We start from the raw sequence: 72,089 nt of genomic DNA, 5'->3' as shown, positions 1-72,089 counted from the left end.
CCAACAAGAGGGAAAAACATACTTGACCTTATCCTCACCAGCATGCCTGCCGCAGGTACATCTGTCCAGTATCGGTAAGAGTGAGTCCTTGTGGAGATGAAGTCCCATCTTCACACTGAGGATATTCTCCGTTCTGTTGTGTGGCACTACCACTGTACTAAATGATATAGACTTTGACAGATCTAGCAACTCAGGACTGGGCATCCATGAGGCGCCATGGGCCATCAGCAGCAGCAGAATTGTACTCAACCACAATATGTACCCCATGGCCTGGCATACCCCACACACTACCATTACCCCAAAGCAGGGGATCATCCCTGGTTCAATGAAGAGAACAGAAAGGCATGCCAGGAGCAACATTAGGCATACCTAAAGTAAGGAGTCAACCTGCGAAGCTACAACACAGGACTACTTATGTGCCAAACACTATAATTAATAGAGCTAAGCAATTCTGCATCAATGGATCAGATCAAAGCTGTGCAGTCCTGCCATTCCAGCTATGAATGATGGTGGACAATTAAACAACTCGCTGGAGGAGGAGGCTCCACAAATATCACCACCCTCAATGATGGAGAAGCCCAGCACATCAGTACAAAATATAAGGCTGAGGCATTCGCAACAATCTTCAGCCGGAAATACCAAGTGGATATTCCATTTTGGCTTCCTCTGGAAGTACCCAGCATCACAGATGTCAGTCTTCAGCCAATTTGATTCACTCCATGTGATATCAAAAAACAGCTGAAGGCACTGGATACTACAAAGGCTCTGGGCTCTGATAATATTCCGGCAATAGTCGTGAAGACTTACACAATAGAACTTGGCATGACCCTAAGCCAAGCTTTTCCAGTATAGCTCCAACACTAGCATCTATTGAGCAATGTGGAAAATTGCCCAGGTTTTTCCTGTACATAAAAAGCAGGACAAATCCAACCCAGCCGGACCAGTGTACTCTTGATCATTAGAAATGTGATGGAAGGTTTCATCAATAGTGCTATCAAGTGGCACTTATTCAGCAATAACCTGCTCACTTACCTTCAGTTTGAGTCCAGCAGGTTCACTCAGCTTCTGATCTCATTGCAGCTTTGGTTCAAACATGGACAAAAGAGCTGAACTCCAGAGGTGAGGTGAGAGGGACTGACCTTGACATCAAGGAGGCATTTGACTGAGTATTGCATCAAGGAGCCCTAGCAGAACTGGAGTCAATAGGAATCAGGGAGAAAAATTTCCACTGGCTGGAGTCACACCTGGCATAAAGGAAGATGGTTATGGTGCTTGGAGATCAATATTATCAGCTCTAGAACGTCATTGCAGGAGTTCCTCAGGCCATTGTACTCGGCCCAACCATCTTCCAATGCTTCATCAATGATCTTCCTTGATTTGATTTGATTTATTATTGTCACATGTATTGGGATACAGTGAAAAGAATTGTTTCTTGCACACTATACAGACAAAACATACCAAGAAGGAAAGGAGAAGGCGCAGAATATAGTGTTACAGTCATAGCTAGGGTTTTGTATCTTTTTCTCTACAGAAGAAGATGTAAGAGAGAATGTCCGGGGTGCATGGGTCCTTGATTATGCTGGCTGCTTTTCCAAGGCAATGGGAAATGTAGACAGAGTCAATGGATGGGAGGCTGGTTTGCGTGATGGACTGGGTTACGTTCACAACACTTTGTAGTGTCTTGTAGTCTTGGTCGGAGCAGGAACCATACCAAATAGTGATACATTCAGAAAGGATGCTTTCTATGGTGCATCTGTAAAAATTGGTGAGAGTTGTATGTCAAATTTTCTTAGCCTCTTGAGAAAGTGGAGGCGTTGGTGGGCTTTCTTAACTATAGCATCGGCGTGGAGGAACCAGGACAGGTTATTGGTGATCTTGATACCTAGAAACTTGAAGCTCTGGACCATTTCCACTTCATCCCAGTTGATATAGACAGGGGCATGTCCACCGCTATGTTTCCTGAAGTTGATGACTTACTCCTTCGTTTTACTGACATTGAGGGAGAAATTATTGTCATTGCACCTTTTCACCAGATTTCATACTCCGCCTCATCATTATTTGAGATCTGACCCACTACAGTGGTGTCATCAGCAGACTTGAAAATGGAGTTCCTCCATCACAAGGCTTGAAGTGGAGATGTTCACTGATGACTGCAGAATGTTAAGCACCATTCGTGACTTCTCAGATACTGAGGCAGTCCATGTCCAAATGCAGCAAGACATGGACGATGTCCAGGCTTGGGCTGACAAGTGGCAAGTAACATTTGCACCACAGAAGTACCAGACAATGACTATCTTCGACAAGAGAGGATCTTGCCCCTTGACATTTAATGGCATTACCATCACTGAATGCCCCACTGTCAACATCCTGGGACTTGGCATTGACCAGAAACTGAAATGGATTATCCATATAAATACCGTGGCTACAAGAACAAAGGGTAGGAATCCTGCAAAATGTAACTCACCTCCTGAATCCTCAATATCTGTCCATCATCTACAAGGCACAAGTCAGATGTATGATGGAATACTCTCCACTTGCTTGGATGAGTGCATCATGGACAACACTCAAGAAGCTCAACAACATCCAGGAGAAAGCAGCCCACTTGATTGTTACCCCTTCCACAAACATTCACTTGTTCCACCACCAGCGAGCCATGGCAACCATGTGTACCATCTACAAGATGCACTGCAGGAACTTACTAAGGTTCCTCAGGCAGCACCTTCAAATCCACAACCACTATCATCTAGAAGAACAAGGACAGCAGATACCTGGGAACACAATCACCTGGAGGTTCACGTCCAAGTCACTCACCATCCTGACTTGGAAATATAACATCGTTCCTTCACTGTCTCTAGGTCAAAATCTTGGAATTCCCTCCCTAACAGCATTATGTGTCCACCCCTGGGACTACAATGGTTCAAGAAGGCAGCTCACTACCACCTTCTTATGGCAATAGGGATAGGCAATAAATGCTGGCCTAGCCTGCGATGCCCACATCCCATAAATGAATTAAAAATTTACGTTTTTCTTCAAAGTAGACTAAGTTTGAGATTCAACACATTTGCTCAGTGAATAAAGCCACAAAATTCTATGAACTTTGAACAAACAAAAAAAAACTTTGCAGTACGTGGTCAGAAAGATAAAACAATTTTCAATATCTATCTTATACTCTAATATTCATGTACATGTGAATGAACTGGCAAATTGTGGTTGAATAGATCACATTGCACAATAAATGACAGATGTGACGAAGACAGAATCCACAGATTTATCAATAACACACCTAGATATCAGTGAACACTGTGAGTCAACCAATCCCACTGAAACTCAGTCCCTCTCACGAGGGATTCTTGTCTTCACCTTTGAAGAACTAACACTGGAATTCACTCCAACTTGGATGGCCTCAATAACAGCTCACATTGTAGCATTTCAATCTTGTGTCCTGAGAATCTGTTCCCTGAATTCCTGAATCTATACTCAAGCATCTACTCACAAAAAGAACTTCAGCTCTTTGGCTATGTTGAGAAAAGGACTATTGCTCCAAAGGGGTCCCTTCACCCAGCGCAGCATTCCATGCAAAGAATTTGCTTCAGATAGTTAGGGGGCTATTATTATTATCAATTAGTCCATGGGAAGAATCCCAAATTACTTTCTGTGATGTGGGGTAATCCCCCAGCCCTGGGGGATTATTTTCTGCACAGTTGATTGTTTTACGTGAAGAAAGAAGTGCACTTATTAAGGCAAAGTTCTGGAGAAAATTCAGATGGGCTATGGCATTGCATAAGACCATCCAAGATAAACTTTAATCTTAAAATTTAGTATACTATAAAAGAGGTCAGAAAGAGTGAAAAGATCTGGGTAAGAAAATAGGGTGTGATGGGAAGACAATGGTTCTCCAACATGGTAGTCAAACTATTATGTCCATGTATCTCAGTTATTTGGGATTGATTTCAGAATCTCAGCAAATAGTAGAAGGTGATGAGACACCCTGCGCCTCATGTAGTCATATGTTTGACATTATTCTGGGATAGAATTTGGTAGATAAGGAGCCGGATGGCAATTGGCAGAATGATGCTGATACACAGAACAGGGCTATTGTGTCAAAGGACAACTGCCTACAGTGGGTAGTCAGGTGATTTGATTTCCAGTAGTCCAGTAAATGGTGGGAAGTGACTATTGTAGGGAAATCAGGGAAAGCTAGAGGCATGTCCAAGATGTTAATGTGGGCTCCCTGATCTTGTGAACAGTGATCCAAAAAATGTTCTGAGCTCTGTTGGCCACAGATTCATGGGAATATCGGTTGATCTATATTTGCATTCTTGCAGGGATAAAATTTTGTAACAGAAGCCTTTTTGAAATTGCCTAAAGAGGCAAGTCATGTAGAAAGGAAGCTGTGGAAATTAAACAAATGCTTTTATGGATTCAATAATGCATCAAGAGAATGGTATTTCTCAGTTCGGTCTTGCTGAAAGTAGGCTGTACTTAACTAAAAGCAGATCCAGCAATGTTCAACTGGTATCTCAAAGGGAAACTCTCAGGCATCTTTATGATGCAGGTTGATGATTTCCTTTGGGGAGTTTCTGTGCAATTTGTTATAAGTAACATTAAAGGAGAATTTACAATTGGAAGTCAGGTTTTGGGGCTCTTTTAATATATAGGCTTGGACATTAAGCATAATAAGACAGGAGTAACCTTGAATCAACAATTATATATAGAAAGTGTTGCTCTTATTCTGAAAAAAATCAAGCTGGGTCATCACAGAAAGATGATCTTACATCTAAAGAAGAAGTTTGATCAGACAGTTGAATTAATTATACACTCAGACAAGACCAAATGCCAGTTTTGATGCATTGGAACTTAATAATATGATGAAACATGCACAATTGGGATGAAGTAAAATAAAATTCTATATTTCTATTACAGACTTCGACTATTTAAAAAAAAGGTCCTTCATGGAAGCTCATGCATTGCATTTAAATCTCCTTAAGTACCCAATCCTCTTTAAAAAAACAAATGTTTGTATTAATAACCCCATATCAAAGACAGCTAATCTTTTAATAACTTTGTGGAATTGTCAATCAAACTATGAACTTAAAACTTTCCCCACTATTAAAATTATGTGGGAAGCAGTCAAGCAATAGTAATGCTATAATGATAGCACTTATGGTTATGTCAACAACAGATATTGAAACAGCAAGCATATTTTTTTCAACAAAGAAAAGCTGTTTTCTTCAATTGTCAAGTGGCAGACAAACATACAGGCATGCAAGTTTAGGAGCAAGAGCAGGTCATTTCACCCCTTGAGCTTTCTCTGCCATTTGATAAAGTGATGGCTGATCTGATTAGATCAAACCCACTTTCTTGCTGTTAAAACTGGTCCCCAAGTGAAGTCCCCTAATTTATTATGACTCTGATGAGATACCTCCAAATTGAGGAAGGATGAATTAGCTCCCCTTCTTTATTCAACCCCAGTTGGTCACAAGAAGATTAATTAAAAAGGATTCTTTCCCTCATGGATATCTTTTCCCAGTCTAAATTTATTTATTTTTTAATAAAGATCCAACTTAACCAGGCTTTCTTGAGTTAAAGAAAGAGTTTATTAGCTACTAAAACATGAAAAAAATGATAAAAGCACATGCATATATACACAGATTAGAAATGCGAAATGAGTTCAAAAATAAAAGTTTAAAAAGATATGAAAATCAGTTTTTGGCTTGTCTGTGAGGAGTAGATTATGAAACATCAGATCATAACACATTGAAGCAGAAGTAGGCCATTCAGTCCATCGAGTGTGTTCCATTGACTTGATATGATTATCCTCAACTCCACTTTTCCCAAAACCCTTGATTCTCTTACTGATTAAAAATCTCTCTATCTCAGCTTTGAACATACTTAACAACCCAGCTTCTACAGCTCTCTGCGGTAAGAAAAATCCACAGATTGACTACCCTCTGAGAGAAGAAATTCCTCCTAATCTCTATCTTAGATTGATGACCCCGTACTCTGAGATTATGATCCTAGGCTCTCCCAGAATTGGAAACAATCTCTCAGCATCTACCCTGTCAAGCTTCCTGAGAATCCCACATGTCTCATAAGATTGCCTCTCATTCTTCTAAACTCCAATGAGTACAGACTCAACCTACTCAACCTCTCCTCATAAGAAAATCCCTCCATACCCAGGATCAACCTAATGAACCTTGTCTAGACTGCCTCCAATGCCAGTATATCCTTCCTAGATAAGAGGACCAAAACTGTCCACAGTATTCGGGGTGTGGTCTAACATTCCCATTTGCCTTCCCTATGACCTGTTGAACTTGCATGCTAGCTTTTTGTGATTTATGCATGAGGAGTCCTAAATCCCTCTGTGCTGCAGCTTTCTGCAGTTTTTCTCCATTTAGATAATATTCAGCTCCTTTATTCTTCCGACCAAAGTACATGACTTCACATCTTCCTACATTATATGCCATCTGTCAAGTTTTTGCCCACTTACTTAACTTGTCTATATCCCTCTGTAGACTTTCTGTGTCATCCTCACCCCTTGGGTCATCTGCAGTAGTACATCTGCTTCCCTTGCCCAAGTCATCAATATTCATTGTAAATAATTGTGGCCCTGTGGCCGTCCTGAATATGCTCTCCTTATCCCAACTCTGTCTTCTATTAGTTAGCCAATCCTTTATCCATGCTAACATACTACCCTCAAACCATGGGCTCTTACTTATTAAGTAGCCTTTTATGTGGTACCTTGTGAAATGCTTTTTGGAAATCCTAATATTTATATCTACTGGTTCCCTTTTATCTATCCTGCTCATTACACCTCAAAGAAGTTTAATATATTTGTCAGGCATGATTTTCCCTTCATGATGCCATGCTGACTCTGCTTGATTATATATATTTCTAAATGCTCTGCTATTACATTCTTTATAATAGACTCTAATATTTTCCCAATGACGGATGTTAAGCTAATTGGCCTATAGTTACCTGTTTTTCTGACTCCCTCCCTTTTTAAATAAGTGCATCACATTGGCAAATTCCTGGGATTTTTCCAGAATTTAAGAATTCTTGGAAGATTATTACCAATGTATCCACTATCTCTGTACTTAACTTCTTTTAATATACTAGGATGCAACTAGGGGCTTGACAGGGTAAATGCTGAGAGGATGTTTCCCTCATGGGAGAGCCTAGGACCAGAGGGCATAGTCTCAGAATAAAGGGGTGCCAATTTAAGTCTGAGACAAGGAGGAATTTCTTCTCTCAGATGCTTGAGAGTCTTTGGAACTCCTTGTCATTGAGAGCTGTGGGGCAGAGTACTTGTGTATATTTAAGGCTGAGATGATAGATTTTTGATTAGTAATGGAATCAAACGTTACAGGGAAAGGACAGGAAAGTGAAAATGAAGAATGTCAGATCAGAGCAGGTTTGAGGGGCCGGATGGCCTACTCCTGTTCCTATTTCTTATAGTCCATCAGGTCCAGGGGACATATCGGCCTTTAACCCTATCAGTTTCCCTAGTATTTTTTCTCTAGTGATAGTTACTGTATTTATTTTCTCCTCACCCCTTTAGTATTTTTGGAAAGTTATTAGTGTCTTCCATTGTGAAGACTGATGCAAAGTATTTATTTAACTCCTCCACCATTTCCTAGTTCCCCATTATTATTTCCCCAGTCTCATTCCCCAAGCGGCCTATGTTCACTTTGGCCTCTCTCTATTTTATGAGGGCAATTCTCCCAGCCCGCTGTGCTGCTCGAGTAGCGCACCGGGCCAGGAGATATCAGCCTGTAGCAGGACTTGCGACTGGCATCCAGCCGATTACGAGTCTCCCAGGCAATGTTTTTCAACATAGTCAGCCTCATGCTGGAAATCAGCACGAGGCTTATTCTAATATTGAACTTGCCATTTCAATATCATTAGCGAGTCCGGGACGGTATTCTTCAGGCTCGCTAATGTCTCCCCCCCCTGCTAGGAGAGGTTCCCACCAGTGGGAATTATAGCTGGTCCCCATCAACAGGGACCAGGCATGATCACCCCACTGGTGGGGATAGAGGCCGTTGACACACCTCCAGGAGGTCGGGGACAGGGGGGTGCCCCTTGGCAGTGCCAGCTTGGCACCCTGGCAGTGCTCACCAAGCACCCTTTCTATGCCCACTGGGCATCCTGACACTGCCCTCCGTGCACCGTGCAGTGCCAAGGGGGTGGGGCCAGGAGGGCGGGGCTACTGGGCCAGTTCCAACTGGGTTGGGTCCGATCAGTGGTCATGGGAGAGACCCACTGTGCCCTCTGCAATGGGATCAGTGGGAGAGGGGGGGGTGATCAGGGCTGACAATGGAGGGGGGGAGATTTGGGCTACATGTGGTGGGGGGGGTCGGGGCTGCCATGGGGGGATAGTGATTGGGCTGGCCCCCCCAGTCATTGAATTGAATGCTAAATTCTATGATTTATGGTCACTGTTTCCTTGGAGATCTTTTACTCTCAGATTGTTTAGTAATCCTGCCTCATTGCACACTACCATATCCAAAATAGCCTGATACCTAGTCAGCAATTAGGGAGGGTGTGGGTCGGGTAGGCTGGTGCTTGGCAGGGGGTGGGGGCTTGGGAAGCCAGCGATCGGGAGAAGGAGGCTGGCGATGGGGTGGCCAGTGCGCAAGCATCAATCTCCCCACTGACAGATTGGTGCATGTGCAGTTTGCCCGCTCGGCGCGTTGATTCTGGCCTCTCCAGTGGGACGAGGCCCCGCCACTTACCAGCATAAATTGACGCACATTGTGGAGTGCCGGAGAATTGTGAAATTAAGTACGCTCAAAAAAACAGGCGGGATAATCTCCCATTTCCCCATCTGTTGGGCACTTAGTTTTTTTGGGAGAATCACCTTAAAGAAGCTCTTACTATCTGTTTTCATATTACTGCCAGTTTACCCTAATAGTTTATCTTCTCCCTCTTTATTATTATATTTGGTCATCTTTTGTTCATTTTGAAAACTTTCTAAATCCTCTGGTTTACCACCAATCTTTGCCTCATGTTTTTTTTTCAGTTTAATATTAACCTTACCTCCCTTGATTAACGACAGTTTATTTATTCCCTTCCTTGAATCCTTCTTCCTCACTGGGATATATCTTTGTTGTGAGTCATGAACTATTTTCATATCATCTTTCATTGCTGATCAACTGTCTTTTCTGCTAATCTCCTTTCCCCGTCCACTCCAGCCAACTCTGCCCTCATTCCTTTGTAATTATGCTTATTTAATGTTTCTGACCCAGGTTTCTCACTCTCAAATTGAATGCTAAATTCTACCATGTTATGGTCACTGTTTCCTTGGAGATCTTTTACGGTAAGATTGTTTATTAATCCTGCCTCATTGCACACACCAAAATAGCCTGATCCCTGGTTGGATACACAACATACTGTTATAGGAAACAGTCCCGAATATATTCTATGAATTCTTCCTCGTGCCTACCTCGGCCAAATTGATTTTCCCAATCCACATAAAGATTAAAGTCACCCATGATTAACATTATGGCTGTTAAGTTGGGTGATTCCAGTAGTGACTTCAGCACTCAAGCAGTTAGTTTTGAGTTTCTGCAGATTAGCTGGTAGGAGTTGTCCTGCTTCCTTTTTGATTGTGACTTTGGAGCTATAATTACTTCCAGCAATCAGAGATAGACTTTATACCTGCAAGCAGCAGGGATGCCCAATCAATGTTCTTCAGCTGTGACCTATACAGCACACACAGCACAATAGAGCTAGAACACTATATGAGCACACAGACCAGGTGTGCAGTTGGTTCTTAATGCCTGGTAGGGTAAAAACAGAGACATGTCTGGGATATAACACAACCCTGCCACAGCAACCTCTGCAAGACGTGCCAGATCATCGACACGGATGCCATCATCTCACGTGAGAACATCATCTACCAGGTACACGGTACCTACTCTTGCAACTCGGCCAACGTTGTCTACCTGATACGCTGCAAGAAAGGATGTCCCGAGGCATGGTACATTGGGGAAACCATGCAGACGCTACGACAACGGATGAATGAACACCGCTCAACAATCACCAGGCAAGACTGTTCTCTTCCTGTGGGGGAGCACTTCAGCAGTCACGGGCATTCAGCCTTGGAACTTCAAGTAAGCGTTCTCCAAGGCGGCCTTCACGACACACGACAGCGCAGAGTCGCTGAGCAGAAACTGATAGCCAAGTTCCGCACACATGAGGACGGCCTAAACCGGGATGTTGGATTTATGTCACATTATCAGTAACCCCCACAGCTTGCCTCCTGGACTTGCAGAATTTCACTAGCTGTTCTGTCTGGAGACAATACACATCTCTTTAACCTGTGTTGAATGCTCCCTCCACCCACATTGTCTGTACATTTAAGACCTGGCTGGCTGTAGAGATTTGCATTCTAATCAGTATTCTGTAATTTGATTTCTGTGTCTGTGCCCTGTTTGAGAACAGAGACCACTCCATCTGACGAAGGAGCATTGCTCCGAAAGCTTATGGTATTTGCTACCAAATAAACCTGTTGGACTTTAACCTGGTGTTGTGAGACTTCTTACTGGGATATAACTTACAGGGGTTGGTTTCTGCTAAGATGGTAAACACCTTCTATTATCAACAAGAGATTACAGTTCAATTTTGGCAGGTACAGCATTCCATAGTATTTCTCAGGACTGAGTATAATCCACATAGAAATTTCAGCAATTGTTTACTTTGCCATCTAAGATAGATTTTGCTGGTATGTTCTTTTTAAGAAAACGTATCTTTCTTTAAAATTCAATACGTTTGTACATGATTCCATTGACACATTATCATGACTGTCTACCCATTATAACCTTGTCAATCATGAATTTATCTGAATCAGTGGTCGCCCTCCACTGCTCTTTGGTGAAGATAATTCCACAGACTAATGACCCTCTGAAAGTAAAAACTTCTCCTAATCTGTGTTTTAAACTGGAGAACTTTAATTTTAAATTGTCTCCCCGAAGTGACCCTATTCTGAACTGCTTCTAATGCATTTAAATCAGTTTTTTCAAATAGAGAGACCAAAACTGTACACTGTACTCCAGATGTGGTCTCACCAAAACCCTTGTACAGTTGTAGTAAAACTTCTCTACTTTTCAATTCCATTTTTCTTGCCATAAACACCAACATTCCATTTGCACGGTGAGTGCAGCCTGACTGTGAGGAGTGCATTTCGAGTTGGGTTAAAACAGGGAGTTCGGTGAAACAGGCAGCAGAGGCTATAAGGGAGAGTGCTGATTGGTGAGTGAGGGAGAGTGCTGATTGGTGAGTAAAGGAGAGTGCTGATTGGTGAGTAAAGGAGAGTGCTGATTGGTCAGTAAGGGAGAGTGCTGATAGGTCAGTAAGGGAGAGTGCTGATTGGTCAGTAAGGGAGAGTGCTGATTGGTCAGTACGGGAGAGTGTGATTGGTCAGTAAGGGAGAGTGCTGATTGGTCAGTAAGGGAGAGTGCTGATTGGTCAGTAAGGGAGAGTGCTGATTGGTCAGTAAGGGAGAATGCTGATTGGTCAGTAAGTGTCACTCTTGATTCTCTGAAACTGACAGTTCAGATTTAAAAAAAACTTAAATGTGACATCACAGGAGGGCTGTGATTTGATTGGCTGTAAGAAGTTTAACAACACCAGGTTAAAGTCCAACAGGTTTATTTGGTAGCAAAAGCCACACAAGCTTTCGAGGCTCTGAGCCCCTTCTTCACCCTCACCTGAAGAAGGGGCTCAGAGCCTCGAAAGCTTGTGTGGCTTTTGCTACCAAATAAACCTGTTGGACTTTAACCTGGTGTTGTTAAACTTCTTACTGTGTTTACCCCAGTCCAACGCCGGCATCTCCACATTTGATTGGCTAACAGGGAGCTGTACTAAATTTGAAAACCCATTTAAATTACTGGTTAGACATTGCGTTGAGACTGGTGAAATAAGGAGATATATAATTTTTTTTTAAATTTAAAAAGAAAATTTAAAACCCACATTAAAAGCTAATTAAATAAAATAGGGCCAGATGGTGTGTTGTTCATGCTTGATGTGGGAGCTGGTGGTCCCCATTGTGGTTCCCAGTGAGCATGTCTGTAGTAAGTGTTGGTTGCTTGAGGAACTCCAACTCAGAGTGGATGAGTTGGATTCTGAGCTTCGGATGCTGTGACACATCAGGGAGGGGGAGATACCTGGACACTGTGCTCCAGGAGGCAGTCACACCCCTTAGATTAAATACCTTGAATTCGGCCAGTGGACAGGGACAGGAGGGTGTGGCTGCGAGTGAGGCAGGTTGAGGGATCCAGGAGGTAGGGTTGCAGGAGTCTCACTCCCTGAACTTGTCCAACAGGTTCGAGATTCTTGCTCCCTGTGTGGATGGGAACGGGGACTGCAGGGAGGATGAGCAAACTGACCACAGCACCGTGGTACAGAGAGCCATTCAAGTGAGGAGAGAGAAAAGAAATGTAGTGGTAATTGGGGATAGTATAGTTAGGGGCATTGACACTGTCTCTGTGACCAGGATCGAAAATCCCGAAGGTTGTGTTGCCTGCCTGGTGCTCGGGTTCGGGATATCTCATCTGGGCTGCAGAGGAACTTAGAGTGGGGGGGTAAAGACCCAGTTGTCGTGGTCCACGTAGGTACCAATGACATTGGTAGAACAGGAACAAAGGTTCTGCTAAGAGAGTATGAACAGCTAGGAGCGAAGTTAAAAAGCAGAACCAAGAAGGTAATAATCTCTGGGTTACTACCTGAGCCACGGGTTAATTGGCACAGGATCAATAAAATATAGGGGGTAAATGCGTGGCTCAAAGATTGGTGTGGGAGGAATGGGTTTGAATTCATGGGACATTGGCACCAGTATTGGGGAAGAGGGGACCTGTTCCGATGGGACGGTCTTCATCTGAATCGTGTTGGGACCAGAGTCCTGGCGAATCATATAACCAGGGCTGTAGATAGGGCTTTAAACTAAATAGTGAGGGGGAGGGTTCAGTTATATGGAAAATTAGAAAATCAAAGTTAAAGGAGAGGGTAGAAGTGCAGGTTAATGGAGCTGAGGGCTCAGGAGAGGTTAGTAAAGTTTCCAGACCACGTAATAGTACAGAGAAGTATAGAAGGTGGCAGGAATCTAACCTCAGGCAGAGCAAAAAAGGTGACAAGTATGAGAAGGGAGGTGGTCAATGCAGGGCTGAGAGTGTTGTACCTAAATCCGTGCAGTATACGGAACAATGAGCTTGTTGCACACATTGAAATTGGCCAGTACGATGTTGTGGGCATGACAAAGACATGGCTGCAACGGGATCAGGGCTGGAATCTAAATATCCAAGGATATGTGTCCTATCGGAAGGACAGGCAGATGGACAAAGGGGGCAGGATTGCATTGTTAATAAGGAATGAAGTTAAATCGATAGCAAGAAGTGATATAGGATCAGAAGGCATAGAATCTCTGTGGGTAGAGTTGAGGAATCGCAAAGGTAAAAAGACCCTGATGGGAGTTATCTACAGGCCCCCTAGCAGTAGTCAGGATGTGGGCAGAAAATAAATCAGGAGATAGAAAAGGCATATAAAAAAGACAATATTACAATAATCATGTGGGACTTCAATATGCAGGTGGACTGGGAAAATCAGGTAGGTAGTGGATCCCAAGAAAAGGAATGTCTAAGAGATGGTTTTTTGGAGCAGCTTGTGACAGAGCCTACTAGGGAACAGGCAATTCCGGATTTGGTGATGTGCAATGAGGCGACTTGATTAGGGAACTTAAGGTGAAGGAACCCTTAGGGAGCAGTAACCACAAGGCGGCACGGTAGCACAGTGGTTAGCACTGCTGCTTCACAGCTCCAGGGTCCCGGGTTCGATTCCCGGCTCGGGTCACTGTCTGTGTGGAGTTTGCACATTCTCCTCGTGTCTGCGTGGGTTTCCTCCGGGTGCTCCGGTTTCCTCCCACAGTCCAAAGATGTGCGAGTTAGGTTGATTGGCCAGGTTAAAAAAATTGCCCCTTAGAGTCCTGGGATGTGTAGGTTAGTGGGATTACCGGATAAAATATGTGGGGGTAGGGCCTGGGTGGGATTGTGGTCGGTGCGGACTCGATGGGCCGAATGGCCTCCTTCTGCACTGTAGGGTTTCTATGATTCTATGATAGAATTTACCCTGCAGTTTGAGAGGGAGAAGCTGGAATCAGATGTAACGGTATTACAATTAAATAAAGACATGAGAGAGGAGCTGGCCAGGGTTGATTGGAAAGGGAGCCTAGCAGGGAAGACAGTGGAACAACAATGGCTGGAGTTTGTGAGAGTTATTCAGGAGGCACAACAGAAATTCATCCCAAGGAGAAGGAAACATGCTAAGGGGAGGACGAGGCATCAATGACTGACGAGGGAAGTCAAGGACAGCATAAAAGCAAAAGAGAAAGCATGTAAAGTGGCGAGGATTAGTTGGAAGCCAAACGATTGGGAAGCCTTTAAAAGCAAGCACAGGACAACTAAAAAGCAATAAGGGGGGAGAAGATGAAATATGAGTGTAAGCTAGCTAGTAATATAAAAGAAGATAGGAAGAGTTTTTTTCAATAGACACCAGTGGGATGCCAGAGCTCCAGGAGAGTCAGGGGACACAGGTGCATGTAGTGGCCATCACTAAGGAGAAGGTTCTGGGGAAACTGAAAGGTCTGAAGGTGGATAATCACCTGGACCGGATGGACTACACCCCAGGATTCTAAAAGAGATAGCTGAGGAAATTGTGGAGGCATTGGTGGTGATTTTTCAGGAATCACTGGAGGTAGGGAGGGTCCAGAGGATTGGAAAGTAGCTAATGTAAGAAGGGAGGGAGGCAGCAGACGGGAAATTATAGGCTGGTTAGCCTGACTTCGGTCATTGGCAAGGTTTTAGAGTCCATTATTAAAGATGAGATCGCAGGGTACTTGGAAGTGCATGATAAAGTAGAACTGAGTCAGCACGGCTTTGTCAAAGGGAGGTCATGTCTGACAAATCTGTTAGAGTTCTTTGAGGAGGTAACAAGGAAGTTAGATAAAGGAGAGGCGGAAACACGGTAGCACAGTGGTTAGCACTGTTGCTTCACAGCTCCAGGGACCTGTGTTCGATTCCCGGCTTGGGTCACTGTCTGTGTGGAGTTTGCACATTCTCCTCGGGTCTGCGTGGGTTTCCTCCTACAGTCCAAAGATGTGTGGGTTAGGTTGATTGGTCAGGTTAAAAATTGCCCCTTAGAGTCCTGAGATGCGTAGGTTAGAGGGATTAGCGGGTAAATATGTGGGGGTAGGGCCTGGGTGGGATTGTGGTCGATGCAGACTCGATGGGCCTAATGGCCTCCTTCTGCACTGTAGGGTTTCTATGATTTCTATGAGAACTAGTGGACGTGATTTATTTAAATTTCCAGAAGGCCTTTGATAAGGTGCCGCATAGGAGACTGTTAAATAAGTTAAGTGCCCATGGTGTTAAGGGTAAGATCCTGGCATGGATAGAGGATTGGCTGGCTGGCAGAAGACAGAGAGTGGGGATAAAGGGGTCTTTTTCAGGATGGCAGCTGGCTACTAGTGGTGTGCCTCAGGGGTCAGTGCTGGGATGACAACTTCTCACAATATACATTAACGATTTGGAGGAAGCAACTGAAGGCACTGTTGCTAAGTTTGCAGATGATAAAGATATGTGGAGGGACAGGTAGTATTGAGGAAGCAGGGAGGCTACAGAAGGACTTGGACAGGTTAGGAGAGTGGGCAAAGAAGTGGCAGATGGAATACAATGTGGAAAAGTGTGAGGTTATGCACTTTGGAAGGAGGAATGGAGGCATAGACTATTTTCTAAATGGGAAAATGCTTAGGAAATCAGAAACACAAAGGGATTTGGGAGTCATTGTTCAAGATTCTCTTAAGGTTAACATGCAGGTTCAGTCGACAGTTAGGAAGGTAAATGTTAGCATTCATCTCGAGAGGGCTAGAATACAAGAGCAGGGATGCACTTCTGAGGTGTATAAGGCTCTGGTCAGACCTCATTTGGAGTACTGTGAGCAGTTTTCGGCCCCATATCTAAGGAAGGATGTGCTGGCCTTGGAAAGGGTCCAGAGGAGGTTCACAAGAATGATCCCCGGAATGAAGAGCTTCTCGTATGAGGAACGGTTGAGGACTCTGGGTCTGTACTCTTTGGAGTTTAGAAGAGTGAGGGGGGATCTTATTGAAACTTACAGGATACTGCGAGGCCTGGATAGAGTAGACGTGGAGAGGATGTTTCCACTAGTAGGAAAAACTAAAACCAGAGGGCACAATCTCAGGCTAAAGGGACGATCCTTTAAAACAGAGATGAGGAGGAATTCCTTCAGCCAGAGAGTGGTGAATCTGTGGAACTCTTTGCTGCAGAAGGCTGTGGAGGCCAGGTCATTGAGTGTCTTTAAGACAGAGATAGATAGGTTCTTGATTAATAAGGGGATCAGGGGTTATGGGAAAAAGGCAAGAGAATGGGGATGACAAAAATATCAGCCATGATTGAATGGCGGAGCAGACTCGATGGGCTGAGTGGCCTAATTCTGCTCCTATGTCTTATGGTCTTATGCCATCAGTATTTGCTGTGTCAGCACACTGCACTTTTTTTTTGATTAATGTACCACAGCATACAGATTTCTTCACACAGGAGAGTTCGTACAACATGTTCCAACGGTGGTATTGTGGGTTTCTACCTAGTGAAAAGGATGGGACTTGCTGTGAGTATATTGATAGGTTCCCCAATTCAGTTAATGATGAGCAGTTTAGGAGTCAGAGTTTAATTCAGAGAGAACTGTCCCAGGAGGAACAAGGGAACAGCTAAAGATGGCCCCAAAAGGATGTCTCAGGTAAGGGACAAAGACAGGGAACAGAAACAGATCCCAGTTAATTTAAGAAAAAAGGAGTCAGCGAAAAGATTCCAAGTAGCAAGGGTGCTGTGGTCTGGCTGTGCCACCAGGATAAAAGAGAAAACCCAAGAGCTGTTTGTTGACTCCATGTTGTGAAAAATATTAGGAATAGAAGAAACCCTGGGATCCATTAACATTTGATGTGTGTATACCAGAAAGTGGAGGTAGAAGGTCTGATCTCTCCAATAAAAAATAATGCAAAAATCTTCATGAAAAACTGAGTTTAAGGAACTCATATATTTGCTCTGAAGTTAAAGTAGTAGCGAGCTTCGATTTCAGTTTGCCGTGTCTCAGAGAGATCCCAACTGAAGACAACACTTAGTGAATGCTTAGACGTCTGCCAGAAAAAAACTGTAACTGGAGCACCCGGAGGACACCCACGCAGACACAGGGAGAACATGCAAACTCCACACAGACAGCCACCCGAGGCTGGAATTGAACCCGGGTCCCTGGCACTGTGAGGCAGCGGTGCTAATTATTGTGCCACCATGCTGCCCTTTTATGGTATCTGGATTGAAATATTTCCAATCTCTTTGTTTAGTGTAAGATAGTTCCTTTTTCTTGTTTAATAAATGTTTTACCCTTTTGTTAAAAGTTCATCAACAGACACGTGTTTAATCTGTGCAGGAACTGACCTCCGCAGTGAAAAGAAGTTATGATCTATCAAGCCAGGGTCCACTCTAGAATCTGACTTGTCAAGTACTAACATCAGCTGGGGTAAGAACATTTACAATTTAATAATATACTGCTTTTCTATTCTTCCTGCCAAAGTGGACAAGGTCACATTTTTCCACGTTTTCCTCCATCAGCTATTTTTTGCCCACTCACTCAACTTATCTATAACCCTTTGCAGATTCCTTTTGTCCTCTTCACAACTTATTCTCCTGCCTTTCATTGTGATATCAGCAGATTTAGCAACTATATCTGAAGAGTAAAAGGTTAACAATGGAAGCATATATGATGCTGATGTAATAGTGTTGTCAGATCACATGACTGTGAAGTAAGGTGTGGAAAGGGAAGCTTCAATCTCACATAGAGGTCAAAGTATCTAAATAATTGCTTTAAATAAAGACTAATAGTTTTAACAAACCACAGACTCAATCACTATACTTTTAGGAGAGTAGACAATCCCCAAAATCCTGTCTAGGCCCTAACCTCACACAACAAAACACAGTGGCAGTGAGTGAGAGTCCCAACAGACAAGAGAACACCAGTAATACAATGCAAGTGCGTGGCAAACAGAAAGGAGGAAACAGAATGGGGCATTTTTTTCCACAGGAAGAAGCGGTCCCATGGAAAAGAAGATCAAGTGAGACCATTCAATATGTATTATTTTCTTGGGATAGTTGCACACTGGCTGATTATGAAGTCCGTTCGCAACATGGTGGGATCAATTGAATCAAATGAGGAAGTTGACCTGTCTTAAGTTTATTAAGTCATATTGTACTTAATTTGAGCATAAGTGGGGATGTTCATAGATGATTGCACAATGTTCACCATCATTCATGACCCCTCTGGTATTGAATCAGTCCTTGTCCATAAGCATCAAGATCTGGTCAACATTCAGGCTTGGGCTGATATATGACAAGTAACATCTGAGTCACACAAGTGCCAGATAATGACCATCTCCAACAAGACAGAATCTAGCCATCGCCCTGTGACATTCAATGGCATTACCATATCTGAATGCCCCACTCCTGGAGGTTGCCATTGACCAGAAACTGAAATGGACTAGCCATATAAATACTATAGCTAGAAGAGCAGGCCAGAAGCTTTTTAAAAAATTATTCATTTGTGGGACATGGGTGTCGCTGGCTGGCCAGCATTATTGCCCATCCCTAGTTGCCCGAGAGCAGTTCAGAGTCAACCACATTACTGTGGCTCTGGAGTCACATATAGGTCAGACCAGGTAAGGAAGGCAGATTTACCTCCCTAAAGGACATTAGTGAACTAGATGGGTTTTTCTGACAATCGCCAGTGGTTTCATGGTCATCAGTAGATTCTTAATTCCAGATATTTTTTATTGAATTCAATTTCACCATCTGCCGTGAACATTAGCTGAGTTTCTGGATTAATAGTCTAGCGATAATTCCACTAAATTCTTGGAATTCTGTGAAGAGTAACTCACCTCTAATTTCCCCAAAACCTGTCTACCATCGACAAGGCATAAGTTAGGAGTGTGATGGAATACTTTCTATTTCCACTTGCCAGTTTCAACAATACTCAGAAGCTCGACAGCATCCAAGACAAAGAAGACAAGACGACAACGGGCCCGATTTTACCATTGCGTCGCGTCCGTTTTCGGGGGCAACAATGTGGTAAAGTCAGACTTGAGGCAATTAACGTGATCCACGCCCGTGTCCGTGCAGATGTCCACTTTACCAAGGCCCGAAAATGGCTGCAATCCGAATCGCACCCGAAATGGGCGTAAAGGCAATTTAAATGCATTTCATAGAATCATAGAAACCCTACAGTGCAAAAAGAGGCCGTTCGGCCCATCGAGTCTGCACCGACCACAATCCCACCCAGGCCCTACCCCATATGCCAACATATTTACCCGCTAATCCCTCTAACCTATGCATCTCAGGACACTAAGGGGCAATTTTTAGCATGGCCAATCAACCTAACCCGCACATCTTTGGACTGTGGGAGGAACCCAGAGCACCCGGAGGAAACCCACGCAGACACGAGGAGAATGTGCAAACTCCACACAGACAGTGACCCAAGCCAGGAATCGAACCCAGGTTCCTGGAGTGCTAACCACTGTGCTACCTTGCCGCCCTGCATTTGCATGCATTTAAATTGAATTAATGGGCTGCCCACCCAACTTTACCAGCATTTCCATCTTTACCATTGCGTTCGCGCGTCCAGATTCGGCACAAAACAGACATGCTTGGCAAAGGTCTGTTTCGGGCGCTCCAGCTTCTGAAGAGATGAGTTCAGAGCTTCTAACGGCTCTCTGACTTAGATCGGTGGTGGGGCGGGGGCAGGCTGGCTAGATCATTCTCTGGTGAGAGGGGGGAGGGAGGAGGAAGTGGGTCAGATGTATCTCTGGTAGTGGGCGAGGGAGGAGGGAGGCCAAATCATTCTCTGGCTGGGGGTGGGGTGAGGGGGGGGGGGCGGGGGGGGGGGAATCATTCTCTGGTGGGGGCGAGGCCTGATCATTCTCTGGTGGAGGGGGGAGGGAGGTGGGTAAGATGTATCTCTGGTAGGGGGAGAGGCCCAATCGTTCACTGGTGGGGGGGGAAGGGAGGCCAGATGGATCTCTGGTGCTGGGGGCGGGGGGGGGGGGGTGGCTCTGCTGCCACTCTGCAAGCGATCGGTGGGGGGAAGAGGGGGACAGAGTGTTGCGATTGTTCTGGGTAGCGGGGATGGGTGGATAAGGAGGACAGCTATGTTGTGGGGGTGGGGCGATGTCTGTGGGGGCCATCGCTTCCGCTTTTTGCTCCCAGGCCACTTTATCTGCTTTTTGCGGCCCGGGAGCGATGTGACGGGCACGTTTTTCAATTTTTTTCTCACTGCGCATGCGCAGTTCAAAGCTCCGATTGGAGCTGCAGCATTTTGGATGCGATAAGTCCCGCCCACAGCGTGATTCAGACCCGCAATTTTTTTTCAGCCTGAGTGCGTATGGGGGCACCTGAGAACAATTTTCTAAGTTGGATCTGAATTGCACCCAGATTCAGCACTTAGAATCAAAATGGTAAAATTGGGCCCAACAACTCAACAATGCTCCTTCAACTACACCTTAAAAACCCATGGTCTCTACCACCTAGAAGCACAAGGCCAGATGATGCATGTGAACCCCACCTGCATGTTACCCTCCAAGCCACACTCCATCCTGACTTTGAACTATATTCACTGTTGCTGGGTCAGAATCTTGGAACTCTCTTCCCAATAGTTCTGTGGGTGAACCTACATCACCATGAACTACAGCAGTTCAAGAAGGCAGTTCACCACCACCCTCTCAAGGGCAATTAGGAATGGGCAATAAATGTTGGCCTAGCCAGCAACAGCCACTTCCCATAAAAAAACAGGCCATGTGTGCATTGGCTTAGGAATTAGCAGTGGATCTGATATATGTGCAGGATATCAGGGCTACAGGAAGATCCGATGAAATGTAGCTGCTTAAAAGTAAGTGGCAACATAAAGGAGCAAAGATCCTTCAGTTTTTAAATATTTGTCAGCTTTTTCAAAACCTGCATGGTGAGCAAATTAGCAGGCTAAATGAAAGGACCAAAACATGGAGGCACAAAACAAAGTCTTTGGACAAGGAACAGCGCGGTGCAAACCCCAACCACTGTGGCATAATGAACATAGTCGGTTGACAGTGCAGCATGTCTAACAGTAGGTGGCAGGCAAGGTGAATGCTGTGTTTTAAATCTGCAACGCTTGGGAACAGATGTGCAGAAAATTGCATACAATAAGGAACTAAGCGAGATTGTCCATCATTACTATATATTGGTGGCCTAAGATTGCATGCTACTAGCTAATGTGTATTTATGGCTTACCATGCACAACAACCTTACATCATTGTAAAAGTGTGATGTTTGACTCACTGTGAGATCTGCTAGTGATTCATAAAAATCAGGTCTATAGCTTTTAGATGCCAGTGAGATTGTGGAACACTTGTGCTGATGAGATTTGGTAGCTCTGCTGCAAATCAAATTCATAATTTTAAGTTACACATATTGTAATAACTTACTAAACCACCTGGAAGAATGGAAAATTAATAATTTTAGTGCAGCTTTCAAAATGTAGTTTGCAAACCTGACATCTGGGGCCCAATTTTACCATGGCATTGTGCCCGTTTTCAGGGGTGAAAACTTGGTAAAGTCGGGCGTGCGGCGAGTAGCGCAATCTGCGCCGGTTCCCCCTTTACCAAAACCCGAAAATTGTTGCGATCGGGACCACGCCCGAAATGGGCATGACGGCCATTTAAATGCATTTGTATGCATCCATTCTCAAATGAGCTGGCAGGAGGGTAGTGCAAACTTTCAAAACTGTGACACGTATAGAGACCAAATTGGCATATTTCTTATTTGATTATAGAACTACCCCACAAGCGACGACAGGAATCGCTCCAGCAGAAGTACAAATGGGGCACTGAGGTCATACAAGACTAAGCCTACTATTTCCAAACCTGGCGGGGAGGGTGGAGTTTAGACAAGAGACCCAGAAAATAAGTTACAACTCTGCAAAACAGAGAGGATGTTTGAAATAAGTGATCACCTCTATGTGAGGAACTTTGGGGTTGGTCCCAGCTGGATCCCAGGGATCATAATAGAAAAAATAAAACCAGTGTCCTGCAAGGTGAAGGTCCAGGACAAGATCATGAAAATACTCCTGGACCATCTTAGGAGCAAGAAGTCCACCCAAGAGCTTACAGAATAGAGATGATCACTGCAATGTACAGGACAGCAGCTCAAGGCTAACCCGGAGCTCATTCTTCAAGACGATGAAGGAACAGACTCCGAGATGGAAGCTGAGGAGAAGCAGGTGCCCTGAGCAAAACAAATCCTGAAGAGCAACCTATGTCAGTAACACTTTGATGTTCTTAACAGAAGGATGTGATATTTTCCATGAGCCCATACCACGTATGTTTAAACTTATTTATTTATTTGATTAGTTAATTAGTTACTAATTTAGTAAAATAAGGCACTAACATAGAAACAAAAGAAACATACTCACCAGCTACTGGAGCTAATCAGCACCTCCTTTTCCCTCTACACTGAAGTCCCACTTGCGATAGATTCCTGACTTTAGCACTCTGTTGACGAAGCATTTTTTCACAATCCCATGAAGAGATGGGACGTCATTAATAGATCTCCCATGGGCTTCATGGAATATGAGTTTCCCTATTGAGCAGGAGTTTGTCCAATGAGAGCGGCACGGTGGCACAGGGAGCAGCATGGTGGCACAGTGGTTAGCACTGCTGCCTCAGGGACCCGGTATCAATTCCGGCCTTGGGTCACTGTCTGTGTGGAGTTTGCACATTCTCCCAGTGTCTGCATGGGTTTCCTCCGGGTGCTCTGGTTTCTTCCCACAGTCCAAAGATGTGCAGGTTAGGATGATTGGTCATGCTAAATTGATCCTAGTTACGGGGGATTAGCAGGATAAATATGTGGCGTTAAGGGGATAGGGCTTGGGTGGGATTGTGGTTGGTGCAGACTCGATGGGCTGAATGGCCTCCTTTTGCACTGTAGGGATTCTATGATTCTATGAGAGACGAGCGGCGGGAATTTGAAACCCCCACTCACATCCTGGACCAGGGTTATGTAGACCCAGAGCACAGGCCTTGATTTGTGTAAATTGTAGACGCGACCTTTCCTTTGTTTTAATAAAGCAGTGTGTACCGGAGAACAGGCCTTAGCGAGGTTATTACGGACAGCAACCTCCAACATGCAGTTAAACATGGAAATCCATACGTTACTGTTAGTGATACTCCACTCCTCCACAGGATGTACTGCAACAGTCTAAACTAATGATGCTATGGTCAGTTTGCCCATTTACCTTGCAGTCTCTGTTCCCATCCTTTATTCCCATCCACATAGGTAGCAAGCTCTTCATACCATCGGTCAAAGTCAGGGACCGAGACTCCTTAATGACTGCATCTTCAATCCCCTGTCTGACTCACACCCTTCTGGTCCTGACTGTTGACCAATCTAAAGTTCCGCTTAAGTTAAAGGATATATATGTTCCCTGGAATGAAGTGCCCAGGTAATTCTAGCCCTCCATGTTGCCCTATAATGTCTGCAATGCCAATTCCAGCTCAGTAACTGAACAGGAGTTGCAGAATCTGCAGCCTCCTCCTGCAGATATGACTCTTTAGGATTGGAATTCTCCCCACAAACTTTCCCGTATTGCAGCTATGGCACACCACTTGCTGCGTATGTCTAAACTTATTTATTTATTTGATTAGTTAATTAGTTACTAATTTAGTAAAATAAGGCACTAACAGAAACAAAAGAAAAATACTCACCAGCTACTGGAGCTAATCAGCACCTCCTTTTCCCTCTGCACTGAATTCCCACTTGTGATAGATTCCTGACTTCAGCACTCTGTTGACGAAGCATTGTTTCACAATCTCTCTGCGCTTCACACACTCAGCAGGTGCGACAGAGACAGAGAAACTGGGAGAATGGAAAAGAAGTGGAATGGGAGGAAGTGTAGTCAATGAAACTGTGTGAAAGGGATTGTATTGGATATTGGTTCCCCAAAAATGGAGATAGAGAAATTGAGGAAGGGAAAGGAAGCTTGAGAGATGGGCCAAGTAGGCCATGTGGGCCATGGTAGGTCTAGGAAATCACGATGCTGCTTTTCTTGTTAATGAATGAAAACTAGCTTAAATACTATGAGTGGGATTTTCCGGCCGCACTCGCCCCAAGACAGGAAAATCCCACCCAAATTCAACAGACCTTTCATTGGTCCGTGTCCCATTCCCATGGCGGGCAGGATGGGAAAATTCTGCCCTATGACTGACTGTTCTTTGATTTCTTTGTATATGACTTCACAGTCTATTGTCTTTTAAAATGACTTTTAGAACATTGTAAATTAGAACCTGCACTAGCTGTGATATGATAATACCAATACTTAACTTTTTATTCCTGCTTCTAATGCACCCTAATTAGAATAGTTGAGGGTTACTGGAGTTTGTGCTTTCATTGACCAAATAAATGTCTTATTGGCTCTGAAAGTTTTAAAATGAGTCATACTGACAAAAAGAAAACTTCAGCAGAAATTTAGCAGATTGCAAAAACAGGTGATTGCTGCATGAGAAGATAAACACATTAGCAAAATACCAGAGGACCAAACAGATGTAGGTAGAGAAAAATTTATTGCTCTGAGCAGAAGTTTCCATTTATGAGACTAAGTGTGGTTTTGGCAGCGCTCACCCTGCTGCTTGGAATGGCGGAAACTTGTGCCTGATACCACACTTGGAAGTTCAATAATTATGCACAGGCGAGTATTGGACCAAATCATCTAGTGGGTCAGGAGTTGATTCGTCCGCCCACCATCATCTGGTGGAGTTGAAGATCTTGTGATAGATTCCTGACTTTAGCACTCTGTGGACAAAGCATTGTTTCACAATCACTCTGCACTTCACACACTTAGCAGATGCGAGAGTCATATTTAAATGCCAGTCGAACACATACCTCTCACTCCCTCCAGCCCACCTGCCTCCAAGAGACTGTTACAGATGTCTTCCATCCACAAGATGAAGGTTGCAAGCCTCAAGAAAAGGGCAGCACCCGCTTCACCCAACAGACCCTTATGTCCTTGATCAGAGGAGCTTCAACCTCTCTTTACACCAATCTGAGATCCCTATCTGCTTCAAGAAGACGACCATCATCCCGGTACCAAAGAAAAGCCAGGCAGCGTGCCTTAATGACTATCATCCAGTAGCTCCGACATCCATCATTATGAGTGCTTTGAAAGGTTAATCATGGCACAAATCAATTCCTACCTCCCAGATTGCCTGGATCCACTACAGTTCACCTATCACTGCAAAAGGTCCACAGCAGATGCCATCTCCCTGGCCCTACACTCAACCCTGGAACACCTAGATAACAAAGACACCTATGTCTCCTATTCATAGACTACAGCTCAGCCTTTAACATCATTATTCCTTCTGAGACTCATTTCCAAACTTCGTGGCCTGGGGCTCGGCTCCTCCCTCTGCCAGTAGATTCGAGTCTTCCCAACCCACAGACCACAATCAGTAAGGATAGGCAACAACACCTCCTGCAAGATCAACCTCAACACTGGTGCTCCGCAAGGCTGTGTCCTCAGCCCCTTATTATATTCTTTGTACACCTATGATTTTGTGGCCAAGTTCCCCTCCAACTCGATTTTAAAGTTTGCTGATGATACCACCATTGTGGGTTGGATTTCAAACAATAACGAGACACAGTATAGAAAAGAGGTAGAGAATCTGGTGAACTGGTGCAACGACAATAATCTCTCCCTCAATGTCAACAAAATGAAGGAGATAGTCATCGACTTCAGGAAGCGTAGTAGAGGGCATATCCCTGTCTACAGAAATGGTTGAGAACTTCAAGTCTTTAGGTGTCCAGATCACCAACAACGTGTTCTTGTCCCTCCATACGGATGCTATAGTTAAGAAAATGCACCAATGCCTCTACTTTCTGAGGAGACTAAGGAAATTTGGCATGTCAGCTACAACTCTTACCAACCTCTACAGATGCACCATAGAAAGCATTATTTCCAGTTATATCACACCTTGTGATGCCTCCTGCTCTGTCCAAGACTAAAATAAGCTACAAAAGGTTGTGAACAAAGCCCAGTCCATCACTCAAACTAGCCTTCCATCCATTGACATTGTCTGCACTTCCTGCTGCCTCGGAAAAGCAGCCAGCATAATCAAAGATCCCACACACCTTCCACCTTCTTCCACTGGGAAAAAGATACAAAAATCTGAGGACACATACCAACTGACTCAGGAACAGTTTCTTCCCTGCTGCCATCAGACTTTTGAATGGACCTACCTCACATTAAGTTGATCTTTCTCTACACCCTAACTATAACTATAACACTTCATTCTGCACTCTCTCCTTTCCTTCCCTATGTACGGTGTGCCTTGTCTATATCGCGTGCAAGAAACAATATTTCTCACTGTATACTAATACATGTGACAATAATAAATGAAATCGAATCAAAGAGGAATGCGGACACACAGGCATGTCATGTATCTCAGGGATGGGTCCAGGAAGCACAGCCTCACCTCTCTAACCTGAGAGGCTGTCACACAAGAGGTCTGCATGGCTGGCAAATGTGTCAGAAATGCCATCCAGTGCAGGAAGAGGATGAATGATCTCATCCACTCTGCCAGGGTAAGTCATCCTTCAACTCCCTCCAGTGTCATGGCATCATGCACACAAACAACTACTCCCTTCAGGGATCTCACACAACCATTAACAGGGGACAGACATCACCACTTATTGCCCCACAGGAACTTTCAATTCATCACCATGCCATCCATCATGTTGCTCACACTCCATCCTCTGGCCCCTCTGGGGAGGGCTCATCACACTCAGGGGATATGCATCTTACCCATCCTCTGCTCTATCCCTTCTTATCACTTGTCTTTCTTTCATCTTCATTCAGGGTAGGTTGGCACTAGAAGGGAAAGAGCACAGACTGGGAAGGGACAGCTGACATCATAGCCCTCTCTGAGTTTGATGAGGCTGGCACCGAACTGGCTGGGATGGAGAAGGATTGCTCCCGTGTTGAAGGGAAGATTAGTTTGTCCTACTAAACTTGTACAGATCGCAGCTCCACCAGCTCATCGCATCCTGACAATCATAGTGAATCACATGCAATCCTACATTGCTCATGCTTATCAACTGAAACTGTACTCTCTATCTTACAGGCAGCAGCAGATCAAGGCCCACAAAGCAGCCAAGCACCAGCCCCAGACCATGTCTGAAGAGGAAGCTCATGAAGAAGCATCACAGAGCTTACCAACACCCTCCAACAGTGCCGAGACATACACCTCAAGGAGCATAGCACTAGATTGGGCTTGGGGTCACTTTCTGGAGAACATCTCACTGACAGGTCCCTGCAGCAGTCAGAGACAGGGACAGCCTAGGTCTCTGGCATTGGGGGTGTTGAAGAATAGCCAACCGCTTAGGCCCCAAGCCAAATGATGACCCTTTGGAAGCAGCTGCCAACTCCATGCTGGAGATGCAATAACAGGTGCTGGAAAATCAGTCAGTGACATGCAGCAATCACTCAGGAGTCTGGAGCAAAAGCTGGAGGAGTCCATCTGTGTTCTGTCTGATGTCATGACCCCAACATGCAAGCACCTTGAGGTCACCATGGGAAGATTGCTGAGCATCATGGAGATCTTGGTCCAGCAGGTCTTGTGCTCAGGCCCGCATTCCATGGCCGCACACCCTTTTGAGCACCATCAGGATGTAGCTGACAGGGGGATGAGGCATCTTGATCTCCTCCAGGTTCAACATCTCTTCAAGGAGTCAGCAGAGACCTTGGGAGGATAAGTGTCTGCAGGCCACCCCAGGTAACTCCTCTCAGGACATTCCAAGTGTGTGTAGCTGCTCAGAGTTCCCTCTGTCTGTGACCCTATCCACTCTAACTGCTCAGGTAAAGGAGGGTGCATCTCCCCCTGAACATATACACATATGTGCATATATGTACATATACACATACCCTCTTGGCCTCGGGCCACCAGAGGACATCTGCCAAGGTCTTTGCAAACATCAAGACATGTCAGCCTTCACCTCTGCTGTGGATGTCAGGGCTGCACGCAAGTATAGTGGTAAGATTAGAAAAATTAATACATTTTGAATTCACTTTTGGGTCATGGGTCTGTTATCACTGTAAAGAAATTGCACTTTTGTGAATAAGTCTCATGGTCAGGTGATCAACTGAAGGCGTTGTGATTTTGTACATTGGAATCCTTATTTGTCAAGATTTAGCCATCCTTCCACTCATTGATGGTGGTGAGGTTAACATTCTTGTGATGTCTACCTCAATTGAACTAGTCTCTGCACCCTTGTGTGATGTCAGGGAAATGTGCTTAAATCTTTATTTGAACTGGATGAAGTAAGCATTTTTAACCCTTTTCCTCAAGGAGCACCATTCAGTGAGGGCAGTTCATCAGTCTTGATTTTGTAGCAGCACTTGTGTCTCCTCAGTGTTAGTGACGGAAGACACCACATGCATGGACAAGGAGATCCCTAGCCAGTCCTCATCTCATTGACCACAATGTTTGCATCATTATCTGGCAATGAATGCTTCAAGTCTTCTCTCACATCCTCTCGTTCCTCAATGGACTCAGTTCCCAGAGTGCGAGCATTCACAGGGCACTGTGGACCAATGCAGAGATTATGGTCTGGCAATTCACAAGGCCAGAATGTGTAAGTGAGAATGCTGAATTCATCCACTGTGAATGGTTGGACATCCCCTGAGATGAAAGGGAATGGCATTGTGGGCTAGGAGAAATGTGGCCTTATCTTTACTCTTCCTGGAACTTGCTAGCAATTAAAGTATCATGGGCATATCTTTCATGTCTTTCCTTATCCATGGCATTGTCATGTTCATACTGACACTCAACAGCCTCTTGAGGTTCCTGGGGCCCGAATCTTCATCCTCCAATAAAGTGTCATCCTCCACCATTTCACCCTCTGGCCAGTGATCACCTCTTTGCATTGCCAGATTGTGAAGGGCGCAACACACTGCGAAGATGCATGAATCCTTATTGGGAAGATGCGGTAGGGATCCACCTGAGCGGTTCAAGCACCTGAAGCACATCGTCAGAAGCCCTATGTTCTGCTGCATAAGGCAGTGTGTGGAACTGTGAGCAGTTTTGCACCACACCTCAGAACAACTCTTGAGGGTGATGCACTGGCACCATCATCCAGCATTTCAGTGGATGCCCCTTATCCCCATGCAATAATACATGCTGATGTAGAGGCCCCTCAAATCTCAGGTACCTGGGAATGATTCAGGATGTAGGAGTCATGGCAATTCCCAAGGTACCTGACACAAACGTTCTGTGCTTCTGATCATCACATACCAGTTGTACATTTATGAAATTTCAGGATCCTAATACAATAGAGGTGGTGAAGGAGGGAGAGGTGAAGCCGAGACAGCTCCAGCATGAGGCCCTGTTTGAAGGACATGATCAAAGGGAGCCAGAGCATAGGGATAAGCTCCAACCGCTGGTGATGTCAGGTCTTCATGTGATGTACCAGATCTCAGGACAAGTACATTGTCTCTCACTCATTTGTAAATAGGAAACTCTTTTATGGTATGCCCTAGGCCTGGTGAGTCACTGCTATTTTTTGGGTCTCTCTTCCTGAACATCCTATTCATGCTCTGGCTCCCCTTGACTATGTCCTTTAAATGGGCCTCCTGTTGGATCTGTACTCGGCCTCATCTCTCCCCCCATTGCATTAGGATTCTGAAAAAGACTTCTGCCTTCTTTCTTAAATTAAACAGTGAAGCCATAAATGATGGAAAAATCAAGAGAATGAAGTTTGGAATATGAAAACTATACCCTACCCACATGGTGGTTAATGCAGCTGTGAGGAAAACAAAGGTAGCTTTAAGGGATTTAAATTCATATTAGCAAACATTAGAAATAAAGTCTAGTTTTAAGTGGGTTTAGTTTAATGTTTCTGTGTAAGGGTAAAACTTATTATTAGATTCATACTGGACAAAGGTGTATGTATACGTGGGGGTTGGTTCGGTCCAAACTGTGTTTCTATTGTGTTTAAAGAGGGCTACAGCATGAAAAGTAGATTGAGATTGAAGAATGGAGCTGGGAAAAAGATACAAAAGTCTGAAATCATGTACCAACTGACTCACGAATGGCTTCTTCTCTGCTGCCATCAGACTTTTGAATGGACCTACCTTATATTAAGCTGATATTTCTCTACATCGTAGCTATGACTGTAACACTATATTCTACATCCTCTCCTTTCTTTCTCCTCTATGTACTCTATGAGTGGTATGTTTTGTCTGTATATTGCTCAAGAAACAATACTTTCCACTGTATCCCAATGCATATGACAATAAATCAAATTAAAGATTGTTGTTTAGCAACCAGGGAAGCTTTTATGGTAGAACTGCTTTTAAATTTAGATTTAGCTGAATTTTTTTGCAGTTGAAGATAAAGCACCAGGGAGTGAACATCTCTCAACTCTGCCAGGGGAAGCTGGACAGGGCAAGGGAGCTGCAAAGGGGCAGACTTCCCAAAGAACCATATACAGTCCAGAAAACTAGGGAATTGGGACAGAAAGAATTTCTTAAGTAGACTGAAGTTTAGAGAACAAGGTACTTTTCAGAGGAGAATTCATGGGAAAACAGACAAAAGGCAGAATTTTCCCATCCCTCCCACCACGGGAATCATGGCGGGTAGGGGCGGACTATGCAAAGGTTCGTTGACCTCAGGCGGGATTTTCCAGTCTTGAGGTGAGCATAGATGGAAAATCTCGCCTATCGTGTTTGTGAGAGACAGTTGCAGTAACCAGAATTAAAGTGGGAAAGCAGACTTCAGAGGGAAATCAAAAAGTTGACGACATCTTAATAGAGTGTGGAAATCGATAGTTGAAGCAATTGTTAACAGTTTGTATAACAGTCAAGACAAAGAAGTCCTGAAGGGGGAGTTGTAAAACCTGGATACTGGATTTATTGTTAAAAATAGAATGGAAATTTTGTGTGAAAGAGACATTTGGGAAACCTGGCCTGATGAAAAGCATTGTTGTGAAAGAAGATTTTAAAGTATGTGTTTTAGGAATGGAGTTAGGTAACTCTCATGTGATAATCATCTGGGGGGGATTTTGAGGAGAAATCCACAGACATTCACTTGGGTTCAGAGTGGAGAGTATATTTGACCACAGCCAATCTGTGTGCTTGAAGAGACTTTGTGATACTGAGTCCATTGTACTTTGGTAATCCATATTAGTCTTAAAATCTGTGTGTATTAGTTAAGATGAGGGGGAGTAAAGAAGTATGGTAGCATAATCCAACCTTTCGTGTTAAAACTAATTAGCAGTTCTTTGACTCTGTTCCTCCACGTTTTCTAAAAAAAAGGTAAAAGCAATGGTCTTTTGAGCCAGGGTTCCATTCTGGGATCTTCCCGTCCAGTTATAACACTTATTGAGATCATAACACTGCCTTGTGCCTGAGATGCTAACACACACATCTAGGTAACTAAGATGGCATCCCAGAAATGTAACACGATAAGGATGATAAGGTGTACATGAGATGAGTGGCCTAAACTAACACAGTGCTCCAATCTCTGATGTGGCATAGTAATGACTAATCAGTTGCCCGGCACGGTAGCACAGTGGTTAGCACTGCTGCTTCACAGCTCCAGGGTCCCGGGTTCGATTCCCGGCTCGGGTCACTGTCTGTGTGGAGTTTGCACATTCTCCTCGTGTCTGCGTGGGTTTCCTCCGGGTGCTCTGGTTTCCTCCCACAGTCCAAAGATGTGCGGGTTAGGTTGATTGGCCAGGTTAAAAATTGCCCCTTAGAGTCCTGAGATGCGTAGGTTAGAGGGATTAGCGGGTAAAATATGTGGGGGTAGGGCCTGGGTGGGATTGTGGTCGGTGCAGACTCGATGGGCCGAATGGCCTCCTTCTGCACTGTAGGGATTCTATGATTCTATGATTCTATGATCGTCAATGAGTGAATGTCCTTTGGCCTGTTATGAATGCCAATTCTGGTTAAAAGTGACCGGCCTTCATTGATGCAATGCCACATATGATGCAGCTGTGCCTCCTTCACTATTGTCTGCATTCACAAAGTCTACATTCCTGTGTTCCTCTTGAGATGATGTGGAGATGCCGGCGTTGGACTGGGGTAAACACAGTAAGAGTTTTAACAACACCAGGTTAAAGTCCAACAGGTTTATTTGGTAGCAAATGCCATTAGCTTTCGGAGCGCTGCTCCTTCGTCAGATGGAGTGGAAATCTGCTCTCAAACAGGGCGCAGAGACACAAAATCAAGTTACAGAATACTGATTAGAATGCGAATCTCTACAGCCAACCAGGTCTTAAAGATACAGACAATGTGAGTGGAGGGAGCATTAAGCACAGGTTAAAGAGATGTGTATTGTCTCCAGACAGGACAGCCAGTGAGATTCTGCAAGTCCAGGAGGCAAGCTGTGGGGGTTACTGATAGTGTGACATAAACCCAACATCCTGGTTTAGGCCGTCCTCATGTGTGCGGAACTTGGCTATCAGTTTCTGCTCAGCGACTCTGCGCTGTCGTGTAACACACGACAGATTATAGGGTTTGCTGTGTTAAATAAGAGGTTGAGGATAGATTAGGTACCTTGTATGTAAGAAAATCGAGGTAGCTGCTAGAAATGTAGTTGAGAATCATGCATACAGGAAACTTGCTTAAGTAAAAAAATGGCAGGGGTTTTTGGCATCATGGGACCTTTTGATGAAAATGGGGAGCAATGTAGCTTTTATATCGAGTGTTTTGACTATTTTGTGTAGGTAAACAAAATGGCTGAAGATATGCTGCCCACTTTCATGAGCATGATTGGGGGAAAATTTTTACTCTCTATAGTTTAGTGCAAGCTGACAAACCCGGCACTAAAACATATAAACAGATTGTGGATCTTCTGCAAGCACATTTTTCAAAACTTTGGTGACAGCAGAGCGCTTTAGATTCCATAAAAGAAACCAAGAGGAGGGGGGAGTCAATTGTGCAATTTGTGGCAGTGTTTAAAAAACTTGCAAAATATTGAGAGTTTGGAGATGTGCTAAATGACACTATTCAGGACAGATTCGCTTGTGGTCTATGCAGTGAAGTGACACAAAAACATCTACTGAGAGCAATCGTACTCTGCAGAAGGCCATTGAAATCACTGTTTCTATGGAACTGGATGAAAAGGAAGCTCAGCAATTGAGTTTGTGTACTTGAATACACAAAATGTTTTGCTGAATCGACACCCAAAACCGTCAAAACTCGAACATGTTACCGGTCATAGAGTCATAGAGTGGTGTGCAAAGCCAGGGCATTCTGCCACTGAATGTTGGTGTAAATGCACGGAATCTCGAAGCTGTGGAAAAAAAGGACACATAGAGCATGCCTGCAGGAAGAAAAAGCAAACTATGAATAAAAATAATAAGAAAAAAAAAGCAAGACAGCATTTAAACAAAATAAAAGGAGAAATGTTCATGCTGTACAACAGGGTCAAAAAGAGCGAAACGACTCAGTCAGAGGGCTGCACACAGATACTGGGTCATCGCATTGCTCGATGGACAGCCAGTAAGGAAGGAAGTTGACATGGGCAGCAGTCTCACTGGTGCCAGAGACTATCTATAATGAGAAACTTAAACACATTCCATTAAGGCCATCAGGGATAGTGCTAAAGATGTACACAAGGTCCACATTTAAGTGGCTGTGCAACTGAATGGGAAAACAGCAGGTTTGTTGCTACATGTAGTGAAGGGAAACTATCCAGCATTCATAAGAATATAAGAACTAGGAGCAGGAGTAGGCAATTCAGCCTCTCAAGCCTGCCCTGCCATTTAATATGATCATGGCTGATCTAATCTCGATCTCAACTCCACTTACCTGCTGTTCACCATTGTCCTTCAAACCCTTACTAATTAAAAATTTGTCCACCCCTTCCTTAAATTTAAGTCCTGGTATCCACCAAACACTGGGGTAATGAATTTCACAAACTCACAACGCTTTGAGTGAAGTAATTTTACCTCATCTCTGTTTTAAATCTACCCTTTATCCCAAAACTATGACTTCTTGTTCTAGATTTCCCTTCAAGAAGAAACATTCTTTTACTTCTACTTTGTCAATCCCCCTTATCATCTTGTACACTTCAAATAGATCTCCTCTCGTCCTTCTAAACTCCAGGTAGTACAGGCCTAAACTATCCAATCTCTCTTGCAGGAGTTGGCCATTTGGCCCTTCGAGCCTGCTCCTCCATTCATTATGATCACGGCTGATCATCAAATTCAATACCCTGATTCTGCCTTTCAGCCATATCCTTTGATCCCTTTAGCCCCAAGAGCTCTGTCTAATTTCTTCTTGAAATTACACAGTCTTTTGGCCTCAATTACTTTCTGTGGTAGTGAATTCCCGATTCACTACTCTCTGGGTGAAGAAATTCCTCCTCACCTCAGTTCTAAAAGGTTTACCCCTTATCCTCAAGCTATGACCCCTAGTTTTGATCTTCCCCCCACCATCTGGAAGATTCTTTCTGAATCTACTCTGTCCAATCCTGTTAGAATTTTATAATTTTCTTTAAGATCCCCTCTCACTCTTCTAAGCTACAATTAATGTAATCCTAATGGACTCAATCACGCCTCAAATGAAAGATCTGCCATTCCACAAATCAGCCTGGTAAACCTTCACTGCACTTCCTCTATAGCAAGGACATCCTTCCTCAGATAAGGACACTAAAACTGCACACAGTACTCCAGGTGTGGTTTCACCAACGCCCTGTACAATTGCAGTAATCCCTATATTCAAATCCTCTCGCTATGAAGGCCAACAGACCATTTGCCTTACACAAAAACAGAAAAGGCTGGAAAGTCTCAGCAGTTCTGACAGCATCTGTGGAGAGAGAATAGAGCCAACGTTTCGAGTCAGGGTGAACCTTCGTCAGAGCCCTTGTGTAGGACGTCAGGAGAATCACGGATGTAGGTGGGAAAGGACTGGACGAGAGGAGAAAGCATGGAGTCAAGATAGAAAGAAATTAGTTCAGTGGGGCGGGAACAGATGACACAATGAGCCTATCAGGGCAGTCCTTTATGTGGATTCTGAGGGCGGCACGGTGGGGCAGCGGTTAGCACTGCTGCCTCACAGCGTCAGGGATCCAGGTTCACTTTCGGCTTCACGTCACTGTTGGAATTTGCACGTTTTCACTGTGTCTGCATGGATTTCCTCTGAATGCTCTGGTTTCCTCCGACACTCCAAAGATGTGTAGGTTAGGTTGATTGGCCATGCTAAATTGCCCTTCGTGTCTGTGGACTAGGGTAAATACGTGAGGTTATGGGGATGTGGCCAGGGTGGGATTGTTATCGGTGCAGGCTCGATGGGCTGAAAGGCCTCCTTTGCACTATGGTGACTCCATGATTCTTTTGGAAGGAGGTAGAAGTGGACTATCCGGGATTGGGAGACTATGAGGTTGGAAGCTGTGGAGGGAAGATCTCCAAAGGAGATGAGATCAGTGACAATCCTGGAAACAGTGGCTTGATGTTCAGTGCTGGGGTAATTGTCCAGGGGGAGGTAGGAGGAAGCATCCGAGAGTTGGCGCTCAGTCTCGGAGGTAGAGGTCAGTACCCCAGGCAACAACCACACCACGCTTATCGGTGGGTTTGATGACAAAGTCAACGTTGGACGTGAGAGAACAAAGTGCAGCAAGTTCAGAAGGAGACAAGTTGGAGTGGGTGAGAGGAGCAGAAAAATTGAGAATGTCAGAAGGCATTGTGAATACACGGTAAGGGCTGGCGATAGGAGGGATGGGTCCAAGGGACGGGAAGGGGAGGAGGGTCCCTGGATGGGTGTTGGTATCAATGAGTTGTTGGAGATTGTGTTCCTTAACACCTGAAAGGAAGGGGAAAAGTTTCTTGTTAAGACATTGGATGAGACAAAGAATGAAATAAAACTGGGGATAAGGACAGCTTTGAGATAGAGTGAGTCAGTGCTGCTGGGGAGAGAGGTTAAGCGTATGCATATGGTGGCACATGGCACTGAGTGTGGATCTCATGATGCTACAAGAACAGCAGTTTGAGGAACGTTATATGTCCTCGGGAAACCTGTAATCTTGGGTGGATTTTAAAGATGAGGGGTTAAATTTCAGTTGAAATCCACTTGGGTAAGTCAGAGACGGAGACAGTGGCTGAGGAAGGAAATATGGCTGTGAAAGAGAGTTTTGGGAAACACCTTGCTAACACCCAGGAGGGAAATAGAAAGCAGGGAAGTTAGACAGAGTAAAAGAGACAAACAGAAATTCTGTTGGAGAAAAGAGCAGGACATCTTCAGGATAGGCATTCCTGGAAAAGAAGTGGCAGTAAGATAAAAGCAAAATACAGTGGATGCTGGAATCTGAAACAAAAACAGAAAATCTCAGCAGGTCTGACAGCATCTGCAGAGAGAGAATAGAGCCAACATTTTGAGTCAGGATGACTCTTCTGCTCTGTCCGCTAAGCAATAACAGACCTCAGTTTATCTCGCAGGAATTTGAGAACTTCGTACAAGAACTTCTGTGCCATACTACCCTGCAACTAATGGACTAGTAGAACGCTTCATCCAAACCCTGAAACACACCTTGAAAGCAACCATGAAATGAGATTCGCTTATCAAACACCTTAACGAATTCCCCTAATGGTCTACCGGAATACCACACATTCCGCGAACAAGACTTCTTCTGCCTTACCCATGATAAAAAGGCATTCTGCATTTGATCTCTTGAAACTTCCAAAAACTAAGGAGATATTGCTGTCGCACAAACAAGCACAAGTGGAATGGCAGGAAGGCAAGGCGAAACACAGTGTTTTCCACCAAGGACAAGAGGTTTTGGCTCAGAACTACTCCACAGGGGAGAAATAGGTTCCTGTAATTGTCATTGCGCAAACTGGACCTGTCTCTCATTCTGTCAAGACCAGGGATGACATTATCTGGAGAAGACATGCAGACCAGTTATTGGCTGGAAGAACAGATCTATTAAATGCCTGAAAATTCAGGATCAGTGTAACAAAGTCCTGACTTGAACCTTCTTACAACCCCTACCCTACCAGACACCATTGAGGAGAGCAACACCTCACCTTCTGTTCAGACGCAGAGACAATCTCTGGTTCTTACATCAACGCTGTTAAACCATGGAGGATGTCAGTGCAAAGGTGAAGACATCAGAGGTCCCCATCAGTGTGAAGAGGACACCAGAGGTTCGCCATCAACCTTCCAACAGAGTTGACCTCCAAACCTTATTAATAGTGATTGAAATATTGACTATTATTCATGTTGAAGTTGTTTGAACTTGTTTGGGGATGTTCAGTTTAAACAGGGGAGGAAATGTTATGCATTTGTATTTATTTCTATTGACTCATGCAGAGCTATGCTGTATGAATATATGCATCAGAAGTGATGTACTAGACCTAGCCCAGGAAACAGAGGAGAAACAGCCATGTTTGCTTGTAACCATAGTCTGTCCCGTGTATCACATCTCCAATACAGAACAAGTACCCCCCAACTGGATGAGCATTCTCCTTCTAGAAAAAACTGATTGGATCCTGAAACTACTTTGAAGAGCATTAAGAGTCAAGCAGATAATTTTCAGAGGTGGCAAATTGCCTTCCCAGAAGAAAATGTGAACTAGTGAAAATTTCTATCAACACTCCGATGTTGCATTAACATTAGCCTTAACATGACGTTGGCTGGAGTGCCATATGTTTGTAATTAATTGGTGACTAATAAACCCTTAACAAACCAGAGGAAACACATTACTAGTTGATCTAAGCCTTGATATATTTTAATTAGATCTGGTGATATGAAGAATTTTAGATGAAAGCACAAAAATGTGCTAATGCTCTCTCAGTACTAACATACCAGATGAATACACATTACACAATCAGCACATGCAATAACTCACAGAGTTATTTAGTCCCCATGGGTGTTATTAGCAAGAATTTTTCAGAATATAAAATGTTAGATATGCAGTGATCGGCGTAGTACAGGAGACTACTCAGATGAATCATGTTTGACAATATAAATTTATTTTTGGAGCACTTTGTTCGTGATCATGTCAAAAGAATTTGAAATGTTTCTACGTAATAGTAATTATTTAGTCACGTAGGTGCATGATTGCTGCTACTTAGCTGTATGCTGTTAATTAATATCTTGTTATGTCAGTACTTAACCTTTTGAAAAACCTTTTATAATTCTTCAGGGCCTGTCTGCTTGGATTGGAAACTTGCAAAAATCTTCCTCTTTCTTTCTCTGTCTCTGACTGGTGCTCACTGTCTGTCACACATTATCCTTGCTCAATACCTTTTACTTGTACTGTATTATTTCAATATCATCTTTATAATTTTAACTTCTAATAAATAGGGTAATAAACAAAGCTAGTGATCTATCCGTGGCCTCTTATTTTTCATTTACTGCCCCTCAGCATCATCATTGAAAAACACATTAAGGTTCCGATGTTGACACTTAACTCTACCTCACCACTGCCTAGCTCAGTCTCTAGGCAGACTACTGTCTCTAATTTGTCACATTGTTTGTCCAACATCCAGTATTGGATGAGCAGATATCCCCCAACTAAATATTGGTTGCTTGAATGGTGGATCACTATCCCAATGCAGAAAAGGTTTGAGCCTGGTGAGTGTATTTATAATAGGATGTATAAACAGAGATGACACAGCCCAGTGAGAGACTCTAGTGTTATAGTTATGAAGACTAGGGCTGCTGGTCACTTTGATCCCTCCCCTGGATTTTGTCACAAAAATACAGAAGAGGCTCAATGACCTCTTATGAAACAAAAGGATCCACTGGGTCACTGCCGAGGTTCTGTATCACCCACTTAGGGAGAACATTTGTTTGCTGGTGTGCCTTCACACCCAAGTGGAGTCTTTCCACCTCCAGATACTACAACAATACCTCTATATTGAGCCCCCTTGCTGATAGTGCGCCCTGGCACTATACATCTTCCGCCAGGTACATGGCCTCAACTATGAGGTGCAGCTCCTGTTTATAGACCTGAGAGGTCTCCATAGGCAGGAGTTGTCTATCTTTTGTAAGGAACTGATCAAGGTCTGGAACACAGTTGCCTCATGTCGGAGTTCTCTCCCATCAGGAGTAGCGGCTATCCTCAGAGAGCCGCAGCTCAGGAATTTGTACCTCCATCAACATGGATAGTGTTTGTTAATGTCCAGCTCACAACCAAAGCCATCCACAGCCTTACAACGGTGGTGCTTAGACTGGACAGCATTTCTGGCGTCGATGCAGCTCAAGCATACGGAGGACTTCCATCCGAACTAATCTCCATTTGAACGGAATTTCACATTAGTCCTGGGTCCCAACACTTCCCTCGGGAACTGCAACCCTACAATTTGAGCCATCTCACATAAGTTCCCCGCATGGCTTTCAGTTTGGCAAGGAGGTGTTTCCTCTGTGGCCTTTTGCCACACCCCCTTCAATTCCTTGCTTTCCTCCACCATCAGGACATGCCATAGCATTCTGTTCAGCTGTCTGACAGTGGGACAAGTCCCCAGTAGAGGGCGCTTTAGTTGGAAGTCCTCTCTCTTTCCATCAGGGTCCTGGTGGGGAGGGTGCTGCAAGCAGTAGTGCCATGCAATTGTCGGTTAAGTTGTATCATGGGGTCTGCAGGTGTTTTCCACACATATATATATTGCCCGAGGTTGTTGTCATATTTAGTTATTTAAAGGGACTGCACTTCAATTTTTGTTTGCACTTCAACACCTGATATTTGGTCACCCAGTGTGGAGGGGAGGGAAGAGGACTCATAAGCGTCCTCCTGAGCCTGGCCAAGTTGGCCATCAACAGGTCCAGGTAGTGAGTGGTTGAGCGGGTCATCCAACCTGAATGACTGCTTCTCTACCGCGTCTATGTTTGCGATTGGGTGATCCTGGAGAGGGAGCACACATTGCCCACTGCTTGAGACCTTCCATGATTAGTGCACACAGCAGAGGCTAGGGTCCATTATACCCAAGAACAATATTTTAATTTGATTTTGCAAGTTTCCTTTGAAGTTTTGATTTTTTGTTACAGTGTATCACCAGGGGCTGTCACTCTCAATTTTGATTTTTTGGTGAATTTATTGATTTTTGTTTTTTCAAAAATAAGATAAATAGGGGACAAGACCCCCCCCCCCCCCCCCCCCCCGAAAAGAAAACACTTTTTCACTTAGATAAGTTTCCTTTAAAGTTTTGTCTTTTTGTTTTGTTACAGTGTCCTTTTAAGGAGCAATTCAGTAAGGGGTTGTCACTTTGTTAATTTGTTCTTTTTTTGGGCCTAAACCTGTATAAAAAGAGCTTGTTAGAGTGTATCATCAGTTCTAGAAATATTTTCATTTAATTTGTTAAGTTTCCTTTAAAGTTTTTTTTGTTTTGTTACAATACCTCTTTAAGGAGCAATTCATTAATTAACTAAGTTAATTGTTTTTAGTTTAAATCAAAAGAATATAAAAAGAGCCTGGTGGATAGCTCATTTGGCTGCCATGTAATGCAGTACAGTGCCAACAGCATGTGTTCAATGCTTGTACTGGCTACAGTAGTTAATGGAGACCGGTCTCCTTGCATTGCCCCAGGCTTGTTGAGTGGTGTTTTTCGAGCTATTTTTGGTGGGGATGGCGGTGTTGCGATAATATAACTGGGGTAATTATCCAAATGCCCAGGCTCTGGGGCCATGAATTCAAACTCTATCATAGCTGTTGGTAGAACTTAAATTCAATTTCACCTGCAAGAGTCTGTTAATTAGTTTATTTGTTTTATTGGTCTACTCAAAAGAGTGTAAATAGGGGACAGCTGGAAAACTGGGTATGTGGGAGGAGAGCTGTAAGACTGAACAAATCAATCCACTCTCTTAATAAAATAAAGCTCTGTGTCTTGCTTTTGACTTCACCAACTGGTTTGAATCCTGTTAACAAGTTGGAATGGTGCGAAACTTGAGTAGGTTAACTCTTTTCACCCAGAGTGATGGGGGTTTGGAACTCACTGAAAGGATAGTAGAGGCAGAAATCCTCATAATGTTTAAGTACCTGAATATGTGCTTGACCTGTAATAACCTTCATGTTAATTGATTAAGAGTTGGAATTTGAGATTAGGCTGATGGCTTCTTGTCTACTGGTATGAACATAATGGGCTGAATGGCCTCCTGCTGTACTGTAAAAACTGAAGTAAGGGTCTTTAACAAACCTAATGGAGCCATTGTCTTCTGTCTTTGCCGCAAGTTCTATTTCCTAACCACTGACACCAGCCCTACCCCATGACAACTATCTGATGCTGAACCAGACCAGTTCACAGCCTTTGTGTTATATATGACACTTTTGAAGAAGATGAAGTTCAGGGAGCAACTTTCCAAGTTTAACTAATGGGAAATTATGCCCTTTGCAGTGCATATTAGGACATAACAGGAAGGCTGGACATAATGTTCCACCCATTTTAATGTATGGAACATCGGGGGCAAATGCCAAAATATTCCAGTATCTGCTACCAGTGGGCATGGTCCACTGTCTGCATTTGGAATACTGCGTCCAGTTCTGGTCGCCACACTACCAGAAGGACATGGAGGCTTTGGAGAGAGTACAGAGGAGGTTTACCAGGATGTTGCCTGGTATGGAGGGGCTTAGTTATGAGGAGAGATTGGGTAAACTGGGGTTGTTCTCCCTGGAAAGACGGAGGATGAGGGGAGACTTAATAGAGGTGTATAAAATTATGAAAGGCATAGATAGGGTGAACGGTGGGAAGCTTTTCCCCAGGTCTGTGGTGACGTTCACGAGGGGTCATAGGTTCAAGGTGAAGGGGGGGAGGTTTAACACAGATATCAGAAGGACATATTTTACACAGAGGGTGGTGGGGGCCTGGAATGCGCTGCCAGGCAAGGTAGTGGAGGCGGACACACTGGGAACGTTTAAGACTTATCTAGACAGCCATATGAACGGAGTGGGAATGGAGGGATACAAAAGAATGGTCTAGTTTGGACCAGGGAGCGGCGCGGGCTTGGAGGGCCGAAGGGCCTGTTCCTGTGCTGTATTGTTCTTTGTTCTTTGTCAGGAGCACAAACTCAAAAAAATCCCATTCATAGCATCACTACTATTGTTTAAAAAGCTGTTGCAGAAAAGCGACAACTCCGTTGTTGAAATTCTACAGCGCTTTCAATGGTTTCTCACAATAACTCCAGCATAAACTATTGAAATCCTCATGGAATTTCCACTCCTCTGTTTATTGCAGACAGATTGCACTTAGAATGCCTGCATTTAATTTCTGTAGAATAAAAAAAAGGCAATTCAAGACAATAAATACTCTGAATGAAACTCCTTCCTCAGAAAAAATGAAGGTAATGGAGCAAAGATTTCCACTATTTCTCACCAATGATCAGCTCCTGAGATGCACAGGTTGTTTACAAATGGGTTATGGGACTGTAGCTGCAACCTATCTTGAGATGAGTCACAGACTGCAGAAAGGGTGGAACAACAATAGTGTATTTTTAGAGTGTGTGTGTGTTCTCGTAGATCAGGATTGGTAATAATCAAAGATTGCTGAGAGTTGAAAATAATGCATTTATCTCAGCTTGTAATAAATATATTTAATTAAATTTATTAGCGAAAGTTGATTCATTGACTAGAAAAAATATCCAATGAATCTGAGTGAGAGAAATCGCTACAATGTCATTAGTAATTTTACTTGGCCACATGTCAAAAATATAACTTGGATTTTTTTTTGCTAAGCTTTGTGCTGGAAATCCAAAAGAGAGAGATTTCCAATAATTTGTACAGAGATGCCAACATGCCTCTGGAAATTAAATGCAAAGCCTTCCAGAAATCTATGCTAGTAAGGAAATTAAGGTACACTTGAGAATGTAAACCAAAAGTGGCATTACTTAAACTTTGTGTCAAGGTATTTTGAGAAATGACATACTGTTTAAAAAGAGAAATCTTTACCATTAATACTTAATTGCATCAGGGGAAGGAGAGGAAAGAATCACTGCCATTAATTGTTCAAAACAACTTTTCTTTCTATGAGATTGACTCAAAAAAGTATGTCACATTACACACTGAACATTAAAGGAATAATTTTCCAATTTATGTGCAGGCGAAGGATAACTTCATCCACATTCAGTGCACATCAGAAGATTGTAGGTGTGCTACCCACAATGTTCTGCTGCACATAACCATTGGCCAAGATTCCCTGTTGCCTGCATGCACTTAGATAGTTGTCCCCAAATCTCCTGGCCAAAATATAAATAGAAACATAGAAAAGCTACAGCACAAACAGGCCCTTCAGCCCACAAGTTGCGCCGAACAATTTCCGTACCTTCTAGGCTCATCTATAACCTTCTATCTTACTAACCTCCATGAACCTATCCAAAAGTCTCTTAAAAGACTCAATCGAATCCGCTTCCACCACCACTGCCGGCAGCCGATTCCACACACCCACCACCCTCTGAGTGAAAAACTTACCCCGAGCATCTTCTCTATACCTACTCCCCAGCACCCTAACCTGTGTCCTCTCGTGACAACCATTTCAGCCCTGGTAAAAGCCTCTGAGAATCCACTCTATTAATACCTCTCAACATCTTATACACCTCTATCAGGTCACCTCTCATCCTTCGCCTCTCCAAGAAGAATAGACCTAGCTTTCTCAACCTATCCTCATAAGGCATACCACTTAATCCCGGCAACATCCACGTAAATCTCCTCTGCACCCGTTCTATGGCTTCCACATCCTTTCTGTAATGAGGTGACCAGAACTGGGCACAGTACTCCAGGTGGGGTCTGACCAGGGTCCTATACAGCTGCAGCATTATCTCCCGATTTCTAAACTCAATTCCTCTATTGATGAAGGCCAGTAATCCACACGCCTCCTTAACCACAGCCCCTACCTGCGACGCCGCTTTGAGCGTCCTATGAACCCGGACCCCAAGATCCCTCTGTTCTTCCACACTGCCAAGCGTCTTACCCTTAATATTATATTCTTCCATCCTATTCGACCTGCCAAAATGAACCACCACACATTTATCTGGGTTGAAGTCCATCTGCCACTTCTCCGCCCAGTCTTGCATCTTATCTATGTCTCGTTGCAACTGCTGACATCCCTCTACACTATCCACAACACCTCCAACCTTTGTGTCATCAGCAAACTTGCCAACCCATCCTTCCACTTCCTCATCCAGGTCATTTATAAAAGTCACAAAGACCAAGGGTCCCAGAACAGATCCCTGGGGCACCCCACTGGTGACCGACCTCCACTCTGAAGAAGACCCAGCTACAACCACTCTTTGCCTTCTGTGGGGAAGCCAGTTCTGAATCCACAAAGCAACATCCCCTTGTATCCCATGCCCCTTCACTTTCTCCATAAGCCTTGCATGGGGCACCTTATCAAACGCCTTACTGAAATCCATATAAACCACATCTACCACTCTTCCCCTGTCTAAGTGTCTAGTAAGAAGTTTAACAACACCAGGTTAAAGTCCAACAGGTTTATTTGGTAGCAAAAGCCACATTAATACCTCTCAACATCTTATACACCTCTATCAGGTCACCTCTCATCGGTATTGTGTGGCTTTTGCTACCAAATAAACCTGTTGGACTTTAACCTGGTGTTGTTAAACTTCTTACTGTGTTTACCCCAGTCCAACGCCGGCACCTCCACATCATAAGTGTTTAGTCACATCTTCAAAAACCTCAATCAGACTCGTAAGGCATGATCTGCCTCGGGCAAAGCCGTGCTGGCTACTTCTGATCATACTATTCCTTTCCAAATGTTCATAAATCCTGCCTCTCAGGATCTTCTCCATCAACTTACCAACCACTGAGGTTAGACTCACTGGTCTAAAATTTCCTGGGCTATCTCTTCTCCCTTTCTTGAATAACGGAACCAGATCCGCCATCCTCCAATCCTCCGGAACCTCTCCCGTCTCCATTGACGACGCAAAGATCATCGCCAGAGGATCAGCAACCTCTTCCCTCGCCTCCCACAGTAACCTGGGGTACATCCCATCCGGTCCCGGCGATTTATCTAACTTGATGCTGTTCAACAGCTCCAACACATCCTCTTTCCTAATGCCCACAGGCTCAATCTTCTCAGTCCACTGCAAGTCTGCACTGCAACTACCAAGATCCTTTTCCACTGTGAATACTGAAGCAAAGTATTCATTGAGTACCTCTGTTATTTCAACCGGTTCAATACAGACTTTGCCACCATCACATTTGATAGGTCCTACTCCTTCACATCTTATCCTCTTGCTCTTCACATACTTGTAGAATGCCTTGGGGTTTTCCTTTATCCTGTCTGCCAAGGCCTTCTCATGTTCCCTCCTACCTCTTCTAATTTCCCTCTTTAGTTCCTTCCTACTAGTCGTATACTCTTCTAGATTTCTAACATTACCTAGCTCCCTGAACCTTTTGTAGGCTTTTCTTTTCTTCCTAACTAAATCCGTTACAGCTTTCGTGCACCACGGTTCCTGTAACCCACCATAACTACCCTGTCGCACCGGAACATTGCTGGGCAGAGCTCCAGACAAATTTTCTTTGAAAATTTGCCATATTTCTTCCGTACATTTCCCTCATTGAAAATGCATTTCAATCAGCACTGACTTCTCACCTTGATTAGTGTGAAAAAGTCACCAGGTATTATTAACCTACAATTACTTAACCCCTATAGATCATGCTTTCTAAAATGCTTCAGTTCTGCCAAGGGAAAAAGTGACTATTGTAATTGTTCTTTGCTCTGCTTTGCAGACCATAACATCCCAGTGTCATTCTTGATATTGAGTGTCCAAGCTTGCCAGAATTCATGATAATAAAGCAATATTTGTACATTTGAAATTGCAAACTGCAAATAGAATTGATAAAATTGTACCTCAATTTACTCTGAAGCTTTGAAGATCCTGAGGGGTAGTGACAGGGTGGATGTGGAGAGTATGTTTCCTCTTGTCGGAGAATCTAATACTAGGGGTCACTGTTTAAAAATATGGGGTCACTTATTTAAGAACAACATGACGAGAATTCATTTCTCTCAGAGAGTCTCAAGTCACTGGAACTCTCTTCCTCAAAAGGCAGCGGAAACAGAGTCTATGGGCCCTATTTTAACATTTTGATTCTAAGTGCTCCATAGAAAATCCATAGAAACCCTACAGTACAGAAAGAGGCCATTCGGCCCTTCGAGTCTGCACCGACCACAATCCCACCCAGGCCCTACCCCCATATTCCTACACATTTACCCACTAATCCCTCTAACCTACGCATCTCAGGACACTAGGGGCAATTTTAGCATGGCCAATCAACCTAACCTGCACATCTTTGGACTGTGGGAGGAAACCGGCGCACCCGGAGGAAACCCACGCAGACACGAGGAGAATGTGCAAACTCCACACAGACAGTGACCCAAGCCGGGAATCGAACCAAGGTCCCTGGAGCTGTGAAGCAGCAGTGCTAACCACTGTGCTACCGTGCCGCCCCTGGGAGTGTTTCAAATGGGAGTGTTTCAAATCTGACTTTTAAACCCGTTCTCAGGCACCCCCATACGCACTCTGCCTGCAAAAAATATCAGCAATTCCGAATCGCGCTGCACAAGCCTGTGGGCGGGGTTTAACAGGCCCGAAACCCTGCAGCTGCAATCGGCACCTCCAACTGCGCATGCGCAGAAAAATAATTGATAGAATAACGCTCCCCTGCAACATACCTCCCGGGCCAGATAATGCAACCCCTGGCCCCCACAGACATTGCCCCACCCCCACAACATTACTGACCCCCTTATCCCCCCACTCCCGCCACCAAGACAGATCGCAGCCCCCTTTCCCCCCACCGATCTCAGGCAGAGTGGCAGTTGTCCCTCCTTCCCCCTCACCAATTTCAGGCAGAGTGGCAACGGACCCCCCCCCCCCCCCCCCCCCCCACCAATCTCAGGCAGAGTGGCAGCGGAACCCCATCCCCACCACCGCTATCAGGCAGAGTGATCCCCCCTCTCCCCCATACCATACCCTCCCGCATAAGGCCCCCATCTCCTCCGGACCCTAACGACTGTGTGACACCTTCCTCTCCCTCCCCTATCCCCAATCATTGAGGCACTGATCCACTCCCCCACCCCCCCTATCAGCACACCTGATCAGCAGGCTACTGGCCCCCTCACTTGCCTTCCCCTCAATGCTAACAAGCAAACTGCATGTAACTTGCTGGAATGCCCTGCCAAACTGCCTGCAGCTGATCTGCCCTAACATGGGGCAGCTCCATAAAAAACTCAAGGATGGACAGGCAGATCAGTATTTCAGGACAATGTGCGCATGACCAGGCCCCTGTTTTTCTGAAGGTGATCTGGGAAGGCTACTAGATGCAGCAGAGGTGAGGCAGGACACCCTCTTCCCCCAGGAGGATGCAGACCCAGGGTGAGTGCTTAACCCCATCTAGCATCTTCCCCCAAATCTCCCCCCGATCTTCCCATCCGTAGCACCCTGCATGCTTCCAGTCCCTGACCCCCAAGCACCTCCTTCTATCCTGCCACCACCTCCCCCCGCCCCCGCTCCCCCACCCAAGAGCCCCACTGCGCTTGCCCTCTAGGGGCCACCACCTGATACTCTGCAGTAGTCACGTCATCATTTCTTTCATGGTTCCTTCTGTGTCCACAGGAGAAGATCGACCATAACAGCAGAGAGAGGGCTAAGACATGGGGTGGTGAGCCAGACTTCCCTTTGAGGAGCGGGCGTTGGAGCTCTCAAGGGAAGGGGAGATGCGGGCTGTCAGCGACAGCATGGTCAGGCAGCCGTCAAGACATGAACACCTGTCATTCCTCCACTCACTTTGAGGCAACTTCTCAGGGCATGAGGTTTGGGTGCGAGGAGCAAGGTTTAAAGGAGATGTACGAGGCATGTTTATTTGCACAGACAGGGTAGTGAGTGCCTGGAACTCGCTGCCGGAGGAGGTCGTGGAGGCAGATACAGGAGTGACCTTTAAGGGGCGTCTTTACAACTACGTGAATGGGATGGGAATAGAGGTATATGGTCCCCGGGAGGGGAGAGGGTGACAAATCAGATGGCAGTCTGGTCGCTGCAAGTTTGGAGGGCTGAAGGGCCTGTTCCTGTGATGGACTGGGAGAGCAGACTGGTAGGTAGGACAGCTGAGGAACAGTGGAGGATTTTTAAGGAGATCCTTTTCAGTACTCAGCAACAATATATTCCAGTGATAAAGAAGGACTAAGAAAGGGGATAACCAGCCGTGGATAACGAAGGAAATGAAGGAGAGTATTAAATTAAAGACCGATGCGTACAGAGTGACCAAAAATAGTGGAGAATCGGAAGATTGGGAAAACTTTAAGAAACAACAAAGAACGACTAAGAAAGCGATAAAGAAAGGAAAGATAGGTTATGAAGCTACGCTAGCTCTAAATATAAAAAATGGTAGTAAAAGCTTTTACAAATATATAAAAAGGAATAGAGTGGCAAGAGTGAATGTTGGACCCTTGAGGACGAGAGGGGGGATTTAATAGTGGGAAATGAGGAAATGGCTGAAACTTTAAATAAGTTTTTTGTGTCGGTCTTCACGGTGGAAGACACAAATAGTTTACCGAATATTAACGATAGAGGGTTGGTCGGAGGAGAGGTACTCAATACAATTAATGTTACCAGGGAGGCAGTGCTTGGTAGACTAACAGGACTGAAGGTGGACAAGTCCCCGGGCCCGGATGGAATGCATCCCAGAGTACTGAAAGAAATGTCAGAGGTAATAGCGGATGCGTTAGTGGTTATTTATCAAAATTCGTTGGATTCTGGGGTAGTGCCGGCGGATTGGAAAACGGCTAATGTTACGCCGCTGTTTAAAAAAGGAAATAGACAAAAGGTGGGTAACTACAGGCCGGTTAGCTTAACATCTGTAGTTGGGAAAATGCTGGAATCCATCATTAAAGAAGAAATAGCAGGCCATCTGGATAAGAATGGTTCGATTAAGCAGACGCAGCATGGATTCATGAGGGGAAAGTCGTGCTTGATGAACTTGTTGGATTTTTATGAAGATGTGACTAGTGCGGTTGACGGAGGGGAACCGGTGGATGTGGTGTTTTTGGATTTCCAAAAGGCGTTTGATAAGGTGCCTCACAAAAGGTTGCTGAAGAAGATTGTGTCACACGGAGTTGGGGGTAGAGTGTTAGCGTGGATTGGGGATTGGCTATCCGAAAGGAAACAGAGAGCCGGAATAAATGGGTGCTTTTCTGGTTGGCAGATGGTAACTAGTGGCGTGCCGCAGGGATCGGTACTGGGGCCTCAACTATTTACCATTTATATAGACGATCTGGAGGAGGGGACTGAGTGTAGGGTAACAAAGTTTGCAGACGACACAAAGATAAGTGGAAAAGTGAATCGTGTGGAGGGCGTAGAAGGTCTGCAGAGAGATTTGGACAGGCTGAGTGAGTGGGCGAGGATCTGGCAGATGGAGTATAACGTTAACAAATGCGAGGTTATTCATTTTGGAGGAAATAATAGCAAATTGGATTATTATCTAAATGGAAAAAAATCACAACATGCTACTGTGCAAAGGGACCTAGGGGTCCTTGTGCATGAGACGCAAAAACCCAGTCTGCAGGTGCAACAGGTGATCAAGAAGGCAAATGGGATGTTGGCCTATATCGCAAGGGGGATAGAATATAAAAGCAGAGATGTCTTGCTGCATCTGTACAGGGCATTGGTGAGGCCACAGCTGGAATACTGTGTGCAGTATTGGTCCCCTTATTTGCGGAAGGATATATTGGCCTTGGAGGGAGTGCAGAGAAGGTTCACCAGGTTGATACCAGAGATGAGGGGTGTTGATTATGAGGAGAGACTAAGCAGATTGGGTTTGTATTCGTTGGAATTTAGAAGGCTGAGGGGGGATCTTATAGAGACCTATAAGATAATGAAGGGGCTGGATAGGGTAGAGGTGGAGAGATTCTTTCCACTTAGAAAGGAAACTAGAACTAGAGGGCACAGCCTCAAAATAAAGGGGGGCCAGTTTAGGACAGAGCTGAGGAGGAACTTCTTCTCTCAGAGGGTGGTGAATCTCTGGAATTCTCTGCCCACTGAAGTGGTGGAGGCTAGCTCGTTGAATATGTTTAAATCACGGATAGATGGATTCCTGATCAGTAAGGGAATTAGGGGTTACGGGGATCAGGCGGGTAAGTGGAACTGATCCACTTCAGATCAGCCGTGATTTTATTGAATGGCGGGGCAGGCTCGAGGGGCTAGATGGCCTACTCCTGCTCCTATTTCTTATGTTCTTATGTAATTTTCTTGGTGCTTTGTTCTATGTTCAGTGGAGAAACGTGAATCACGTGTTTTGCATCCCAGATTCCTCTCCCTCCCTTGCACTTAACCTTGTGTCTTGTGTTGCAGGGACAGATCCAGATACCCCGGGTCCTTCTGGACTACAGGCTCCTGCTGCAACGCCCGCCCATCCTGTTCAGGACAGCTCAGACAAGTCCTTGAAGGATATGACAGAAGGGACCTCCGAGGGTGGCAACTTTTTGGCATCAGCTTCCACCTTGCAGTTCCCCATCCCAGATACTGACACGTCGGTGGGTCCAGTTAGTGGTGAGGCTTCTGGGCCACTCTCTGGTGAGCACGCCACATCTGCTGATGTATATCGGGTGGAGGAGGGAACGTCCAAAGTCTCTGGTACGCAGGGGCCTGCCAGAGGTGAGGACTCGGCTGGCCCCAGGCTACATGCTGGGCCTCTGAGATCACTTCTCCCTCAGCTGCTGGAGATGCAGCAAAAGTGCCAGGGAATGCAGGAGGGGCTGACAGCAACACTGGACTAACTGCGAGGCTGTTGGGAGGATCCCAAAGCTTTCAGGCAGGCCAGCTATTGCCTGTCTTGCGTGGTTCCCCAGCCAACACTGCAAGGGTGGCATCTGCAGTGGAAAGCCTGGGGCAATGGATCCTCACCATGAGTGGCAGGCTCCAAGTGATGGCCGAGTCACAGCAAGCCACAGCAGAGTCCCAGAGGGCCACAGCCGAGTCGCAGCAGGCCACAGCTGAGGGACTGAGCAGGCTTCTTGAGATTCTACGGTCCATGGCTGAGAGCCTCGAGAGCTTGCAAGAGACCCACCGGGACAACGCTGAGTTACAGTGGGCTACAGCAGCAGCCCTTGAGAATGTGGCCCAGTCACAGAGGGTCATGGCTGAGGGATTGTAGAGTGTGGCCCAGTCTCAGAGGGCACTTGCTGCAGCCATTGACAGGTGGCCCCCGACTCAGGTGGCCATCGCAGAGGGCTCAACCACCATGGGTAGTACACAGGTGATCCTCCAGAACCAGGTGATGCCGGAGCTTCTGGAGCTCAATGCAGAAGAACCACCATCCCATGGAGTGATCCACAGGCCCACAGGAATCCCAAGAGAGGAAGAAGGGATCCTATATCTTTTTCTCAATGGAAGAAGCTGAAAGAGAGTATGCCTGGGGTGCATTGAGTCCTTGATCATGCTGGCTGCTTTTCTGAGGCAGCGGGAAGTGTAGACAGTGTCAATGGATGGGAGGCTGGTTTGCAGCATGGACTGGATTATGTTCACAACCCTTTGTAGTTTTTTGCGCTCTTGGTCAGAGCTGGAACCAAACCAAGCTGTGATACATCTGCAAAGAAGCTTTCTACAGTGCATCTGTAAAAATTGGTGAGAGTTGTAGCGGACATGCCAAATTTCCTTAGCCTCCTGAGAAAGTAGAGGCATTGGTGAGCTTTCGTAATTATAGCGTCAGTGTGGAGGGACCAGGATAGGTTGTTAGTGATCTGGACACTGGAAACATGAAGCTCTCGACCATTTCCACTTCATCTCCATTGATGTATATAGGGGCATGTCCTCCACTACGCTTCCTGAAGTTGATGACTGTCTCCTTCATTTTGTTGACATGGGGGAGAACTCATCGTCACCACACCATTTCACCAAGTTCCCTATCACTTTCCTGTACTCCGTCTCATCATTGTTTGAGCTTCTTCTGCCTATGGAACCTGCCTGCTGTCCCTAATTGGACTAGGCTTCCAGAGGTGGCCTGCTAAATTGGCCATTGCTAGGAAGGTCACATAGGAGGGTGGGAAGTGGACACCATGAGGGATGGTACCCGCATATGCCAGGATTCTGACATCTGGGGAGTCCAGGGAGGGGTGAGGGGGTGGTGGGAGAGCCTAGGTTTTGGATGCCATGTTGGCATGTGGACTCTGATCGGTAGAGACATTGCCATGGAGAATTCAGCAGAGAACAGTTAACTGTGAACTGCCAAGTTTTTATTTCAAACTTGAATCAGGTCGGTCAACTCTGATTGGTCAAGGCATTGCCATTGGGAATGAACCCAGGTGATGTAAAAAGAGTCAAGGATATGGTCAGAGTTGGATTTATTGATGATTAGAGGTGGAGAGGCTATGTAAGGTGATGAAATCAGAAAGATGACTGTGAATGTGAGTCAAGGAATTTATGTCTGGGTTGCTTTGGAAATTTTTTGCGATGGGCGAGATGGCCTACTCCTGCTCCTATTTCTTATGTTCTTATGTATTATGCTTGTTCCATTGCCAATGAGAATTGTGCTATTGTCAAGGACAGTTGCCCTATTGTCAGAATATTGGACTAGATTCAGTCAGCTCAGAAGACTGTGGAAAACTGAGCAGTTTAGTCATTTTCTTTCTAAAGATTGTGTCATTTTCACGATTGTATTGTATTTACATTTATTTTTCTCTTCCAATGTTCTATCCATTATTTTCCATGACATCAAATACATCACCTGCTGTTGAATCCAGGATAAAATCCAATATTCCGCTTCACCTTCACTCTTGTGTCTATGACATCATTTTAATCTTGCATTTTGGTCGATTAAATTCATTGAATCCTTTAAATGCAGCCACGCAACTGACATTTTCGGTTTACAGGTAAAATTAGAATGGTTTGAAAATATATGAATATTAGTTCATCTACATGTGTTGTTCAGTGCAACATTTGCCTATTTCCACAAATCTCTTTCTTTCTGTGTTACATTCTGTGTTACATTTCCCAAATTACTACCTATCTTGCTTCTTTTTCTTTGTTTCTCAGTATGGTTTCCAAATACATATTCATTGTCTCTCTCTCTCTTTCTCAATATAGAATCATTGAGTCATATAGAATAATTACAGCACAGAAGGAAGCCGTGCCAGCTCTCTGTAAGAGCAACTCGGCTCATCCCACTCACCTGAACTTTCACCGTAGCCCTGCAATTTTTTTCTCTTCAAGTGTTTATCCAATTTAATTTTGAATTTCATGATTGAATCTGCCTCCACCATCCTCTCAGGCAGTGCATTTCAGATCCAAACCACTTACTTTTTTTCTTCATGTTGCATTTCGTTCTTTTGCCAATCAACTTAAACCTGTTGTGTGGTTCTTGACCCCTCTGCCCCGGGAACTGGCTATCTGTCTCCATCTACTCTAGCTAAAGTCCTCATGATTTTGCACATCTCTATCAGCTCTTCTCTCAGCCTCTCTTCTTTAAGGAGAACCAGACCAGCTTCTCCAATCTATCCATTTAACTCATTCCCATCACTGAAATGATTCTTGTAAATGCACTCTGTCTAAAACATTCACATTCTCCTTAAAGTATGGCCCTATGAATTGGACATAATATTCCATTGAGACCAAAGCAGTGTTTTATAAACACTGAAATTGGTGGAAATACCCAGAAGGCCTGGCAGCATCTGGAGAGAAACAGCGGCATTGTTTCAATTCAAACATGACATTTATTTTAACTGAAGGAAGGTAGAAAAGTGATGGGTTTTATGCTGGGGAGATATTATGAATTCCACATACTAAACAATCCCTTGTCAATTCTGAAAGTGCTGGCTCGTACTCAGTGCTCCACCAATTTGTGCAGCCTCATGAAGAATTCAGTGACTGGTTCCTTAGGGAGTCTAGTTGTCATGTTAAACCAGTAGTGTTGCAATATAGCAGACGGTTTAGAGTCGTAGTGGTCCGATACTATATCTACTAATTTGTCAAAAGATTTTAACTCAGGGACTGCAGGGTAGGTTAAACTTTTTATGTGCTTAGGTCAGGGCCCCACATGCAGTCAGGAGGTCAATTCTTTGACGATTGTCATCATCTATCCCATTTGCCTGGAAGAAATATCCCACTCTTTCAGCGCAACGGGGCAAATTCTCCACAGCCAGATCATAAGTTTCCAGTTTCCCAAATAGCAACATTTTCAATATCTCCCCATCACTGTCTTAACGGGTTCATTGAAAGGCGAGGCTGTCTGAAACTTTTCTTGTTCCTCATCACCAATTTAATGACTGATGAAGCCCGACTGGAAAGGAACATCGCTTATTACAGAATGCAAAGTAAAACCACTACCGTAGTGTACACACACTAATCCCTATCTGGGACTATAGTTCCACAGGGCCAGTCCTGGGCTGCCTTATAAAAGGTAATTGGTTTCAGCTGGGCAGCCCACTGCCTGTTACCAGGGGAACTCATACTCAAAGAGGCCCACAGGGAGATCAATCAGTGATTCCCCATGGATCTCGTGGGGGTTATCACAGAATGCCTCTTCTATCTGATGAAATGTTCCATGGTCCATCAAATATCACAGATGCTCTTCCTGTTGAGGAGCACTTTGGTGATGACACCACCGTAGTGGGTCGGATCCCAAGAAATGATGAGATGGCGTATAGGAAGGAGATAGAGAATCTGGTGAACAGATGCAACAATAATAATCTCTCTCTCAATGTCAATAAAAGGAAGGAGATATCATCAACTTCAGGAAGCGTAATGGAGGACATGCCGCTGTCTACATCAACAGGGCTGAAGTGGAAATAATAGAGAGCTTCAAGTCTTTAGGTGTCCAGATCACCAACAACCTGTCCTGGTTTCACACACACCCCCCCCCCCCCCCCCCCCCCATCCCCCCCAATGCCGATGCTATAATTAAGAAAGCCCACCAATGCCTCTACTTTCTCAGAAGGCTTTGGAAATTTGGCATGTCCGCTATGATGCTCACCAACTTCTACAGATGCACCATAGAAAGCATCCTTTCTGATTATATCACAGTTTGGTATGGCTCCTGCTCTGTCCAAGCCCACAAGAAACTACAAAGTATCGTGAACGAAGTCCAGTCCAGTCCATCATGCAAACCAACCTCCCATCCATTGACTCTGTCTACACTTCCTCCTGCCTCAGAAAAACAGCCAGCACAATCAAGGACCCCATGCACCCCAGACATTCTCTCTTCCACCTTCTCCCGTCAGGAAAAAGATACAAAAGTCTGAGGTCATGCACCAACTGACTCAAAAACAGCTTCTTCCTTGCTGCCATCAGACTTTTGAATAGACCTACCTTATATTAAGTTGATCTTTCTCTACACCCTAGCTATGACTGTAACACTACATTCTGCACCCTCTCCTTTCCTTCTCTATGTATGGTATGCTTTGTCTGTATAGCAGTATAACACAAGAAACAATACTTTTCCCTGTATGTGGCAATAATAAATCAAATCAAATCAAATGTTGCCAGGTATTCTATCATCTTCCTCCTCTTTATGGTGTATAGAACCAACGCATTACAGTGCTTGACTGTTCTCAGTGCAGTTTCGACATGAATAATGCCTTTGCCCAGTGAGGTCTTACATTCATGAGGCCCTGTGCTCACCTTAATTTCTGCAGTTCCCCCCAGTGATGTCACACCCCTCCCCCCATGACATTATGCCCTCCCTTGCCCATAGAACGCAAAGGTGCAAGCTGCAAAAATACAGAAATTGATCACTGCTTAACTGCTTTAGTGCTTTTTAATGTGTAAAAACATGCCTGTATGAAAAATTGCTGAATTGAAATCCAAGCTAAATCTTATCAGAATTATGGTAAAGATGGTCAACATTGTGATGTGTTTCTTGAGGCGAGCAAACATGAAACTTGCTGATGAGCAACAAAATGGAAAAATGAGCTGATGACAACACTGCAGCACAGGCCAGTGCAGGACACAATTAACTAGTCCAGAGTAGGAGCAAATATTCTAGTCGCCATGACGCACTGCCATTCAGTACATTTCAGAGTCTTATTCAGTTTCAAAAGTTAACTTCCATACTTCCTCGCACAAAATCATAGAAGTTATTACTGTAAATTCATGAGTGGAATGTCCATGAGTCCAGTATTAGTGGCTGTGTCTGCAGGATTCCGTTCTTTATCCTGAAGAGACTTTCTGAAAGCCAGTCTTGAGAGCGATGGTGGTTAGAACTATCAGCGTGTGACCAGCTGCAGCCATTATATCAGACCAATGATGGTCCGTTTTGGAAAACAGAATTTAAACAAGAGAACATGGAAGGCAGACAGATTTTTCAGATTTTCTTGCTTCATCCCATGTTGGCATGGCAATTTAAATAGATTTTCTTCTACACTTTTTCTTCTCAAAATAAAAAAAAAATCAATTTTACAAAATGTGGGCATCACCAGTTATGCCATCATTTATTGCCCTTCTCTAGTTGATCTTCACAAGGAGCTGGTGAGCTATCTTCTTACAATTGAATGGCCATTTCAGAGGGAATTTAAAGGTCAAGCACATTGCTGTGGGTCTGGAGTCACATGTAGGCCAGACCAGGTAAGGACGACAGATTTTCTTCCCTAAAGGACCAGATGGGTTTTTATGACAATCAACAATGGTTTCATGCTCATCATTAGACTATTGAGTTCTAATTCCACCATCTGCCATGGTGGGATTAGAACCTGTGTCCTCAAGAATTACCCTGGGTCTCTGAATTTCTATTCCAGCAACAATACCACTCCTCTACCACCTCCCTGTAAAAATCATCAATTATATCTTGGTAGGTAAAATCCTGTAAAGACGCACTTTCAATTGTCAATATTGCTGAACTTGTCAAATATTCCTGATTCACCCTACTTCACAAATAATTTTCAACTCTTTTCAATTCAGAAAAAGACTGTTCACTGGAAACATTTGTGATAGGTTTTGTCAAAAATATTTTCAGAATGGTGTCCACATTTGGAAAGGTTGCCTGTAAACCATCACGTACAAGTCTGTACAAATCAGCTTGTGGTCTTGAAGCACAGAGCTCATCATTATTGATGAAATGAATGGATTGTTTCACTTCATCTGTGAAAGACTTGTGTTTATGTTCTCCTGGTACAATTCACTTTATTTTTTACTGCAGGAACTCTTAGCATTCTCATCCAAACTTCCATCGAAAAGAAGCATAAATCAGTAGTTTTCTTCAGAGACTCACTTCTATTCTGCAATTGCACCACTATTGTGTCAGATAATATTAAAGTGACTTAATTGTCTCTGGTTCCTTGAACAAATAACTTCCTTCATCTTGTATGCTTCTCAACATGAGAAGGACCTATATTTTTTGTTAATTTTAGTGCCTCTGCTTCCATCGAGCTAGATTCATTTTGAGCATCCATGACAAAGCTTTAATCTGAGGCTAACAATTGTGCATCATTCAATAAAGTTGTATCAACATTTTGCAGTGATTTGCTGATGGCATTAATTCTTTGAAGTAAATGGTTCCACAAAAGAATAAAAACAGCAATATTTAAAACTTTTCAAACTTCTCTGCTAAGGATTTTGCACATGGTTTTTGACGTGGCTATGTTTGATAAGGTTTCTTTTATATCAACAAAGTTCAATTTCAAAGCCAAAACAGCATCTGAGCTGACCTGGTGACCTGCTCTCACAAATTCTTTTGGCTATCAAATGTTTTCCATTTACCTGCTCCAAGCGTGATTGCAACATAATACACTGATGCATGGAAACCCTAAAAAAGGCAAACAAGTTGCGAATAAAGTCAAAACAATGTACGGCCGCCTCACATGATTCAGCTGCAGCATTGCAGATTTGATTCAAAAGTGACTGGAACATGGGATGAATAATGCACAGCGGCTTGAATTATTTAGTCTTGCTTGTAGACCTGAATATTTTCCTCCCATATTAGTGGAATTATTAAAGATCAATTTTTAATGCCCAAACCTAAATTTGCAATGATTTCCAAAACCGTTGTCTCCATACACTCAGAAGTGTGGGATTGTAGCTGGACAAAACAGGAATCGCTCTACAACTTCACCATCGCTGGTCAGATATCTTAAAATTAATGTTAATTGGTCCACATGATTCACATCTGCTGTTGAATCAACTATTATGAAATAGTATTTAGCATCTTTTACTTCATTAGTGAATTGGTTTCTGAGCAACTCTGCCATTACAGTGATGAGGTTGTTAAAATGTTGGTCTTACTTGAGCCTCAATATTGATAATGGTCTTTGAGAAGCTCATCAAATTCACTGAGATGTTCAAGGCAGGCAAGGGAAATTACCTCTTCTACTTGACACTGAAAACTCATCATGTCCTCTTAGAGGTAGTCCCAAAGAAGACAGCAATTTGATTGTGGCAACAACATGCTTCAGCACTTTCCTCCAGTAAGAACACTCCTTTTCAAACTGAGCCAATTACACGAATCAATTCTTCCAGATAATTTACACATTTGAACAAATGCATATATAGCTTTAATGTGAGCTTGGGAAGTTTCATGATCAGCAGTATCTCTTCCAACATTTCTCCAGTTAGAGTACCTGTCAATGAATGTGTATTTCCCTTTCCTAGGATCAGGAAATAATTTCCAAACATAACAGTAGACTGCCTCGGAGGTTTCTGAAAAAATCAACTAATTTCCAGTTTCCATCACCTCATTTCTTTTCACCCTCAGAAAATGTGACTTATGAAGACTTCGAATCTGCTTCTGGCCTTCAACACCAAACTCTTTAATCAAATTTTCCATATGACTGATGTTTTCTGGTTTATTTAGGATGAAATATTCTCATACTCAGTGGAACAGATTCTGAGCATGAGGCAATGTCCTCAGGGTAGGTTTCTTCCCTCACTTCAGCAGAAGAAATATTTTATAGTTCCATTGTCTTTTTGGATTCCACTTCTTGTTCAACTTTTTCAGGCGATTTCTGGTTTCTCCAGAAATCGGCAAGTCTAAATCATCAGATAATTCACTGATACGTTTGGTGAATGAGGATGAATGTGCAATTGGTGCACTATTTAATACTTCAAACTTTTTAAAGTAAAATGACAAACTGTCTTTTTGCCTATCTTCGGCGTTTTGACTTGTCTTCAATTTTCTGCATTTTTGACTGTCAGATTGATAGTGACACTTCATATTAACTGACCTTTCTTGATTTTATTGAATGTGAATTTTCTGAAAGAGCATTTGCTTTCCTCACTCCTGGGGGTTGAGTCGCCCCTGCTCCCATTGCTGCGAGACGATGGCTACCCCGAGTCGAATTCGCCTGGCCCCAGTGGCACTTTGAACCTCACCTCACTTCGATGCTGGCTGCCTGGCTGTGGCTTTCCAAGTCCTCCTCAGCCCTGGCTTGGGGGTCGAGTCACCCCTGCCCCTCTATGGCAGCTTACTTCCGAGTCCGGATCAGCTGGTTGGCTCATAACCTCCCTCCCTGTTTTTCACAGTCTGCAAAAAAGTTAGTTCACTAAACACAGGGTGAGGGTTTGGGGGGGGGGGGGGGGGGGGGAGGTGCGGTGGGAGGGAGGGTGGTGATGGTTCGATCTTACCAAAGAAATTCTAAGTACCGAACGAGCTTGAAAACAGGAGAAAATCGCATTCATTTTTTCGGCAAGCGCTCAGGCGGAATCCAATGGCACTTAATGTAAATAAAGAGGCAAAGTATGATTCACGCCATTGTGGGAGTGGACAGAGTCTGTTGAACATAGAAAGTAGGTGCAGGAGTAGGTCATTTGGCCCTTCAGGCCTGCACCACCATTCAATACGATCATGGTTGATCATGCACTTTCAATTTCCCACTCCCGCTTTCTCTCCATACTCCTTGATGCCTTTAGCCACAAGGGCCATGCCCAACTCCCTCGAGTACATATCTAACAAACTGGCCTCAACAGCTTTCTGTGGTAGAGAATTCTGAGTGAAATTCTTCCTCATCTCAATCCTAATGGCTTACCCTTTATTGTTAGATTGTGATCCCTAGTTCTGCATTTCCCCAACATTGGGAACATTCCTCCTGCTTCTAGTCTGTCCAGTCCCATCAGGATTTTATATATTTCTATGAGATCCCCTCTCATTCTTCTAAATTCAAGAGAATACAAGCCCAGTCAATCCAGTCTCTCTTCATTTGTCAGTCCTGCCATTCCAGGAATCAGTCTGGTGAACCTTTTTTGGACTCCCTCAATAGCAAGAATGTCTTTCCTCAGACTAAGAGACAATAATGCACACAATACTCAAGTATGACCTCACCAAGGCCCTGTATAACTTGATTTGATTTGATTTATTATTGTCACATGTGTTAGTATACAGCGAAAAGTATTGTTTCTTGCACGCTATACAGACAAAGCATACTGTACATAGGAAAGAGAATGCAGAATGTAGTGTTACAGTCATAGCTAGGGTGTAGAGAAAGATCAACTTAATGCGAGGTATGTCCATTCAAAAGTCTGATAGCAGCAGAGAAGAAGCTGTTTTTGAGTCGGTTGGTACGTGTCCTCAGACTTTTGTATCTTTTTCCCGATGGAAGAAGGTGGAAGAGAGTATGTCTGGGTAGCGTAGAGTCCTTGATCATGCTGGCTGCTTTTCTGAGGCAGCTGGAAGTGTGGACACTGGCAATGGATGGGAGGCTGGTTTGAGTGATGGACTGGGCTTCGCTCATAACCCTTTGTGGTTTATTGCGATCTTGGACAGAGCAGGAGCCATACCAAGCTGTGATACAACCAGAAAGAATGCTTTCTATGGTGCATCTGTAGAAGTTGGTGTAGCAGACATGCCAAATTTCCTTAGTCTTCTGAGAAAATATGTGGGCTTTCTAAACTATAGCATCCACATGGACGGACCAGGACAGGTTATTGGTGATCTGGACACCTAAAAACTTGAAGCTCTTGACCATTTCTATTTCGTCCCTATTGACATAGACAGGGGCATGCCATCCACTACGCTTCCTGAAGTCGATGACAGTCTCCTTCGTTTTGTTGACATTGAGGGAGAGATTATTGTCGTAGCACTAGTTCATCAGATTCTTTATCTATTTCCTGTTTTATGTCTTGTCATTGTTTGAGATCCAACCCACAACGGTGGTGTCATCAGCAATCGCGTTGTAGGGGAATTTGGCCATACAGTCAGAAGTATATAAGGGGCTGAGGACACAGCCTTGCGGAACACCAGGGTTGAGGATGATCGTGGAGGTGTTATCTATCCATACTGACTGCGATCTGTGGGTTAGGAAGTCTAGGATCCAGTTGCAGAGGGAGGAGCCGAGCCCCAGGCCACAAAGTTTGGAGATGAGCCTTGTAGGAATAATGGTGTTAAAGGCAAGACATCCTTACTCCTATACTCAAATCCTCTTCTATGAAGGCCAGCATGCCATTAGCTTTCCTCACCGCCTGCTGTACCTGCATGCCAACCTTCAGCGACTGTTCCACCATAACATCCAAGTCACGTTGCACTTTCCCTTCTCCTAAACTGCCACCATTCAGATAATAATCTTTCTTCCTGTTTTTGACACCAAAGTGGATAACCTCACATTTATCCACATTATATTGCAATTGCCAAGTATTTGCTTACTCAGCGAGCCTGTCCAAGTCACCCTGCAGCCTCTTAGCATCCTCCTCACAGCACACACTGCCACCTAGCTTAGTGTCATCTGCAAATTTGGAGATATTGGGCCCAATTTTACCATCAAGTTGTGCCTGTTTTTGGGCGCGAAAACTTGGTAAAGTCAGGTGTGAGGCGAATAGCGCGATCCGCGCCCACTTCGGTGCCGGTTGCCCCTTTACCAAGGCCCGAAAATGGACGCGATTGGGACTGCGCCTGAATCGGGCGTGACGACCATCTGAATGCATTTAAATTTTTTTAATAGGCTGCACACCCAACTTTACCAGCACTTCCCCCTTTACCACCGCGTTCGCCAATCCCGAATCGGCGCGAAACAGACATGTTCCATAAAAGTCCGATTCAGGCGCTCCATCGGTGAGGGTTAGTGAGGAGATAAGTCTATAGCATCCGATGGCTCTCTGCTGCTCATGGGTATCCTTTTGTTGCGGCCATTTTCTTTCTCGGGTCAGTGTCGACTCTGCGAGTGTGTGGGGGGTGAGCGGTTGTTGCTCAGCAGGGTCTCCGATATCCGACTTGCAGCACGGACCCGGGTCTCAGCACTGACCCTGGGCCTTGCGGTGCTGCTGGGACCTAATGCATTCAGCTCACTTCCAGCTGAATGATATGCTTGTGGCTGGGGGAATTGGGGAGTGTGTGATTGGGGGGGGCATGTGGCTGGGGGAATTGGGGGTGTCTGTGATTGTGAGGAGCATGTGGCTAGGGGAATGGGGGGTATGGATAGTGACTGTTGATGTGCTAGGGGCTAGCAGCATTCCTTAACCTCTACGTGTGTTCCTCTCAGCTCCCTCCCCACCTCCCCCCATCCTTCAGAGTGACAAGATGGCTTTTGCGATGCAACAAATCGATCTTACTGTTCTTTTGGTTGCTGCTGGAGCTGAGGAGGAGGAGCTGGAGGAAGAATTGCAGGCACAGGAGGCCTGGGCCTTACCACTTGCAGGAGTAGAGGGAGACTACCACCAGAGCAGGAGGTGCCCACCAATCACCCAGAGGGGGCAGCGCAGGAGAAGGAGGGAACAGAGACCCCAGAATTCTGTGCACGAGTGTCCTTTGAACAGACGTTGGACACTTTGTGCCACTGATGTCGCCGCCTCAGAAAGGAGACAGTGCAACACCTGTGCAACCTATTGCAGGACCTGGCACCTAGAGAGGGGGGGGGGGGGCACCCACTCTCGGTGGCTGTCAAATTGACTGGTTCTTCCAGACCCCTAGCGGAGATGTCTGAGGTATCTCCCAATCAGCTGTGCACACCTGTGTCATGCAGATCACAGAAGCCCTGTATGCCCGGGCTGCAGTACATCAAATTTAACTTGGACCAGGCCCATCAGGAAGCCTGGGCTGCAGGGTTCGGAGCCATTGCAGGGATGTCTTATGTACAGGGGGACTCAACTGCACACACATCGCCCTCAAGGTCCCCTACAGAATCCGCAGAGAAATATCAACAGAAAGGGGTTCCACTCCTTGAATGTAAGCTAGTGTGTGACCATAATATGAACATTATGCATGTCTGCGCAGGACATCCAGGTATTGTGCACGACAGCTTCATTGTCAGGAACTCTGACACTCCAGACGCATTTGAGGAGGAGCCCAGGCTGCGGGGGTGGCTTGTGGGTGATATGGTTTACCTGCTTCGGACATGATTGATGATGCCTGTGCGGAGGCCTGTGACTGAGGCGGAGACCCGCTATAATGAGGCCCATGTAGCCACCCGCGCGATAGTGGAGAGGTGCATTGGGCTCCTCAAAATGCGATTCCGGTGCCTGGACCGATCTTGCGTGGCCCTACAATACAGCCCAATGATCTCTTCCCACATAGTGGTCGTGTGCTGTGCCTTGCACAATCTTGATTTAAGAGAGGTGACATATTGGAGGAGGAGGACATGGAGGCTGACCAGCTGGGCGTCGCTGGGGAAGATGACCAGCAGGAAGAGGAGGAGGAGGAAGATGAGGAAGAATATGAGGGCGGCACGGTAGCACAGTGGTTAGCACTGCTGCTTCACAGCTCCAGGACCAGGGTTCGATTCCCGGCTCGGGTCACTGTCTGTGTGGAGTTTGCACATTCTCCTCGTGTCTGCGTGGGTTTCCTCCGGGTGCTCCGGTTTCCTCCCACAGTCCAAAGATGTGCGGGTTAGGTTGATTGGCCATGCCAAAATTGCCCCTTAGTGTCCTGAGATGTGTAGGGATTAGCGGGTAAATATGTAGGGATATGGGGGTAGGGCCTGGGTGGGATTGTGGTCGGTGCAGACTCGATGGGCCAAATGGCCTCTTCTTGCACTGTAGGGTTTCTATGATTCTATGAATATGCCAACCAGACGCTGGAGGGATGGAAAATAAACAACTCAAATGAGGCATGCGAGGGCGGCAATGGAGGCTCTGATTACCAGGCGGTTCAGTCGCTAGGGGTTTGTGTCTGTGCGTTCCATTGCCCCCCCCCCCCGCCACCCCACCAAAATTCCTTCTATCTCCTGCAACATTGTCACACCAGAGTGGTGGGCCTGGGTACTCTGTGTTAGTGAGTTTTTTGGCAGGCAGGAGGGTGGTGACGAATCGCTAAGATCATCACCATTATGATGATGTCCTGGTGCAAACTAGCCTGACTCCTGTCTGAGCTCCGCATGCACCTTGGCATCTGGGCCCATGTCTTTGTAGTGAGTAAGGGATCTGAAATCCCCATACAGGGCCCTGGGTTGGGAGGGAGTCGTTCGTAGGGTCTGGGAAACCAATGGCTTCCTTTCCTCAATAACACAGCATTCAGGGGCCTCCCCAGCTGACATCAACATGAAGCATCCCCCTGGCGATCATCAATGGAAGAGGATTCCTATTCAAGACAAATCTGAGACAAATTAGTCACAGGTAGGTGGTGAAAAAACATTTAATTGCAATAAAGATGTTTAAATCAGATGTTCTAACATAAAAACTTGAGAACAGAAAATGTTAAGGTGCTTCAATATCTTTCTTATTAGTGCAGCCCTTCACCCATGCCATATTTGTGCAACTACAACTTCCTGACCTAATGTGGCCTACCACTATGTCTCAGTGACTCCCCAGAATGTACATCGGAGGTGGAGGGGGCCAGCTGCCTACCTCACCTCATTGTCTGTGATGCGCATGGTGGGCGTCCTCTGGAGGCCCTGGACCTTGAGGGCCCTGGCCTGCTTCCATGTGTCTGGGATGTTTCCATGACACCCTCTTCATCCCACTGCTCCTGGGGTATTAGGAAGGGAGGTGTGAGAAGGTGTAGCCACAGCCACAGTCTCCTGGCTGGAAAGCCTCAGCATGGGCTCGATCCCTTCCTCCTCGCTTGGGGTTCCTGTGGGCCTGTGGGTCACTCCATGGGATGGTGGTGCTTCTACAGTGAGCTCCAGAAGCTCTGATGTTACCTGGCACTGTTACCAGCCTGTTTGAGAGCACATTTCCACTCCATCTGACGAAGGAGCAGCGCTCCGAAAGCTAATGGTATTTGCTACCAAATAAACCTGTTGGACTTTAACCTGGTGTTGTTAAAACTCTTACTGTGTTACCTGGCACTGCCAGTCCTGGAGGACCACCTGCATCCTGCCCATGGTGGTCAAACCCTCTGCGATGGCCACTTGAGTCAGGGGTCACCTGTCAATGGCCGCAGCAAGAGACTGGGCCACGCTCTGCAACCCCTCAGCCATGACCCTCTACAACTGTGCAACATTCCAAGGGCTGCTGCCGTAGCCTGCTGTGTCTCAGCGCTGTCCCGGTGGGTCTCCTGCAAGCTCTCGAGCTTCTCAGCCATGTGCCGCAGAACCTCGAGAATCCTGTTCAGTCCCTCAGCTGTGGCCTGATGGGAGGATCTGGGGGAGATTTGGGGGAAAGTGCAAGAAGGGGTTAAGCACTCACCTTGCTGCCCGGATGAGGTGATTGACTTTTTTTCGGCACTGCTTCCCGGTTTGGCAGGGGGCCAGTGCCCTGGCGTTGACTGAGGTGGCGATTTCCTCCCAGGCCGCATTTCCATCAGAGCCCCTGGATCTGCGTCCTCCTGGGGGGAAGAGGGTGTCCCGCCTCACTTCTGCTGCATTCAGCAGTCTCCCGAGGTCGCCCTCAGTAAATCGGGGGCCTGGTCGTGTTCACATTTTGTGCAGGAATGCCTGCCTGTCCATTCTTGAGTTTTTAATGGAGCTGCCCCTCGTTAGGGCAGATCAGCTGCAGGCAGTTTGGCAGAGCTTTCCAGCAAATAACATACAGCTTGCTTGTTAGCATTGAGGGGAAGGCAAGTGAGCACTTACAGGTGTATTGATGGGGATGGGGCGAGTGGTGGATGATTGCCTCAATTATTGGGGACAGGGGAGAGAGAGGAAGGTGTCACACAGCCATTGGAGTCCGGAGGAGATGGGGGCCTTGTGCAGGAGGGTCCAGGCTGGGGGTGAAGAGGATCACTCTGCCTGATATCAGTAGGATGGAGGGGGAGAGTGGATCTCTCTGCCTGAGATCAGTGGGAGGAGTGGGGGGGAAGGTTGTCCACTGCCACTCTGCCTGAGATCGGTGGGGGGGAAGGAGGGTCCGCCGCCACTCAGCCTGAGATTGGGGGGGGGGGGGGAGGGGCCCGTGATCAGTCTGGGTGGTGGGGGATGGGAGAATAAGAGGGTCATTAATATTGTGGGGGTGGGGCAATGTCTGTGGGGGCCAGGGAGGGATGTGGCAGTGGAGCGTTATTCTATCATTTTTTTGTGAGCATGCGTATTTGGAGGTGTCGATCAGAGCTGCAGGATTTTGGGTGCGTTAAGCCCCACCCACAGGCTTGTGCAGCACGATTCGGAATCACTGATATTTTTGCAGGCAGAGTGTGTATCAGGGCGCCTGAGAATGGGTCTAAAAGTCGGATCTAAAACACTCACAGTTTCAAGTCTGCCCAGCACTTAGAATCAAAATGGTAAAATCAGGCCCATTGCATGTAATTCCTTCATCCAAATCATTCATGTATATTGTGAATAGCTGGGGTCCCAGCACTGCACCATGCAGAACCCCACTAGTCACTGCCTGCCACTCTGAAAAGGGCCTGTTTATTCCCATTCTCTGCTTCCTGTCTGCCATGATGTGACGATGCCGGCGTTGGACTGGGGTAAGCACAGTAAGAAGTCTCACAACATCAGGTTAAAGTCCAACAGGTTTATTTGGCAGGACTAGCTTTCGGTGCTTTCGGAGAAGGGGCTTTGGACTCCGAAAGCTAGTGCTGCCAAATAAACCTGTTGGACTTTAACCTGGTGTTGTGAGACTTCTTCCTGTCTGCAACCAGCTCTCTACCCACGCCAATACTTGTCCCCCAATACCATGAGCTTTAATTTTGCTCACTAATCTCTTGTGTGGGACCTTGTCAAAAGCTTTTTTAAAGTCCAGATACACAACATCCACTGGTTCACCCTTGTCCATTCTACTGGGCATATCTTCAAAAAATTGTAGAAGATTTGTTAAGCACGATTTCCCTTTAGTGAATTAATGCTGACTTGGACCGATGCTGTCATCACTTTCCAAATGCTCAGTTATTACATCCTTAATAATTGACTCCAGTATTTTCCCCAATGTCAGGCTAGCCGGTCTATAATTCCCATTTTTTCTTTCTCCATCCTTTTTTAAAAATTGGGATTACATTAGCTACCCTCCATTCCACTGGAACTCTTCCAGAGTCTATAGAATGCTGGAAAATGACCACCAATGCGTCCACTATTTCAAGGGCCACTTCCTTGAATACTCTGGAATGCAGAGCATCAGGCCCTGGGGACTTAGCGGGTTTTAATCCCAGCAATTTCCCCAATACAATTTACTGACCAGTAAGAATTTCCTTCAGTTCCTCCTTCACATTAGACCCTCTGTCCCCTAGTACTTCTGGGAGGTTATTTGTGTCCTCAGTGAAGACAGATCCAAAGTATTTGTTCAGCTGGCCTGCCATCTCTTTGTTACTCATTATGAATTCACCTAGTTCTAACTGTAAGGGACCTACATTTGTCTTCACCAGTGTTTATCTCTTCAAGTATCTATAGAAGCTTTTGCAGTCAGTTTTTATGTTTTCAGCAATCCTACTCTCATATTCTATTTACCCCTTCCGAATTAACCCCTTTATCTTCCTCTGCTGGATTTTAATTTCTCCCAATCCTCAGGTTTGCTACTTTTTCTGGCCGATTTATATACTTCCTCTTTGGCTTTAACACTATCCTTGATTTCTCTTGTTAGCCATGGATGAGCCACCTTCTTTTTTTTACTTTTACACCAGACAGGAATATACAGTTGTTGAAGTTTACCCATGTGTTCTTTAAATGTCTGCCATTGCCTTTCCACTGTCAACCCCTTAAGTATCCTTTGCCAGCTTATCCTAGCCAATGCACGTCTCATTCCATCAAAGTTAGCTTTCCTCAAGTTTAGGACCCTAATCTCAGACTTAACTGTGTTACTCCCCATTTTAATGAAGAATTCTGCCATATTATGGTCACTCTTCCCCAAACGATCTCGCACCACAAGGTTGCTAATTAATCCTCTCTCATTACACAATACCCAATCTTGGATGGCCCTGCTCTCTAGTTCGTTCCTCAACATTTTGGTCGAGAAAACCATACCTTATACATCCCACAAATCCTCCTCCATCGCATTGCTACCAGTTTGGTGTACCCAATCAATATGTAGATTGAAGTGACCCATAATAACTGTACCTTACTGCAGGCAAGTCTAATTTCCTACTTGATGCCATTCCCAACCTCACTACTACTGTTTGGTGGTCTGTACACAACTTCCACGAATGCTTTTTGTCCTGTGGTTTTCCACAGCTCCATCCATACAGATTCCAAATCATCCAGGCTAATATCCTTCCTTATTATTGCATCAATTTCCACTTTAACCAGCAATGCTACCTCACCCTCCTTTCCTTTCCGTCTATCTTTCCTGGATATTGAACACTCAAAAGAACAAAGAAAATTACAGCACAGGAATAGGCCCTTCAGTCCTCCAAACCTGCACCGACCATGCTGCCCGACTTAACTAAAACCCCCTACCTTTCCGGGGACCATATCCCTCTATTCCCATCCTATTCATGTACTTGTCAAGACGCACCTTAAAAGTTGCTACCATATCCGCTTCCACTACCTCCCCCGGCAACAAGTTCCAGGCACCCACTACTCTCTGTGTAAAAAATCTGCCTCGTACATCTCCTTTAAACCTTGCCCCTCACACCATAGAACTATGCCCCCTAGTAATTGACTCTTCCACACTGGGAAAAAGCTTCTGACTATCCACTCTGTCCATGCCTCTCATAATCTTATAGACTTCTATCAGGTCTTCCCTCAACCTCCGTCGCTCCAGTGAGAACAAACTAAGTTTCTCCAACCTCTCCTCATAGCTAATGCCCTCCATACCAGGCAACATCCTGGTAAATCTTTTCTGTACCCTCTCCAAAGCCTCCACATCCTTCTGGTAGTGTGGCGACCAGAATTGAACACTATATTCCAAGTGCGGACTAACTAAGGTTCTATAAAGCTGCAACATGATTTGCCAATTTTTAAACTCAATACCCCGGCCGATGAAGGCAAGCATGCCGTATGCCTTCTTGATTACCTTCTCCACTGGCATTGCCACTTTCAGTGATATTGAGATCCCATTCCTGGTCACCGTGGAGCCAGGTCTCTGTGATCCCAATTATATTATATCCGTTAATGACTGCACAGTTAATTCATCTACCTTATTACAAATGCCGTTGCATTGAGACACAGAGCCTTCAGGCTTGTTTTTTTGGCATTTATTGCCCTCTTAGAATTATGATGTAATGTGGCCCTTTTTGATTTTTGTTTTTGGTTTCACTGCCTTCCATTTTTCCCCTTACTGCCTTTTGTTTCTGTTCCCACTTTACTTCTTTCTGACTTCCTGCATTGGTCCCCATCCCCCTGCCACATTAGTTTAAACCCTCCCCAACAGCACTAATAAACACTTCCCCCAGGACATTGGTTCCAGTCCTGCCCAGGTGCAGACCGTCCGATTTGTACTGGTTCCACTTCCCCCAGAACTGGTTCCAATGTCCCAAGAATTTGAATCCCTCCCTCTTGCACCATCCGTCAAGCCACGTACTCGTCTTAGCTATCCTGTCATTTTTACTCTGACTAGCATGTGGCACTGATAGCGATCCCGAGATACTACCTTTGAGGTCCTACTTTTTAGTTTACCTCCTAACTTCTTAAATTCAGCTTGTAGGACCTCATCCCGTTTTTTAATCTATATTGTTGGTGCCGAGATGCACCACGATAGCTGGCTGTTTACCCTCCCTCTCCAGAATGTCCTGCAGCCGCTCTGAGACATCTTTGACTCTTGCACCAGGGAGGCAAAATACCATCCTGGAGTTTCATTTGCATCCGCAGAAACACCTGTTTACTCCCCATACAATTGAATCTTCTATCACTATAGCTCTGCCATTCTTTTTCCTGCCCTCCTGCGTAGCAGAACCAGCCACGGTGCCATGAACCTGGCTGCTGCCACCTTCCCCAGGTGAGCCATCTCCTCCAACAGTATCCAAAATGGTATATCTGTTTTGAAGTGAGATGACCATAGGGGATCCCTGCACTGCCTTCCTACTCTTCCTCTATCTGGTGGTCATCTATTCCCTATCTCTCTCAATAATTTTTATCTGTGGTGTGACCAACTCACTGAACATGCTATCCACGACTTCCTCAGCATCATGGATGCTCCAAAGTGAATCCAACTGCAGCTCCAGAGCTGTCAAGCAGTCTAACAGGAGCTGCAGCTGGACACACTTCCTTCATGTGAAGGAGCCAGGGACACTGGAAGGGTCCCTGAATTCCCACATTGCACAAGAGGAGGATGACACAGGATCTCCTGCCATGACTTAACCCTTAAGTTAACAACTATAATGCCCAGAGAAAAAATGAGAAAAAAGAAAAACTACTTACAAGACACCAGCCAATCACTTACCTGTTGACTGTGATGTCACAGTTCAATTTCTTTCTACTTCTCACTTGCCGTTGAGTCTCCCTCGCAGGTCCGCCTCTTCGCTCCTCCCAAAGGTGAACACCTCTTTCCTCTCAGCACCAAATTCCCATTCAGCTCCAAATTTCTGATACCCTCACTCTGGCTGAATCTCACTCTGGCTGCAGTCTTTCTCCCACCGGCGTGCATAAGCTCACTTGTCCTCACCGGAAAGCCAGCTGATCACGCTAGAGGGTGCCAATGTGCATGCATCGATCTCTCACTGTACTGTGCCAGTGCAAACAGTACATCAAGAGATCTCTTACTTCCCACTGCCCCCCCACCCGATCACTGGCCTCCACCTTCCCCAACCAATTGCTGGCCTGTCGATCACCGCCGCAATACCCCCACCCCCTCCAGATGATCGCCAACCCCATTCCCCCCCCCCCCAGTCGATTACCACCCCAAAAGCCCCCACTCCTTTCCAGATGTTTGCCGCTCCCATTCCGACCCCTCTCCCCACCCCAGTCAATCACACCCCAATTGCAGAGCGCACAGCTCCCCGTCTCCCCTTAGGCTCCACCCCTTCGGGCCCCACCCCCTCCCCTTCAGGCTCCACTTCTTGGCACTGCCTGTGCCCAGTGTCACTGCCAAGGTGCCAGGTGGGCAGTGCCAGTGTGCCAGACTGATAGTGCCAGGGTGCAAGATTGGCATTGCCAGGGTCCTAGGCTGGCAGCACTGTCTGCCCCACCCCTGACCACCTGGGGAACCTCACGACAGGTCCCATGCTCAAATTTACTTTTGAGATGAAGAAGTCTAATGCACTTCCTTTCCTCAACATGCAAGTTGAGAAATCTGCTAATGGGTTTTCCACTGCTGTCTATTGCAAGTGTACCCTCATGGGTCCGTGTACACATTGGGATTTGTATAACTCCACATGTTATCAGATTAGCCTTATCAGCAACCATGTAAATAGGGTGTTAGTTATTTGTTCACCTTGAAAGCCTGACACAGATATAGAGCACATGATCCTGTGGGACAGTGGTTATCTTGATCAGATCTTGGTTTGCTGTGTGCAGTGCAAACTCACAAATTGGCCATTGGCATCCACTTTCAGACCTGAAAAGTACCCGGTTACCTCAAATTATCCTGGAAAGACAAACGGCGGAATTTTCTATTTTATTGTCTAAGTATCAACTCAGGCGGGAAAAGCAATGTATAGCCTGCTGGCTCCACTGCCAGCTTTTCACACCATATGGTCAAAAAAATCCTGGAGGCAGGTCCCACAACCACCAAACAATGTTGGCCTTCAAGTGATTGGGGCGCCCCAATTTAAATGTAATAAAAATAAGAAAAAGATTCCCCGCACTCCCACGGACATGAGGAACTCCCCCTACACATACGGCTCCCACTCCCATGAGGAACTCCCCCTACACATACGGCTCCCACTCCCAGGGAATCCCCGACCAATGGTCACAGGTACAACCATG

At 45.1% G+C, this 72,089-nt stretch overlaps 1 long non-coding RNA gene across 1 annotated transcript; it reads left to right on the top strand.

The window, feature by feature from the left end:
- Positions 1–17,482: 17,482 nt before the first annotated feature.
- LOC144503800 (uncharacterized) lies at positions 17,483–57,480 on the top strand. The gene is made up of 3 exons (XR_013499560.1): positions 17,483–17,583; positions 50,425–50,646; positions 57,200–57,480. It is a non-coding gene; the product is annotated as an uncharacterized LOC144503800 (long non-coding RNA).
- Positions 57,481–72,089: the final 14,609 nt, after the last annotated feature.

This window comes from Mustelus asterias, chromosome 2 (assembly GCF_964213995.1).
Source record: "Mustelus asterias chromosome 2, sMusAst1.hap1.1, whole genome shotgun sequence".
Taxonomy (NCBI): Eukaryota; Metazoa; Chordata; class Chondrichthyes; order Carcharhiniformes; family Triakidae; genus Mustelus; species Mustelus asterias.
Note: the sequence above shows the minus strand (reverse complement) of the source record. Positions and strands in the feature narration are given on the sequence as shown.